The sequence below is a fragment of the Tachysurus fulvidraco genome, chromosome 6, assembly GCF_022655615.1.
Source record: "Tachysurus fulvidraco isolate hzauxx_2018 chromosome 6, HZAU_PFXX_2.0, whole genome shotgun sequence".
Taxonomy (NCBI): Eukaryota; Metazoa; Chordata; class Actinopteri; order Siluriformes; family Bagridae; genus Tachysurus; species Tachysurus fulvidraco.
In genome coordinates this window covers 29,515,109-29,576,056 of record NC_062523.1, presented here as the reverse complement: position 1 = coordinate 29,576,056, position 60,948 = coordinate 29,515,109, and the positions used below count along the sequence as shown (strand labels likewise).

The following is a 60,948-nucleotide window of genomic DNA, read 5'->3' as shown; positions in this document are numbered from 1 at the left end:
TGAGGAAAAGTTCGTTGAGTTCAGTTCATACACTGTTATGGCAAATAGCATGTGGACTCTTGAGCATCGCACCTACATGTTAACTAAACCTTGTTTATTTAAATAAATAAATAAATAAATAATTCAACCAGGTTGTAAACTTTTTTTTTATATTTACCCTTGAAATTATTTTTCATTATTATTTTGCATTATTATCACTCACACACACACAAACTCTCTCTCTCTCTCACACACACACACACTCTCTCTCTCTCTCTCTCTCTCTCTCTCTCACACACACACACACACACACTCTCTGTCTCTCTCTCTCTCACACACACACACACACTCTCTCACACACACACACACTCTGTCTCTCTCTCTCTCTCTCTCTCACACACACACACACACTCTCTCTCTCTCTCTCTCTCTCTCTCTCACACACACACACACACACACACTCTCTGTCTCTCTCTCACACACACACACATGACTGTATGAAAGCGAGATGAGGTATGAAGCTAGTTTGACTGCATCAGTCAAAAGGTTTGTGGTGGTCATGCTTTAGTCTAATGGTGTTGTGATATAACAAAATAAAGTGAACTGTTTTTAATTAATTACTGGTTTTAATTAATTAACAATTTTACTTCATTTGTAAACAAAACACATTACAATTACATTTCTGCCATTTTGTAGACTCCCTTATATCCAGAGTGGCTTACATTTTATATAACTGAGCAGTTAAGGGTTAAGGGTCTTGTTCAGTTGGTCAGTAGGGGCTTTTAGTGGAGCTGGGATTCGAACTCATGACCTTCTGATCAGCAGCCCAACGCTTTAAAAACACTGCTCTTACATCCCAATTACTAAAATAATGTTTCCAATACATCCTGATCTCATACACACCATCCTCATGCTATGATGCTGTGACTCGGACCAGACGAATATTTATGGGATGCAACCCAACAGAGATCATCATCATCATCATCATCATCATCATCATCATCTCAGACATCTGTTCAAATATGATCAGTGTGATAGATAGATAGATAGATAGATAGATAGATAGATACAGTAGATAGAAAAATAGATAGATAGATAAATAAATAAATAAAAATAAAACGAGATCAAGGCCGTGCTTCAGACTAGCAGTTTGTACTGAATTCACGTGAATAACACGCGTTCAATCTCCTTTTTCGTCCTGATCAACAAACGTACGTGCGTGCGTGCGTGACGTGCGCGTTCGCGCTACGGCTCCCGTCCTGGCGTTTGTGTGCGTGCTCGTTCGCGCGCGCGGTGGCTGTCGGGATTGCTGTGCGAGCCCCTGTCTCTGGGTTAATGTCCGCCATGTTTGCGGCGGCTCCGAGAACGGAGCGGGGGACAAAAGCGGGTTCGGTGTAGCTATAAACGCCCCAGAAATGAGCTTCAGTGCGGCACGTCGACCGACACGGAGTCGATGAACGCGACGGATGAGATAAAAGTCGCCTCGGCGGTGAATCAGCGCGAATATTCGGTGTAGTTCGGATTCGGTTCCGCCTTCAAACCGCTGTGTGTTTTTTTTTGTTTTTTTTTTTCCTCTCAGGGCCGAAAACAATGAGCAAACTGTCGTTCCGTGCGCGAGCGCTAGACGCCGCCAAACCGCTGCCGGTTTACGGTAACGGCGACATCCCGGATTTAACGGACTGCGTGTCCATCAGCAGGGCGGTGCCTCAGATGCCCACTGGGATGGAGAAAGAGGAGGAATCGGTACGTGTTTTAACAACAAACTCATTTATTATTATCATACGGCTCAGGTGAGTGACCGGGATTCGCTATTCACGTGCACGCGCAAACAGCCTTCTGTACGCACGTCACGTAAGGTTTGTACGTCGACGGCGTAAGTACACAACGCTCTGACGTAGGCGCAAGTCGCCTTAAGGGACGTAAAAGACGTCACGTCCTGCATCGCGCAGGCGCAGAGAGCGGCTAGTCAAAGTGTCAAAGTAGCGCGTGAAGTAAACTTCCGGTACGTTTAATGTGGAAGGATAAAGTAGATATTTTTGTGTCTAACGAATTAAAGACCAGATTTTTAAATAAACACCGCCGTCGTCTCTTCTTCCCTTTCAGTAATTACATTAAGATCATATTAATGAGTAACTTTATGGGAAGCTTTTTATCATGAACGTGCGATTGTGTGAAAAACAAAATAATATAAAGTACACAGTGATCCATCCTTACTGTACTACACTTGTAACAGATATCAATCCTTACTGCACTACACTTGTAATAGTGATCCATCCTTACTGCACTACACTTGTAATAGTGATCCATCCTTACTGCATTACACTTGTAATAGTGATCCATCCTTACTGTACTACACTTGTAATAGTGATCCATCCTTACTGCACTACACTTGTAATAGTGATCCATCCTTACTGCACTACACTTGTAATAGTGATCCATCCTTACTGCACTACACTTGTAATAGTGATCCATCCTTACTGCACTACACTTGTAACAGATATCAATCCTTACTGTACTACACTTGTAATAGTGATCCATCCTTACTGCACTACACTTGTAACAGATATCAATCCTTACTGTACTACACTTGTAATAGTGATCCATCCTTACTGCACTACACTTGTAATAGTGATCCATCCTTACTGCACTACACTTGTAACAGTGATCCATCCTTACTGTACTACACTTGTAACAGTGATCCATCCTTACTGCACTACACTTGTAATAGTGATCCATCCTTACTGCACTACACTTGTAACAGTGATCCATCCTTACTGTACTACACTTGTAATAGTGATCCATCCTTACTGCACTACACTTGTAATAGTGATCCATCCTTACTGCACTACACTTGTAATAGTGATCCATCCTTACTGTACTACACTTGTAATAGTGATCCATCCTTACTGCACTACACTTGTAACAGTGATCCATCCTTACTGCACTACACTTGTAATAGTGATCCATCCTTACTGCACTACACTTGTAACAGTGATCCATCCTTACTGCACTACACTTGTAATAGTGATCCATCCTTACTGCACTACACTTGTAATAGTGATCCATCCTTACTGCACTACACTTGTAATAGTGATCCATCCTTACTGCACTACACTTGTAACAGTGATCCATCCTTACTGCACTACACTTGTAATAGTGATCCATCCTTACTGCACTACACTTGTAACAGTGATCCATCCTTACTGTACTACACTTGTAATAGTGATCCATCCTTACTGCACTACACTTGTAACAGTGATCCATCCTTACTGCACTACACTTGTAATAGTGATCCATCCTTACTGCACTACACTTGTAATAGTGATCCATCCTTACTGCACTACACTTGTAATAGTGATCCATCCTTACTGCACTACACTTGTAATAGTGATCCATCCTTACTGCACTACACTTGTAATAGTGATCCATCCTTACTGCACTACACTTGTAATAGTGATCCATCCTTACTGCACTACACTTGTAATAGTGATCCATCCTTACTGCACTACACTTGTAATAGTGATCCATCCTTACTGCACTACACTTGTAATAGTGATCCATCCTTACTGCACTACACTTGTAATAGTGATCCATCCTTACTGCACTACACTTGTAATAGTGATCCATCCTTACTGCACTACACTTGTAATAGTGATCCATCCTTACTGCACTACACTTGTGATCCATCCTTACTGCACTACACTTGTAATAGTGATCCATCCTTACTGCACTACACTTGTAATAGTGATCCATCCTTACGGCACTACACTTGTAATAGTGATCCATCCTTACTGCATTACACTTGTAATAGTGATCCATCCTTACTGCATTACACTTGTAATAGTGATCCATCCTTACTGCACTACACTTGTAATAGTGATCCATCCTTACTGCACTACACTTGTGATCCATCCTTACTGTACTACACTTGTAATAGTGATCCATCCTTACTGCACTACACTTGTAACAGTGATCCATCCTTACTGTACTACACTTGTAACAGTGATCCATTACTCAAGTACAGTCTGTACAGTGTGATTCTAGCAGGTTCACAAACGCACACATTAAAACAGGAAGGGTTGTTTATTATCTGATATTAAGGAGCTTGTGTGTGGGGATGTGCGCTACAGATTGCATCCCATCATTTCTGGTGAACTTGTGCAGAATACTGTTTTTTTTCATAAAGACGAGTTTCCTTTATGTGCACTGTGCTTATATACAAACTGTATATGCGGATGAAAAGAAAACCTTCAGCACAGAAAACAGTATATTAAACCCCAGAGTGTACAACCAGCATCAGAACATTAGACTTACGTGTCTCTCAGATTCAGGAAGTTGCTGTTTGTGGCCTAAAACAGAGGCGGAACAAGTTTGTGAAGTTGTGGTTCACCATGCTGTTGGGTCATACAATTCCTGTAACTCTGAAAAGGAAATAAAAGTGCAGGCCAAGGTGAAACTGCTGTGCCACCCGAGCGTGATATTACACGAGAACATTCCACCAATCAGAAACGAACACCGTGATCGGTGTAGTAGTGCGTGATGAATGTAGGATTTTATTCGTCACAAAGTTAACTGAACCACATGTAGTGATGCGTTTGACTGTCTGGGGCACAAGAAGTAGAATAAAATACAAATGAAATAAGTACAAGCCAAGGGAATCTAATGCATGCAATAAATAAATAAATAAATAAACGTGTGTATAAAATTGTAGAAAAATATATTTGTTTCTAAGTTTGGGAAGATGTTAAACCTGCCACAGATACCTAATATCAGAAAGAGACTAGCAGTGGTTTAATCTGGGTTTCAGCTCCAATCCTATAAAAGTTCATGATTTCCCAAAAAATCCATGTTTTCTTTAGTGCTTTCTCAACAACTTCTTCAGGAGAAACTTTTAACACTGCGGCTCCGAGGTCGCCGTTTACGGAAGGCGACTAAAACCGTAGCGCAGACGTTGCAGCGGCTTTCATCAGCTACCGTTTACTCGCCAGGCCCCGGTCCCTTTTTTTTTTTTTTTTAATAATAAACATTTAATAACGGTTACGAACGTTTAGTGACCGTTTAAACATCCCTGTCGGTGCCATTAACACGCTTTAATTGTAACATGCAATAACCTGCTAATGAGTGTTTCAAACTTAATCGTTCTGTTCATTACCTCGCAGCACACCGACGCAAAGCGTGTAACGTCCGTAGAGGCTCGGCATCGCTTCCCCACAGGCAGCGTTCCGCCTGAGCTAAATATAAGCGCAGAGATCGCCTTGACGTTTCATGATGGCAGAGCAAAGGCTGTTTTTTTTAATGGTTTAAATTTATAATAAATAAATAAATAAAATTTCTGTTCTTATTCAATACACAACATACTGTTCATGTCCAGTATCTCAGAATTATACCACACGATCAGTATGCAGTTTGGTAATGATAAACACACACAGTATTTATTTATTTATTTATATATATATATATATATATATATATATATATATATATATATATATATAGATAGATAGATAGATAGATAGATATATATATAGATATATATATAGATATATAGATAGATATATATATAGATATATATATAATTAGATAGATAGATAGATAGATATAGAGAGATATATAGATATATATAGTCAGTTCTCGGAACGAGACGATCGTGTACGTGAACATTTTAACGTGCGCCGTGTACTAATGAAATCCATACAAAATGTTCCTCTTGTTTTCATTTGTCTGATTTTTTTTTTTTTCCTTGTCAGTTTCGAATCCGTTCCTTTTACCCGATGCGGTTTAAGCTCTTATTAAACACTCCAGTGTTCTCCCACAGGAGCACCATCTCCAGAGGGCCATCTGTGCCCAGCAGGTGTTCAGGGAGAAGAAGGACTGTATGGTCATCCCTGTGCCCGAGACTCAAGGCAACATCACCTACTACGACCGTCTGTACAAAGGAGACTTCCGTCAGCCCAAGCAGCTCATCCACATCCAGCGTGAGTCTCGCGTTCTCTCCGTTTCCACCGAGAACAAACTAGTCGACCATTACTTTTACTAAACTTTTTTTTTTTTCTTTTTCCTCTCGACCTGCATCTCAACAGCTTTTGGACTGGACAGCGAACAGCCAGACTACGACATGGACTCTGAGGACGAGACGCTTCTCAACCGACTGAACCGCAAGATGGAGCTTAAGCCGCTGCAGTTCGAGGTCATGGTGGACAGGCTGGAGAAAGCCAGCGCTAACCAGGTATCGCAACTCATCAGCAGTCCATTTTTTAAAAATATGGTCTTAGTTGTGAACAAATTTAAATTATTTAACAATAGTGTAAAACCGCTTTAAGCCTCCTGCTGGTCCAGAGGCAGGATCCCGTGCTCTTAATGCCGAGGCTCGGGTTTGATTCCCGAGCAGGAAGCGAACCCAGTCACTGAAGAGTTAACGCTCAGCGCCGGTCCCGAGCCCGGATACACGGGAGGGTTGCATGAGGAAGGGCATCTGGTGTAAAACCTGTGCCAAATTAAACATGTGGACCAGACGATCTGCTGTGATGAACCTGAACGTGAAGCAGCTGAAGAACAACAAGCACAACAACCGCAGTATAAAACCAGCTTTAAGCTTGAAATGAGAAAAATATCCAGACATAAGTTCAGGACTTTGGTTCGTTATGTTACAATAACAGTGTTTGACTACTGTGAAGATTTTCTACTAAATTGCTAAAATGTAATTGAACCTAATTGATTTTAGCTTTAGCTTTTTAGGATATTTGAACCCTAAGAAAGGAGGATAGCGTCTCATTAACGCGTCTCCGTTTTGTAGCTGGTGACTCTGCAGGAGGCCAAACTGCTTCTGAACGAAGACGACTACCTGCTCAAGTCCGTGTACGACTACTGGGTGAGGAAGAGGAAGAACTGCCGTGGGCCTTCGCTCATCCCGCAGATAAGGCAGGAAAAGCGCGACGGCTCCACCAACAACGACGCCTACGTGGCTTTCCGCCGACGCACAGAGAAGATGCAGACGAGGAAGGTAACCTCACACCCCCAACACTAACATGTTGTGTTCATGCAGGTCTGAAAAGACTCGTTTAGAGAAGAAGAAAAAATCCATTCTTTAATGTGTAATGTTTTCTTATATCATGATACAGACCTTTAGAACTAGAAATACAATTGAACACAGAAAGCCTAGCAAATCATTCAGGAAAGGAAAACGCCGGGAGCTCTGAGGAGCAGGAAGACGTTTAGGAGCTTCCTGCTCGCATTAGGCTTTAGTCAGAAACTATTGACGACTGACGAGACGACTTTCCGACCGCAGAACCGTAAAAACGACGAGGCGTCCTACGAAAAGATGCTGAAGCTGAGGCGGGAGTTCAGCCGAGCCATCACCATCCTAGAGATGGTCAAGAAGAGGGAAAAGAGCAAGAGAGAGCTGCTGCACCTCACACTGGAGGTGGTGGAGAAGAGGTACACACACACACACACACACACACACAGACACTCACAGACACAGCCACCCACACAGATACACACACACACACACGCAGAGACACGCACAGACAGACAGACACACACACACACACACACACACACACAGAGACACACACAGACAGACAGACACACACAGACACTCACAGACACAGCCACCCACACAGATACACACACACACACACACACACACACAGAGACACACACAGAGAGACACACACACACAGACACACACAGGGAGAGACACACAGGCACACACACAGACACAGAGAGAGACACACACACACACACACACACACACAGAGACACACACAGAGACACACAGACACAGAGAGAGAGAGAGAGACAGACACACACACACACACACACACACGATTATAAAATATGTATTTGTACACAGGATGTGTGTCAGATGGCCAAAGAAACACAGCCTAATTTACACCCAGAGGATTCAGGTTGTTATTCCTCACCAGAACAGTGTTGTGTTTCCGAACACGTGGCTGACTTCCTATTGCTTTCACAGGTACCAAATGAGCGATTTCTCCGGAGACGTTTTAAACGAGGTCTCAGCACCACTGGCAGAAAAAACAGTCTACCCAGCTCCAATATGTCTGCCCAACGGGAACCGGCATAAAGCGGAAAACAAAATGAAGGTGAAGTCTCATTTCTGGCTCGGGAAGCGCTCGTGTCTCCTGACAGCAGAAAGAAATAATAGCAGCGCTGTAGAAAAAACATCACAGCCCTGTCGAATTGTCGATCCGATCGGTCACGAGGCGTTGATTACTTTTCTGTAACGGCGTCTCTGAAAAAGACAATTCAAGTAAGAATTGTCGGAAAATCGCTGCAGTTTAAGCGAGGAGTAAAAACTTCCGAGTGATGACAGTAACTCATGTGTTGCATCACACCAGCTCTACGCTGATTATTTCCCAGTAACGACAGGCGCTGAAGTGCTTTTTTTTCCCCACTCCGCTTATCTACTTAATGTTTATTAGAGTTCCAGGAGGCCAACCATTAAGGCTTCACTAATATTTGTACTTTCAGACTGCATTAGATTAGCTGCATTAATTATGAACGCACAACAAACACATTAAAAAGTTTTCACTAGCCCGACAATCATACAGAAGGTCTTGTGGACCGACCCGGAGCAGCGTGTCTGGATACGCACTCACGTCACACTCCTTTATGATTCTTTAGACCCACAAGTCCGTGCCGAAGCTCCACACGTACCACTTTCCAGTCAAGATCGAGCCGCAGTTCGACATCGCAAGGGGGCATAAAAAATACACGCGCAGACCCAGGCTGGAGCCGCTACGCCAGCATGCCGTCACCAAGGCCGACATCAAGCAGTACGACTTTCACAGCTCCGGGGAGGAGGAAAACCCACTGGTAAGCAGTTACAGGGACCAGTCAGAAGCACACGTGTTTAAATCCTTATTAAACAATAACTAAAACTGGCGGCGGTGCTGCTGTGACGTTAAGGGTAACGTCTATAACATTTTGTTCTTTTCCAGTCTCCGACATCTGAGCCGGATGAGGAGAATGACCCAGATGGAGGCTTCGTTTTTAGACGTAGAGCCGGTTGCCATTACCTCGCTGTGAGTCTCGAGCTCATTATAATAAAACTTTAATAAGAAAGATGTTGTTTAGCTACTTTCTGGCACACAAGCAAGCTTTTTTTGTACGAGAGGATTAAAATAAACTTTAAGCATTAACACACATCGTTGTTATAGTGTTTATAGTGTCTTTACATTTGTGTGTGTGTAGCCCCTCACCGATAAGAGCTGCACTCCTGTACCACATCTGGATGGCATCGACGCTCTGTGTCAGAGAAACTCCCTCACAGCCCTGTCGGTGCCACGCTGCTGTGTAGGAGTGACGCGCAGACGCCTGGGCCGTGGCGGCAGGTAGCTTTCCTCCTCCTCCTCTTCCTCCTCCTGTTTGTTCAAGTGTCCTGTTTGCTTTTAAGCCCACCAGTCATCTGATACCTTTTAAGCTTTATTTATGCACATGGGGAAAGTGTTTTATCATCCGTTAACGAGTCGTTTTAGTTTTTCCACGTCTGTACACACAGTGGAATGAAAAACGGTGCTTATGGTATCATGGTACAAGATTAAAGTTTCAGTGCAATACGATAAACGCACAGGGCAAAAAGTATCGCAGCATTTTTAACATCATATATAATAAATAATAGGATCACCTGGTGCCTGTAGTGGAATGAAGGATTTGGGTATGAGCCCTGTTCTGTATTGAGCAATGCATGAAATCTGACGTGGTCTTTGTGCCGCCGCTGTAGAGTTCTGCTCGACCGAACCTCATCGGATCTGGACCGAGTCCTCAGGCACTTGGACCCTGACACGATCAGCACCTCTGACCCCTTCCCCACGCTCACGGACACACAGACGAACACACACCTCCCCGTATCAGCCAGCGCAAAGCCTCAGCGCTCTCTGGCTCAGCTCCTTCACGACATCCAGGCCTGCAGGCGAAGGTACTTCCGCCCACGAGCCCTCAACCAAAACGGAAAGGAAGAGAGCAGACCGGACGCTCTTCAGGACAACAGGAAAGGAGGAAGAGGAACAACGGTCACCAACGGTTTGAGAAACGGCAGTTTAGGTGGGTTGGACACAGACTTTTTATTTTTTCTTGATCTGACATTTGAGGAAAGGGAATTGGTCATCATAATCATAAAAAGTGTGAAGGTTCTACAGTCTAAGAGTCCTGGTGTTTATATAGTTACTCATTAGCACCAACTGATGATTTATTTTAATACTAAAAATGAATTGATGTTAAAAGAAAACAGTGTCTTTAAATTCTTAAAAACACTAGTTCCAGTGAAAGTCCCCTTGTGCCATCTAGTGGTGATGAAAATGAATTGATTCTGCCATCATTCTCTACAGTATAAAAATACAATTGTTCCATTCAGCATCTAAATAAATACGTGAGTTAGTGTACACATTAAAGCCGCTTCCTGCATCTGACCTGCGATATCTGCTTACCAAAATGGACAGCAGTTGCGGTTTAGCGTGTATAAGGCCTATATATATATATTTTTTTTTAAACACCGCAACAATCGATATTTATTCACTCCTAACCCTTTCTCTGTGTAGGTGGGATCACAGAGGAGCAGTTTCAGTCTCACCAGCAGCAGCTGGCTCAGATGCTCCAGCAGCAAGGCCTGCAGAACCTCCCTGTGTCTGAACATTCCCACGCACACGTGTCTGTATGTGGAGCTTATAGCATACTATACACCAGAGCGACACTATACACCACACAGAGCGACACTATACACCACACAGAGCGACACTATACACCGCACAGAGCGACACTATACACCAGAGCGACACTATACACCACACAGAGCGACACTATACACCACACAGAGCGACACTATACACCACACAGAGCGACACTATACACCACACAGAGCGACACTATACACCGCACAGAGCGACACTATACACCGCACAGAGCGACACTATACACCACACAGAGCGACACTATACACCACACAGAGCGACACTATACACCACACAGAGCGACACTATACACCAGAGCGACACTATACACCACACAGAGCGACACTATACACCGCACAGAGCGACACTATACACCGCACAGAGCGACACTATACACCACACAGAGCGACACTATACACCAGAGTGACACTATACACCACACAGAGCGACACTATACACCACACAGAGCGACACTATACACCACACAGAGCGACACTATACACCACACAGAGCGACACTATACACCAGAGTGACACTATACACCACACAGAGCGACACTATACACCACACAGAGCGACACTATACACCACACAGAGCGACACTATACACCACACAGAGCGACACTATACACCACACAGAGCGACACTATACACCAGAGTGACACTATACACCACACAGAGCGACACTATACACCACACAGAGCGACACTATACACCACACAGAGCGACACTATACACCACACAGAGCGACACTATACACCAGAGTGACACTATACACCACACAGAGCGACACTATACACCACACAGAGCGACACTATACACCACACAGAGCGACACTATACACCACACAGAGCGACACTATACACCACACAGAGCGACACTATACACCACACAGAGCGACACTATACACCACACAGAGCGACACTATACACCAGAGTGACACTATACACCACACAGAGCGACACTATACACCACACAGAGCGACACTATACACCACACAGAGCGACACTATACACCAGAGTAACACTATACACCCCACAGAGCGACACTATACACCAGAGTGACACTATACACCACACAGAGCGACACTATACACCAGAGCGACACTATACACCACACAGAGCGACACTATACACCAGAGTGACACTATACACCACACAGAGCGACACTATACACCACACAGAGCGACACTATACACCACACAGAGCGACACTATACACCACACAGAGCGACACTATACACCACACAGAGCGACACTATACACCACACAGAGCGACACTATACACCACACAGAGCGACACTATACACCACACAGAGCGACACTATACACCAGAGTGACACTATACACCACACAGAGCGACACTATACACCGCACAGAGCGACACTATACACCGCACAGAGCGACACTATACACCGCACAGAGCGACACTATACACCGCACAGAGCGACACTATACACCGCACAGAGCGACACTATACACCGCACAGAGCGACACTATACACCGCACAGAGCGACACTATACACCGCACAGAGCGACACTATACACCGCACAGAGCGACACTATACACCGCACAGAGCGACACTATACACCGCACAGAGCGACACTATACACCGCACAGAGCGACACTATACACCGCACAGAGCGACACTATACACCGCACAGAGCGACACTATACACCGCACAGAGCGACACTATACACTACACCAGAGCGACACTATACACCGCACAGAGCGACACTATACACCGCACAGAGCGACACTATACACCGCACAGAGCGACACTATACACCGCACAGAGCGACACTATACACCGCACAGAGCGACACTATACACCGCACAGAGCGACACTATACACCGCACAGAGCGACACTACACACCGCACAGAGCGACACTACACACCGCACAGAGCGACACTACACACCGCACAGAGCGACACTACACACCGCACAGAGCGACACTACACACCGCACAGAGCGACACTACACACCGCACAGAGCGACACTACACACCGCACAGAGCGACACTACACACAGCACAGAGCGACACTACACACAGCACAGAGCGACACTATACACCACACAGAGCGACACTATACACCACACAGAGCGACACTATACACCACACAGAGCGACACTATACACCAGAGCATTTGGTGCGACACTATACACCACACAGAGCGACACTATACACCAGAGCGACACTATACACCACACAGAGCGACACTATACACCAGAGCGACACTATACACCAGAGCGACACTATACACCACACAGAGCGACACTATACACCAGAGCGACACTATACACCACACAGAGCGACACTATACACCAGAGCATTTGGTGAGACACTATACACCGCACAGAGCGACACTATACACCAGAGCTACACTATACACCGCACAGAGCGACACTATACACCAGAGCTACACTATACACCGCACAGAGCGACACTATACACCAGAGCTACACTATACACCGCACAGAGCGACACTATACACCAGAGCTACACTATACACCGCACAGAGCGACACTATACACCAGAGCTACACTATATACCGCACAGAGCGACACTATACACTACACCAGAGCGACACTATACACCAGAGCGACACTATACACCAGAGCGACACTATACACCAGAGCGACACTATACACCAGAGCGACACTATACACCGCACAGAGCGACACTATACACTGCACAGAGCGACACTATACACTACACCAGAGCGACACTATACACCAGAGCGACACTATACACTACACCAGAGCGACACTATACACCAGAGCTACACTATACACCAGAGCGACACTATACACCTGCACATGATTTCCCGATCCTCAACCCTCGATTTCACAGGAACGGAGATGAGAAACACTTAAATAATTTTATAAATGCTGACAAAAGTCTCCTGTACTGATTTATGACAAATCTGTTCCCCCGAACAGGGAGCTTGTCTTATACACACAATAACGTACCTTTCTGCCTGCCTTGTAGAAATCAGCCTCCTCTAGCAGTCTGTCCAAGACGTTAGACTCAGCCAGCGCTCACTTCGCCGCCTCCGCTGTGGTCAGCGGCTCAAACAAGGATCTCAAACCTCACAGCACCGGCGTCAACGGCGTCCTTACAAATTCAGGTCAGCATCTAAATCTGGAAGGTTTTTGAAAAGATTTTCTTTTAGCGCATTTTATTTTGCATGTCAGAATATAAACCAAATGTAATGACAAAGCATGAATAACTAACAATAACAAAGTGCCAACATTTTGAAAATGAAAACTTACTTCACCGTCTCTGATCATCAACAGGAAACTCCAGACAGAATAAGTTCAGCTGTTCGTCTCCGCTCGGAGTCGGCAGCGTCTCCTCAGGCTCGTCGTCCTCTGCCCGCCCGCCTGCCGTGCCCCAGTCTGTGCCCCATGTGAGTGTGGTATCTCCCGCACGACCCTGTGCCCCCTCGTCACCCACGTTAAAGCTCGCCAGCTTGGCCAGCAGCAGTCTGGAGCGCGTTCCCAAAGTCACACTTGGCAGGTAAATCTGTAAGGGAAAAGCGTTCAGTAACAGAACTCTCTTGTGGTTAAGGCTCTGAGTTGATCAGAAGGTCAGGGTTCAAGCCCCAGCACTGCAAAGGCTTATACACTGTTGGGGCCCTTGAGAAAGGCCCTTAACCTTCTCCGCTCCAAGCCTTCATTTGGCATTTAAAACTTTTAAACATTAAACACCTTTTTTTTTTCTTTTAGGGATAAACACGAGCCGGAGAGGCTGGCACTGAACGGATTATCAGACACCACTGTGGCCATGGAGGTGACATAGCCTTCCCCTGACAGGACACCGACGCTGAGAGACGCTGGAACCTGTACGTGGACCTACACCGACCGCACAGTAGCATATCAGACATTTGTGAATATTCTGTGTACATTTTTGTAAAATTGGGAACTATCACTACCTTGTAAAATAGTCTATTTGTATCATTAGGTGTCATTTGTTACTTGAATTGTAGATCTCGTCATCATGCTTTTGCACTTGGAAATCTAGCCGACGGCGAAACGAAGTGCATCAGTAAGCGCAGGGATCGTGCATGAGTCCAAATCATACAATCTTCTTTTAACTATTTATTTTGCCATGTTTACATTTTTGTATCTTGTACAAATAAATCAGATTTTTGTCACAAAACATGGATACCAAGACAACTAGTGTCAAGTCTCCCTTTTTTTTTGTTTACACATAAACTATGTATGGTACTATGGTAAAATTATAGTTTATATAAATATATATATTCATGAAAGACAGTCGTGCCCCATGCATTAGCCGTGTGCGAGCGTGTCTGCTGTAAAAGAAAAAAAAAAAAACGAACAAGTTAAAGGTGGGGTCTCTGTTGTTTGAAAACCAATGCCGCCAAAATCACCAAAACAAACACGCCCCTAACCCAAACGGGTCCCACCCCTGTATCGATAGCTCCGCCCACACATACATACGTAACCCAGGCAACTAAGGAAAAGAAATGTGTCTTTATCATAGCTGAAGGGAAGAACAATACGATTGTAGATAAACAAACAAGCAAAAATGCCACACAAGCATAATCATGTAAAGGACAAAGGCATATATTAGTTCTGTGTAACAAAGCAAAACCAACGTTACTCACCTATCGAGAAGGAAAAAAGCGCCTCGGCGTCTTAAGTAAAGTCGGCCACATATTCACAGGTCGGAGTTTCCCAAGTCGATAACTCCTGAGCTAAACGCTGTTACTACACAAAACGCGGTTGTAGCTGCCTCTCTACATTACTACGATAGAAAAGAGGTGTTATTTGTGTAGTAACAGCGTTTAGCTCAGGAGTTATTGACTCGGGAAACTCCAACCTGTGAATATGTGGCCAACTTCCTGCTCCTTCAGTTCTCTCCAGCGCTGGAAAGCTGATCCTATATTAACACGTCCTACTTCTTGTCCTTATCGTAAGTCTTTCTTCTCTTTCTTTCTTTGTTTTTATCCTCCATGTCGATGTTAAAACCGCTTTCTGCTAATGTCACACATGCGCACCGAACACTCTCTCCGCCCATATCGACAAGACACGCCCCTTTCTGCTCATTGGCTAGATGTTAATTATGTTTTTGTTTTGTTTGTCGGCCCGACTCGGCTTTCTGAAGCGTTTCTCAAACAACGGAGACCCCACCTTTAAAGGGTCAGAAAGCAATGTGGTTAAGAGTCAGCAGAGCTTCTTCAGCATCTGTGGTCCAAAATAGTCTGTGCTCTGTAGCGCAAGGGTGAAAACTCACACGTCAACGTCTCTTTTTTATGTGAATGTGCTTTTCAAACCACAAAAAGGTAAACAGCCAAGAGAAAAGGAGTCATATATATATATATAGCATTATATATACACACACACACACACACACACACACACACAGTGTATATGTAGTATGTAGTGTTTTAAAGCCTTAGATGCCATAAATCAGCCAAGATGTTTGTATGATCTGAAATCGGTTTGCATGAGCAGCTGAACATAGCGATACAACACAAAGGAGAAAGTGAACATAGTAGATAAAAAAATTACACACATTATGTATTCACTTACAAATAGACAAAATGTAACCCAACATATAAACAGATATATCATGTATGAACCGTCCTTCAGGTTGCAACGGAACGAGTGTGTTTTTTGCAGGTTTATATACGTTCATGCGCTTGTTCTAATACCTCACGGTCGCTATAGTAACCATGCACAATGGGACCGATCTGATAAAGACTGAAACCGGGCTTATAAATTAAAAACAATTGTGTTATTTTCTAGGGGGGCACGGTGGCTTAGTGGGTAGCACGTTCGCCTCACACCTCCAGGGTTCGATTCCCGCCTCCGCCTTGTGTGTGCGGAGTTTGCATGTTCTCCCCGTGCCTCGGGGGTTTCCTCCGGGTACTCCGGTTTCCTCCCCCGGTCCAAAGACATGCATGGTAGGTTGATTGGCATCTCTGGAAAAATTGTCCTGAGTGTGTGAGTGAATGAGAGTGTGTGTGTGTGCCCTGTGATGGGTTGGCACTCCATCCAGGGTGTATCCTGCCTTGATGCCCGATGACGCCTGAGATAGGCACAGGCTCCCCGTGACCCGAGGTAGTTCGGATAAAGCGGTAGAAAATGAATGGATGAATGAATGTGTTATTTTCTTGTGCAAGCCAACAAGGAAAATTATTTTTACCGGATTCTGGGAAACGGGAAATTCCTACTTTGTTTTTTGAATGGGTTACTAGTTGGTTTTCATTTTATTCAAACTGACTTTCTTAGATGAATAAAACGGAACGAAAATTTGTTTCGTAGCGATGACGTATTTCTCTAGTTTTGGTGAAAGAAACACGTTATTGATCCTGAGGGACATCGAAACCCTCAATTATCGTCGTATATACACATAACAGAAGGATGCTTTTCTTCACGTCCACACTATGGAAGTTGGGGTTGGAGCACAGAGTCAGCTACGATACAGCGGCCCTGGAGCGGCGAAGGTTAAGGGCCTTTCTCGAGGGCCCCAACAGTGGCAGCTTTGCAGTGCTGGGGCTTGAACCCTGACCTTCTGATCAACAACCCAGAGCCTTGACCACATGAGCCAGTAGTAATAGTCAAGAATAATCAAGAATAAAACATACAAAATAGAACCCAAAGTGCCTGTGCTGTGTACAAGCAGTGTACAAGAAGTACACGCTTTCATGCACTATATACTGATGATGTAACCTTGTGCTTGTTCCTAAAGGCAGGATAACAACGAGGAGTCGATTCGAGTCAAGTCAAGTCAAGTAGCTTATATTGTCATTTAATCCATATATAACTGTTGCAGTACACAGAGAAATGAGACAATTTCTCCAGGATCATGGTGCTAAGACAGAGCTTAAGGACTTAAGTAAGTCAGTCCTAGATACATAAAGTGCATCTGTGCATCCAGTGCCTCATGTGACTCATGACGAGCTTCTTGAAGCACTTCATATCGCTCTGGTGCGACGGGACGATGACCACTGAGGTAGGAGACTTCTTTGGGACGGGGACGACGGTGGTTGTCTTGAGGCATGTAGGAACGACGGCGCTGCTCATGGAAATGTTGAAGATGTCGGTAAAGACATCCGCTAGCTGTTCTGCGCATTCCCTGAGCACCCCACTAGGAATGTTGTCCGGTCCAGCAGCCTTCCGTGGGTTAACTCTGCATAGAGTTCTCATCATGTCGGCCATGTATAGACAGAGTATCCGGTCGTCGGAGGGAGGGATGGTCTTCCTTTCTGCTACGTTGCTCTGCACCTCAAACTGAGCGTAGAGCATCTGTGAGGGAGGCGTCACTATGACAGGCAGGTGAAGCTGTCTTGTAGTCCGTGATCACATGTATACCCTGCCGCATGCGCCGGGTGTCCTGGATGTGGCTGTGGATTGTCTGGGCATGTGCACTTACACTTGCTGATGTACGTAGCTGGTCACTGATGCCGTCTATTCCAAGTTAATGGAGTCGCCGTTGGTTGCAGCCTCCTTGAAGATGTTCCATTCAGTGCACTCAAAGCAGTCCTGAAGAGCAGAGGTGGCTCCTGCTGGCCAGGTTTAATACCTGCTTCAGAACCGTTTAGAGTCTGACGAGTGGTCTGTATGCTGGAATTAGCATAACAGAGATGTGGTCTGAGTAGCCGAGATGGGGTTTACAAAAACATCCCCTGTCCCGTGTTGATGTAAACACACACACACCACCACCGCGAGCCTTAACGCACAGAGCTGCACTAAACGAGGTGAGTCCATCGAGCTGAATGGCGGCGTCCGGAACTCCGTCTCTGAGACACGTCTCCGTGAAAACAAAGACACAGCAGTTTCTAAACTCTCACCCTGTACTGTGTTGTGGAGTCGTCGTGACGCTGAGAGAGAGTTGCAGTTAATATTTATCAGAACAATACGAGTCAAATCCACCTGCAGTCACACGAACCTGCGGTCCGACTAAACCTCCGTATACGCAGTGATTATATCACATTTTTATACTTTTGACTTTTTTCCATAAAAAAGGGAAAAAAAGGAATGATTTTATTTCATTTAATTTATTTGTGTGAGTGAGTGAATCAGACACTTTCTTCTAGCCGTTGTACCCAGTGTCAGATTTGTACCTGTGTTTGTGTGGAGAGGTGTGAATTATTTGCCCAGCAGGAATCTCACCAGCAGACGCAGATAGAAACCCAACAGTATCACATCTCGTCTTATCTCAGACTTATACCAGTGATAAAATATCTCATTCGGTATACCGATTCACAAATGTCTAATACGACACTTTCTGTTTAAAAGACTAAATAAAACCTTAAATAAAATTTAAGGTTCCTTCTTACGATATCATTTTATATCATCAGCACCAATCAATGGAAAGGAGTTGGACTGTGAGTGGAAGAAGTGTTACTGTATATAATCAGGGGCTTGAGGATCTCTGACAGCTGGAACCTCTGGATCAGATGATCACATTAAGATTTCAGATTGAGTTTCATGCTAGAATGAGCAGACGGATTACGAATTAAAGCTCAAACCTACGTGTATATCCTTTTGGATTTGGCTGCATCTTGAGCTTTGATCAACAGTTTGAGCTTCTAACTTCCTCGAGTCACTGTATAAATAGAAAAGCCAACTGTGTGACCCTGTATCATCCACTGAAAACACTTTTCTTTCTTTCTTGTTTAACACCTCATTTCTCGCTCTGTGAGGGTGAACGTATAGAGGAGGAAAAAGTTGTTGTTGTTCAGGTCTCTTGGTTGCCATTTATTATTATTTTTCCCAGAGAAAGAAATCCTCGGACACAAGGACACGCTTTCACTACAAGCGCATCGATCTTAGGATTTTTATTTCCTTTTGTGATGTAGAACTGATATAAATAAACAGGGATATTTAAAATTGTGTGTGTGTGTGTGTGTGTGTGTGTGTGTGTGTGTAAAACCCCTAGCCCAAGAGTGTTAAAAATCATGTGAATGATATTTTAAACAGAATTACTGCCTTTTCTTATTCGAACAAATGTACGTGTATTTAAATCAGTATAAAAAGGTAATAGATAACAGCCTAATTAGTACTAGCTAATTCTTCTTTGCTATTTTTTCTTGGTATTTTAATAGACGGTGCTGCAGTATATTTTAATGGAAATGTTGCCATAGAAACCTTCTTTCTACATGTGAGCTGCTCGGGGTTGGAAATCATGTTAATAAATATTTAAATAGAATTGATGGCTCTTATTTAATTGGATAAATGTACGTGTTTTTAAATCATTCATTCATTCATTCATCTTCTACCGCTTTATCCGAACTATCTCGGGTCACGGGGAGCCTGTGCCTATCTCAGGCGTCGAGGCAGGATACACCCTGGATAGAGTGCTAACCCATCGCAGGGCGCACGCACACACACACACACACACACACACACACACACACACACACACACACGTTTTTAAATCAGTGTAGGGAAAATATAATTAGATATAGGATAATTAGATCAGTATCAGTGGCTGCTATTTACCAGTTTGTCCACCAGATGTCACTGATGAGTATCTTCACTGGTGTTTTTAAATGTTCTTTCTTTCTTTCTTTCTTCTTTCTTTCTTTTCTTATTTCCATCAATCCACATGTCCTCAAAATTACACCTGATGACAATTAGAAAAAAGTATGTCATGCACATACCCTGAAAAAAAAAAACGTTAAAAGCTCTGAATGCTCTGAATGAAAGCTCTAAAAGCTCTTAATACAGATTCAGTACCATATTCAGCATTCATTACTCCTAACATGCTGTACAATATGTTAAAATGCCTCTCTCTTTTTTCTCTTCTCCACCAGTGTTTGTTTACTCTGACTAAAACAACCGGTTAAAGTTTTAACGACACAGCAAATCAACTTAGAAAGACAAAAGCTTAAAAATCACTCCAGGTGTGTTCAGTACTCGATCTCGTCTCACGGTAATGTAAAAACGTGCAACAACATGACAGAGATGTGAAACACACGGCTCAAGACCGTGATGCAACCGTATGCAACACATCCCTAAACAGCATCTGTAGGTAATAAATACGCTGTTTTATTGATAGATGACAGTAAATATTGTATATGATCACTATATAAAGCTTAACAGATTGATTGTAATTCCGTCCATCCTTTCTGTTCGGTTTGGATGCTTCTCGATTGCGTCGTGATGCTACGTCAGTCACATTTATGAATGTAAACGATTAACAAATATCACGGCCTAGACTCACAGCACCTTTGTTTCAGTTCCACCTTTGAGACGTATACCTTCAGTTCACTACTGATTGTGATGGTACCAAGCCTAATTCATTGCTCTTTGACAACGTCAGTTTGCACCTCCATCGCCCTGTGCCTTGGATATACAGTATATACGTAACGGCTTCATGTACACGCATCATTCACAAACGAGTCAACTCTTCTACAGTAGGTGTCCGTCGAGCTCCGACTCAAACACACGAGCCTTTTAAATCATTTTCTTTTAATAGCTGCTGCGTTTTTGTTTTTTTTCCCCCCATCATGTTTCCATAGAAACCTTCATTCAACATCTGAGCCGCTCATGAACGACGAGGCGTCTAAGGCAACGTGCTTATTAAGGATGAGGAGCGCGTGTTAGTGAAGGTGATCGGTAGAAATGTAAACGGATCATAAGACACATCAGGTGGACGTGTAGGGAAGCTTATTGCATGCACATGTGTAAAGTTTTGCTGAATTAATAATCATTTATATTGATTTTAGACCATTCGATGCGATCAGTAACTGACACTAATATAGCAAACGTTGTCTGGTTTTAAAACAAGCCCCGAGCAAGTTGGAAGGTGAGCTGAATCAATCTGACTCTCTGAAATAAGCCAGGATTTCTCATCATTAACGTTTACTTAGACATCAAGCACTTCATCCCCACCGACAGGTCAAGGTTTTTCCTCCATTCTCACATGTGCCAAGTTAAAAGCTTTTCTTCTTTTTTCCACAAAAAAAAAAAAGAGGAAATTTCTATCAGGAAGCAAAATCCACACAAACTAATGTTAACATTTAACTTTCCCCAAACACAGACTTTCACAAGCACTTATATATAAAGCTATAGACATCATCGTAAAACAAAAGTACAAGCAGACAACATAATATCAGAGCTGCCATCTAAAATAAACTCAACATTACAGCCAGGTTCCTGAAAACCTCTCATTAAATGGGCTCTTTCTTTCTTTTTAATATAATGATTCAAATAGTTTTAAAGCTTCCAGAAGCAAACCATTCTTTTTTTCTCACATTTGGTTCTCTTCAGTAAACCTTCCTGCTCTACATCCTCTTAAAAGTCCAAGTGAGCTCACGGTGCTCTTTTATACACAACCACCAATAAACATCAGCTGCACCCACTAATCAGCTCCAATCACCAAACACCTGAGATTAATCAGTCCCTCCATCCTTAATAATCTGAACCTACCGGCTTTATATAATCCCACAAATGTTTTATGTGTAAAGTTAAAGTTTTAGAGAAGCGTTTCTGTCGTTTATTATTAAGATAATTTATTTATTTACCTGCTAGAGATTTGGATTTTATAAATCTGTTTGTTTATTTCATCACTGCTTTGTTTCTTTATTATTTAAATAAATACATTTATTATTTAAAAAAAAAATTATTTACTTACCGTGTGTGTACCGTCGTGTCCAGGTCTGATTATATATATATATATATATATGATATACTGAGCTTTTATATAAAAAAATAATCCATGGGATTTTGGTGTGATGTAAAACAGGATGCTGTGAGCACTGGGATTTTTTGTTGTTGTTGTTGTTGTTGTTGTTGTTTATTCTGCTTATACTGTGGCAGATTACAATGATTAAAATAAATGAATAAAAGTAAGACGACTGAAGAATCAGGAGATCAAGATTATAGTAAATTAATAAAGGTTAGAATAAAACAGGCGGTTTGCTGCGTGCTGGGAGACGCCCTGTACATACGTCCATAGGCAGCATTCGGATCACGTCCGAAGAAAAGCAGAAGAAAAAATCTGAGCAAAGGGAGAACATTGTGGACAACACTGAAGGACCAGACATGTGTAGATCAGAAATAAAGACAGGGTTAGGGAGTAACCTTAACCCGAACCCTAACCTTAACCTTAACCCTAACTCACATTAAACTGAATTGACCTTAAAATGTATAAATTGAATATGGATTAACCTTTAAATTCGTACACTTTACAAAATTAGAAATAATCTAGTCATTCACTCACCAGCATCTCTCTCTCTCTTTCTCTCCAAAAAAACTAAATAAATAAATGAAATATATTTTAAAAAAAAATCCCACAAATAAAAAAAAAACAGCACGTCATTGCACAAATAAATAATTAAGCTTACACTCCTCCATCCTAAAGACTTTCCCAAGCTCCAGTTTTCTTATAATACTCCTATTTTGTTACATTATATTATATAACATGCATTTTATTATTATTATTATTTAGATCATGTGGCACATCTACAGCATTTAGCAGACGCCCTTATATCCAGAGTGACTTACTTTTTATTTTTATCTCATTTTTATACAACTGAGCAATTGAGGAATAAGGGCCTTGCTCAGGGGCCCAGCAGTGGCAGCTTGGTGGACGTAGGAATCGAACTCACAACCTTCCGATTGGTAGTCCAACTTCTCTGGTCTAAAGAAATGTACCCGACCCGAAGTGACCCGATTCACTTTTTACCTGAACCCGATATCCATAATTTTATTTATTATTTTTTTAAGAAAGACCCGACCCGACCCGACCCGAGACCAACCTGAAAACGGCATTTTTTTTAACCCGACTGGACCCGAATGTTGTATAACTCTACACTAAAGTAACCACTACAGAGTGGATTCAAAATTGATTGACAGGTCTGTTTCAACGTAAATGCGCTTACCACCAGCCGCACGTGACCAGCCACATGTCGCAAGCGGTCTTGGCAAACAGAGGAGAGGTTGGAAAAGGACTTGAGTCGATGCACACACACGAGATACAGTAGTTCGGGTCTTCTCGGGTCCGTTCGGTAAAAACTCATTCATTTTAAATTACCCGAGACCCGATGCAGCTATTATTATACCCGACCCGTGTCCGAGGCACACGTCAAACTTTTAGACCCGAACCCGCTCGGGTCTCGGGTCGGACCTCAGGTTTTCGGATCCAAATGGACCCGTGAAGACCTCTAAGCCCAACACCTTAACCACTAGGCTACCACATCCCACATGGCACCTACATGGTACTGTACATGTTCCTTTGACTGTATGTTGGAAAACGTTAATATTTAATGTTTTACAGAAATAATCATCACTTTTTCTTGATCACTGTTTCCTATCGGAACTGAAACACTTCGGATGTTGACAAGATCTCGCCGTCAGACAGGACAAATCTTAGCAGATTTATTCTTGATGATGAAGAAGTTATAAAGATGTTTTTCATGCTGCTGACAGGTAACGTGCACTCGAGTGTGTCACCTGTAAACACAGAGACTGGAACAAGTTGGGAAAATGAGATGCAAATGCACATACGGAGATGAACGCAAGCTTGACTCAGACAAAAAAAAAAAGGACAAGCGTGAATGATCCTATAACTCTGGGAAGTTCAGGAAGGAAAAAAAACTTGTTTAAAAAAAAAAAACAACTTGCATAAAACATAAAACTGGACAAAGTTTAAATCCCACGCGGCTGCAGAGATGTCGGTTAATCAAATCAGAACAAGAGAAGCACTGGAGAATGAAAAGAAACCCGAATTCTTGATTGACTAAAAGGTAAAATGTATTTGAGGGAAAATATGATCACTATAGTGTTTTATCATGAATTCATTCATTCATTCATTTTCTACCGCTTATCCGAACTACCTCGGCGCATCGGGCATCGAGGCAGGATACACCCTGGACGGAGTGCCAACCCATCACAGGGCACACACACACTCTCATTCACTCACACACTCACACACTACAGACAATTTTCCAGAGATGCCAATCAACCTACCATGCATGTCTTTGGACCGGGGGAGGAAACCGGAGTACCCGGAGGAAACCCCCGAGGCACGGGGAGAACATGCAAACTCCACACACACAAGGCGGAGGCGGGAATCGAACCCCCGACCCTGGTGATGTGAGGCAAACTTGCTTACCACTAAGCCACCGTGCCTACCATCATGAAATCAGCAACAGCAAAAAAAATATTTGTACTGAATTCAGGATGCTCATGACATCAGCCTACATTTGATTGGATGCACGCTTCTGTAACCTCCCTCTATATATATATAACTAAAGCCACGTGAAGTAAATACAACATCCTTCTCGTCAGCAGTAGCATATTTCCGTCATGGGAAATAAAAGCATGCATGCTGCAGAACAGAGCACTGCTTCCTTGTTGGTGTGCGATACCTCTAATGATTTAATGAGATGAATATATTACAGAAGCACGCCTTGGGTGATTAGCTAATATTAAGTGGGATGGCTCGTTATTCAAATTGCTAACTGACGAAACTTTATTAGACTTTGACTAAAATAAAAAAAATCTTACTTTGATTAGGTAGGTAGTAAGACCCAAACTTGGTGGGCTAAGCCAACCCCTGCCCATCGCTGCCCCCGGCTTAGATCGCAAGGCATTAAAAATCATGTCAAGCATTATATTCATAAGTGTTTCCCAAGAATCCCAATGAATAACAGACTTCAGCAGGTAGGAAACATCTCATACTTAATCCTTAATAGCATGAAAACCTTCATTCTATAAAGTGCATCTCAAAGACACTCAGACTCAGTAGAGATGTTCAATTTCTTTTGCTTGTTCAGGCTCCTCTAGTGGTCTGACTCTTATGTATATAGAATAATGAGACCTTTTATGTTTGTTAACCCTCCTGCAGACCTCGTCTGCGTTCCTATGTAAATTAGGAGCGCCGAGTCAACTCGACCTTGTCTGTTTTGACTGCTTATAAAAAAATTAAGTATATATGACAGCCTTTTTTTCACCTTTTTTTATCTAACTTGTTTCCAACATATTAACATATATTTTGCAAATTTTTTTTGTAATATTTGGTATAATAAACCTCATTAATATGCAAAAATGCCTCATTTTCTAGTAAAAAAACAACAACACAGAAACTTTGAATTATTTTCACAATAGAGGCAGAAAAGTTGATGCACAATTACATGCTGGTAAATTTCAAAGCCAGGAGATTGTTTTGAAACCATTTTGTCCATTTTTAATGTCAGCAAATAATAAAACCTGTTTCTTCCAGGCCAAATTGACTTGAATGCTTATAAATCAAAATGCAATGCCCAATGCTTGTGTGTGTGTGTGTGTGTGTGTGTGTGTGTGTGTGTGTGTGTGTGTGTGTGTGTGTGTGTGTGTGTAGCATCATTTCGGTAGATCATATTTTGCCCTCTGCTAGGCAAAGGTATATCAATAGTGTGTGAAAAGTGTGAAATATTTACAAATATGTAGCTTTTTTTTTCTTCTGGAGGCCTAATGAAATTCAATGCCCTGTGTGTGTGTGTGTGTGTGTGTGTGTGTGTGTGTGTGTGTGTGTGTGTGTGTGTGTGTGTGTGTGTGTATGTGTGTGTGGATGTGTGTGTGTGTGTTTTGGGTGCGTGTGTTAGTGGACATTTTATGTGTGCATTTTTGTGTTATATGTATGTTCATTGTGCTGAAAAGGGCAAAAGTGTGACCTATTGCCCCACTAAATGTGGCCGGGTCGTTTGCCCTGGACGACTTGAGGAGTTTTACGAACACATAAGTTCAACGGAAATAGAAAAAAATTATTTTACTTGCAAAGTTCATAATTTGGAACAATCCTGGAAAATTTCGGGCAAATATGTGGAAGGAAACCCAAAATATGACACGTTAAACTTTCTGGCCGGGTCAGATTGACCCGAGGTCTGCAGAAGGGTTAAAGTGTATCAGCGTATTAAACTTGACCTTTCTTAGTCTCGTTGTTGTAAAACACACCATAACTGAGCAGATGTGTCACTCCAGATGTTACGGTCTACAAGAGCTTCCACCGTAACATAGCATTAAAAAGTACTGGAGACATTACAACCTAAACACTTTTATACTAGACCATTTATTTGGTGAAATGATCTATTTTGGTTCACATCTGTCCTTTCTTTCTGATAAGTAATAGTAAATAGTAAAAGGAGTTTGCACCCAAGTGCATAATTTTCAAGAAGAGAATAAAATCTAAGACCCAAGACAAATTGTTCCGGTTTGATAAACTGGAACTGAGGTAGATCGAGTCTCCAGTTTTAAGTTCCTGGGAGTTCACATCTCTGAGGATCTGTCCTGGCAGCAGAACACTTCAGCTCTGGTTAAAAAAGCACAACAAAGCCTGTACTGTACTTCTTGAGAAGTCTCAAGAAATCTCATCTGTCCTCGGGGATCTTAACGAGTTTCTACTGCTGCACCATCGAAAGCATCTTGACCGAATCCATCACCGTATGGTACGGAGGCTCCACTGTGTGTGAACGTAAAGCCCTGCAAAGGGTGGTCAAAACCAACCAACACATCACTGGCACCTGCCATTGAACACATTCACCACATCATGTCTGCACAGAGCTCACAACATAATCAACACCCCTACTATCTATCTATCTATCTATCTATCTATCTATCTATCTATCTATCTATCTATCTATCTATCTATCTATCTATCTATCTATCAAACCTCATGTGAACTGGTTAACACATCATATCAGGAATCTTATAGGCTGTTATTCAGGAATTCAGTGGAACAACAAAATGATGGTCCAGATTTGGTTAATAAATTTGGATAATAATTGTCTTTCCTTATTTAATAACTTCCATGAAGGATATACAAACAGAATGCAACGAATGTCACTGGATGTTTATTCTGTTTATAGACTGCTTAACATGACGAAATAGCCAGTGACGACTAGCTAAAGAATAGCACTTAATATCAACAAGGCGAGATTAATGTAGAACCAATGATGAGAGAATAATTTGGTTAATAAACTGGTTTTGACTAATTCAAAAAATTCTGGCTTCCATTTATACAAATATTCCTTAATTGTTTCCTCACCAACCTGAAAGAGGTTATATTACAGACTCTCACAATCATCTGACCTTCTTTTAAAAAGCAACGAGTCTGAGTGCCGTGTAATATCTCAGACCGAACCTCAGAAGAAGAATCAACTAGGACAAATTTTCTAATTGAGAGCAGTAGGTTAGGAAAGTGCATCTAAACAGCCGTTAATAAACCGCCTTCTATTGAAACCCAGTGTCTGTCGAGACAAAAGTCACCCACAGTCCTAACAATACTATGGAGATCTAAATTAAAATTTTGGTTTTCTCAAAAGAATGAAACAGCTTCAATAGAGGAAGAGGAGAAAAAAGGAAGAAATGTGCTTGTGAGACTCGAGCTGGAGTATAAACGAGAGATCTAATCGAAAAGAAAGAAAGAAAGAAAGAAAGAAAGAAAACGCAGCTGTTGGGTCTCAGTAGAACTAAATAAACCTGAGCACGCTCTTTTCTTGATGAACAGGTAAACAGTTCATAAATGTCACTATAATTAAATCTTACAAACTTCATTTCTTTGCTCAGCAACTTTACTCATTTATCGACGATCGGCTTCATCTCTGCACTGACATTAGCATATCCATTAGCGTTATTTTATTCCAATGCTTTTATTACGGTTTATACTATATTTCATGAATGGCCTTGGCATTGTGGGGGTTATGGTTAAATCACACAACTACAAGAGCGATGCAGGGCCTGTTTTTTTGTTGCATTCAAATGGAAATGTTTGAATTTTGAGTAGAAAAAAACCCAGCTGAATGACCTTATAACCCTTAATTACTACTCAGGAAGTCTTGAGTTTCTCAAGAGCTCTGACTTGGGCCTGGAATTCCGTGACATCGACTCATTTCACCACATATGGTACAATTAAACTCACAAAAAAAAAACATGTTTTAAGCTGTTTATAGAGATTTTATGGTTAGCTCTCTATTATTATTATTATTATTATTATTATTATTATTATTATTATTATTATTATTATTATTATATTTTACTAGATTGAAACTGCAATTTTGTAATTGATTAATAATTCATTCTGAGGTTATTTAAAAATAATAATAAAAAGATTACATAATCCTAAAAGATTAGGTAAATATAGATTATGTCAACAAGAGTCTATGCAAAATCCCCATCTATTTAAGAGGTGTATGTGGCTCCATTGCAGCACACCACATAATGAGGGACCAGCTTTGAAGTCTTAATGAATGCTCAAACATGTACCTTGTGCTAGATGTCCTCCAGGTTCCTTTGGAGTCCGTGCACTCCTGCCGAAAACTGAAAATAAAATAAAATAAAATTAGTGTACTGTAGTAATCGCTGCACTAAAAAGCCTTGCATTGCATGTATTGGAGTTCAGACGATTCTAGAGGGACCTTGTGCTTGAAAATTTCTGCTCCAAATCCTACAAAGAGACTCATAACATCCTGGAGTATGTGCAAATCGCCATCATAAAAAAACTGAAGCAGCAGATTTTGTGAAAATTAATATTTGTTTCAATCCTAAATCTTTTGGACACAGCTGTACAACCTTGGTTTCACAGGATAGAGAATTTTTATACTTCGCTATGCTTTTACCTGCTACAGTCTGATTCATTTTGTTCAACTGGTTAAACTGATAAGTTCTAAACCATCAAAGTAGATGAGAAAGCTGCATGTATGGATTTCCAAGTTTGGTGATATATAAAGTGTTGAATCCTGTGAAACATAAAAAATCAGAAATAACAACTCTCCCATTCCTACACAATAGTGAGAAACTAGTGTTTGCTTTCGTGTCTTCTACATTAGGAGCTTTTTCAGAGTGCAATCAGAAAATCAGAGCACATTAGCCCGTTGCTGTTTAAACTGTCGTTTATGGCTCCGGCATGTCTCGCTGATCTCTTGCAACAGTACAGACAGCACAGATATCAGTACAGACATCAGTACAGACATACGTACATACATCAGTACAGACAGTACAGACATCAGTACAGACAGCACAGACATATGTACAGACAGCACAGACAATTACAGACAGTACAGACAGCACAGGCATCAGTACAGACATCAGTACAGACATCGGTACAGACATCAGTACAGACAGTACAGACATCAGTAAAGACAGCACAGACATCAGTACAGAGATCAGTACATACATCAGTACAGACAGTACAGACATAAGTAAAGACAGTACAGACATAAGTACAGATAGTACAGACATCAGTAAAGACAGCACAGACATCAGCACAGACATCAGCACAGACATCACAGACATCAGTACAGACATCAGTAAAGACAGCACAGACATCAGTACAGAGATCAGTACATACATCAGTACAGACAGTACAGACATAAGTAAAGACAGTACAGACATAAGTACAGACAGTACAGACATCAGTACAGACATCAGTACAGTCCGTACAGACAGTACAGACATCAGCAAAGACAGTACAGACATCAGCAAAGACAGTACAGACAGTACATACATCAGTACAGACAGTACAGACATAAGTAAAGACAGTACAGACATCAGTACAGACATCAGTACAGTCAGTACAGACATCAGTACAGTCAGTACAGACAGTACAGACATCAGCAAAGACAGTACAGACATCAGCAAAGACAGTACAGACATCAGTACAGACATCAGTAAAGACTTCAGTACAGACATCAGTACAGACATCAGCACAGACATCAGTACAGACATCAGTACAGACATCAGCACAGACATCAGTACAGACATCAGTACAGACATTTGTACAGACATAAGCACAGACATCAGCACAGACATCAGTACAGACATCAGTACAGACATTTGTACAGACATAAGCACAGACATCAGCACAGACATCAGCACAAACATCAGCACAAACATCAGTACAGACATCAGCACAGACATCAGTACAGACATCAGTACAGACATCAGCACAGACATCAGTACAGACATCAGTACAGACATCAGCACAGACATCAGCACAGACATCAGCACAGACATCAGTACAGACATCAGTACAGACATCAGCACAGACATCAGTACAGACATCAGTACAGTCAGTACAGACATCAGTACAGTCAGTACAGACAGTACAGACATCAGCAAAGACAGTACAGACATCAGTACAGACATCAGTACAGACATCAGTACAGACATCAGTACAGACATCAGTACAGACATTTGTACAGACATAAGCACAGACATCAGCACAGACATCAGCACAAACATCAGCACAAACATCAGTACAGACATCAGTACAGACATCAGCACAGACATCAGTACAGACATCAGTACAGACATCAGCACAGACATCAGTACAGACATCAGTACAGACATCAGCACAGACATCAGCACAGACATCAGTAAAGACTGCACAGACATCAGTACAGACATCAGTAAAGACATCAGTACTGACATCAGTACAGACTTCAGTACAGACATCAGTACAGACATCAGTACAGACATCAGTACAGACATCAGTACAGACATCAGTAAAGACATCAGTACTGACACAGTACAGACTTCAGTACAGACATCAGTACAGACATTCCCGAGCTTTTTACTCAGCTAACTGAGTAAAATCTGTTGGTGAGGATTTAACCAGTACCATAGGCAGTATTTTGTTACAGTCACCACACTAGTTACCAGCTGTTTCCCCATAGTACTGTCTAATAATTAATGATTAACTAGTGCAGTAACTACAGCAATTAGCATCTTTCCTGCATATTGTCATGAAAACAGGATGAGAAACCATCAAGGAAACACCATTGATCTTGTCGAATGGCTCGGAAATAAGTATCTCTGCTAAACTGCTACCATGATACCGCAAAGCCTTGTGACATTAAAGGTATTTTGATAGAAGAGACCTATAAATAAGTAACCTATTTCCTTTAACACATTACCGCAAGGGCAGCTTGAGGCACATTCAAGGCAACAGTCACAATCATGTTCAAGACCGTTACAGAACTGATAATCTCCGACTAGCACTTTATATAAAGTCGGATCAAATTCCAACATGAGGAGATACACAAAGTGCTTTGTTTGTCTGTCAGTAGCACCTTAATGAAACATGAGGCGTCGTCACAGTACTTTCACCATTCTCCTTAAAAACAAAAGAAAAAAATGTAAAAAAAAAAAAAAAAAAAAAAAAATGACAGAATTATCCTTAAAATGGCAGAGTTTTCAATGGCTTCTTAAGTCATAGTACAAATCTTCCTTAGTTATAGCAATAAATAAATAAATAAATAATTGTGCAGTTGCACCAAAAAAGATCTTCCTCTAACACACCTGATTACTAAGCTGCTTAAAGTCAGCCTTTAGAAACACCAGCATCAGGTGTAAAAACTAACAAGAATAGCTCATTTGTTAGGCCGTGAGTGCGGATAATGGCTCCTCATCCATTAATAAATGTCCAACTGTGATATAATTATATCCTCACATTAAGAGAGGGAGAAATCTTTAATGCAACAGTTTTGCAAATGTTTTCAAAGCCTTTTACACAAACCACACCAAAGAGCTCCAAACTCCATTCAGTGTTAAATATATATTTAAATACATGGTTCGTATACACACTTTTTTACTTACTTTTATACAGTTGCTAATACCTACAGGTGTTTACTTGCATGCTTTCAGAGAAACAATTTAACGGCTCATCGGCCCACTGGAAACGGTGTATGGATACTGATACCTTTAATGTAGTTTCGATGCTATTGTTACTCACAGACCATATTCATCCAATATATCCAGCCTGACATTAAAGATTTATTTATGTTATTGCTCTATTTATTATCGGTCAAGATCCATATAGCTGCTTTAAGGTTAGTGGTAAGGATGGGAAGGGAAGGGCTTACATATCAGAAAAATTGAAAAGAGTTGCAGGACAACGTGAAAGCAGCAGGAACAACAAAAAGTCCCAGAGTGGTCATAAATAAAGTAAAATAAAGATACACGTATACAATTTCCAACAAAGAAGAACAAAGCAATAAAAATCTTTGCCAAAAAAAGGGGTGTGTTTATTATCCCAAGAAGCAACAAGAACTACAGTGAAATACAGAGATGGCTTCAGGATACGGAGCTGGTTCTCGAGCATTCATCGGAGGAAGTGAACAGGGTGACGTACCAGGATTAAAGGAGAATTTACTCTCGGTGGTCAAGAGATGTAGAAATGATGAAGAATTCAACAAGATAACAAACAAACAGCCACACGAGCAAGACTGGTTTCTGGTTTCTAATCTGTAATATTTCCCTGGTGTCTGAAATATCGGAGAAACCAGCAAAAACATTGTAAGACGTATTCTGAAATAAAACAACTTCTTTTTGTTATTATTGGGGCAGATTATTCATTAGGGCAGATTACTTTCCTCCACCAATTAAGTAACACAATAATCAGTCAATTAAAACCCGTCTACTAACAAGCTCCAATCGTTGAGAATCTGACATTAGCCCCACCCCCTCGTTCTTGTGGCGACATTTATGGAAAACGGCTCTTCAAAAATATTAGCGCACTTTATTTATTGATTTTGTGATTAGAACTTAACCCATAATCCAAAAAAAGGCCTTTATGAACATTAAACATCGCGCACACACACACACACACACACACACACACACACACACACACACACACACACACACACACATACACACTCTATTTATTATTCACTCATACATTGTTGATATTGATTCAAAGTTCTAATTTGAGTCTCTACAGGAAAATGACTCAGTAATTAGTCAGCCCAGTGGAAATGTTTAGTCGTCGTTAGTGTTTGGAAACTGAAGCCTTTTCTATTAAAGTGGATTAAAAATAGAAACACTAATGAATCAATTTTCTTCTTCAGCTCTAGAGCAAATAAAGAGAACCACAACAGAATGATTAGCTGCTATGGTTTTAGTGTTTGAGTAAACTGAACATTTTTTGGTCTGTACTATAAACTACTAACACTATTTTACCTCCCAAATAAACACAATGTCATATTTATTTGAGTATTTATTTGTAGAGAATGAGAGCTGGTCAATAATGATGCCTCAGGCCTAAGATAATGCATGGAATAAACCTGGTTTTCAACCACAGCTTTCATGTGTCTTGGAATGATCTCCACCGATCTCCCACATTGCTGTCAGATGACTTGATGCTGCTCCTGGCACAAAAACTCAAGCTTCGTTTGATGGCTTGTAGTCATCCATCTTCCTCTTGATCACATTCCAGAGGTCTTTAATAGGGTTAAGGTCTAGAGATTGTGCTGGTCATGACAGAGTCGTCATCTCCTCCATTCACACATTGATTGACCTGGCTTTGTGTCATGTCATTGTCCGGCTGGAAGAACCAAACCTCAGAACTGGGGAACGTTGTCCGAGCAGAAGGAAGCAGGCTTCCTTCTGCTGTACCCGATTCCACCTTCCGATCCTCCACAAGATTTCACAGTGAGTGCGAGAATCTGTGGATTTTAGGCTTCTCAGAATCTCTGATTTTTAAGGACTAAAATCAGAGTAGATGACCTTACTCCAGTCCTCTACAGTCCAGTCTTTATGGTGTTTCTTCAAACCTCAGCCTAACTTTATCTTTGCACGACTTCAGCCCTGCCTCTAGGAGCCTGTTTCGAACCATCCTCACCGTGCACCATTGTACACCCAAGCTGCCTTTTGCCATTCTTTTTGTAGGTCATCCTACAGTGAGATTCGAACGAGTTTGCGGTCATCCAAGTCATTTTTCTCTGCCGTTCTGTAGCTTTGTTGTCTCCGAAGTCTGCAGCTCGACCTTGTTCTTATAAACCGCTATCGAAGCAACCTGATATTTTAAGGATAGAATCAACCTGACGCTCGCTGTATCTATCTGCCAATAAAGCCAGAACTGAACTCTTCTTTTCTTCACTCAAAACTTTTCTTTTCAACACTTTTGGCCTGGTCAATAGTTCATATTTGACTCCAGCGAATAGCGAGAATAGTAACGACTGGACAACAGCAGTGATCTTTATACTTTTTGTCATGAAATAAGATTCGGTTCAGGTAAAGACTGGAATGATTTGGAGCGGTCTCTTCATTTTTTTTCCAGAATTTTTAGCATCCACTTCAGACAATTTCCAATCTACAAAATTGTCTTTTAGAGTAGAAATGAATAATTAAAATTAGCCAGTCAGATGTGGCTGCTACGGACTCCGACATCCACCTGCACTAAATGTTCAACGTCACCAGTCTTTAGTTTTCACCAATTATATATTTATACAGGTGCTGGTCATATAATTAGAATATCAGCAAAAAGTTGATTTATTTCACTAATTCCATTCAAAACATGAAACTTGTATATTATATTCATTCGTTACACACAGACTGATCTATTTCAAATGTTTATTTCTTTTAATTTTGATGATTCAAATTCCAATTTCAGTATCTCAGAAAATTAGAATACAGTGATCCCTGGTTTATCGCGGTTAATGGGGGCCGGAACCCCTCGCGATAGGTGAAAATCCGCGAAGTAGGATCGGCCCTAAGTTTGACCTTTTCACCGATGGTCATCATCTTCCTCTTCCTCTTCGGCTCACTAGAGGAATCTTTGGCAGGGGCACGGCACTTAGGAGGCATCGTAAGGGCTTAACGAAAAGTTAATTTCGAACACAATACGCGAGACACAGTTGGCAGCGTGAACGAGAGTGGCGAGATACAACAAGGGAAGAAGCTGGGAGAGGATGCGATGATGTGCAGCCAATCAGCTCAGATCTCACGCCGGGAACCAATCATGTGCCTCGTCTGAGTGCCCGTGGGTTTGTACAAAGCCTCTGGGAGAGTTTCTCTCTTTGTCTGACATCCTGGGAAACCGTTTTTATTTTTATTTTTCAATGAATATTATTGAAAAATCAGCGATGCACCGAGGCCGCGAAACTTGAACCGTGAAGTAGCGAGCGATTACTGTAATACTTAAGACCAATACAAAGACAGGATTTTTTTCTGGGCCAACTGAAAAGTATGGACATGAAAGGTATGAGCATGTAGAGCACTCAATACTTAGTTAGGGCTCCCTTTGCCTTAATTACTGCAGCAATGCGGCGTGGCATGGAGTCGATCAGTCTGTGGCACTGCTCGGGTGTTATGAGAGCCCAGGTTGCTCTGATCAAGTCCTTCAGCTCTTCTGCATTGTTGGGTCTGGCATATCGCATCTTCCTCTCCACAATACATCATAGATTTTCTATGATGTTAAGGTCAGGCGAGTTTGCTGTCCAATTAAGAACAGCGATAAAATAGTCCTTAAACCAGGTACCGGTAGCTTTGGCACTGTGTGCAGGTGCCAAGTCCTCTTTCGACCGGAGATTAACTTCAGTTTCAGATTTATTTGCTATTGACGTTCCAAAACTTTTGCACTGTTCCTTTTTTTTAATTTTTATTCTGTAATAAAATAAAAGGCCCTGCACTTGAATCCAGCCCCCTGAGTCCGATCCGTGACGCACACTTTGTCCGATCAAAATACAAAATGTAAAAAATGGACAAAAACAGAACAGTGTTTGACTCTGAATGACTTCTGTAGGATGTTTAAAGTAAGAGATATTTTGATCGCATTAAGTGGAATCAGATCTGAGAGTCTCACACCATCGCTTTAATCAGTAATCAGAGATCTTCACTGCAGATCTCTACACTAACGTGGACTGATCGTAGAAGTCAGATTTAACCTTTCTTATATAGCGACTCTCAAAAATCTCAAAAAGCTAAACTTAAACCTGAGCAATTGAGGCTTTAGGTCTCGGGTCTCCAACAGACCCGAGATGTGAACTTCCGACCTTCTGGTTACTAGAACAGAGCATTAACAGCTGAGTCACCGCTGTCCCTGCTTCAAGACAAATTGTGAATAATGAGCCAGGACTGGAAAAGAAGCAGAAAAAAGGACAGAGTGGTCCCTTAAGGCCTTGTGAAACAAAAGCATTTGTCACAGGGTGACAGCCGAAGAAAGAACAGGTTGCACATTGTGCTGCTTCGTGTTTCGATCGATTCTTTTCTCTAAATAATTTCTCAAGCCCTAGTAAAGTACAGCAAGTTTTACCTTTAATGCACAGACAGGATGCAACACTACCGCAGTAACAATGGTGAGTTTGTCAATAATAATGAACAGATGCGTACTTCATCTACACGTTTATCCACATTAATGATGTTCCGTCTACAGATTAAACCGAAACTAATCAAATCGACTCAAGTGCACAGTTTCTCTCACACTTTGTGTAGCAATTTCTTACTTTCAAATGGATATTTGTGGCACTGAAGCTGTTACTTTTGTGGAACAGTGATAAAAAGGAGATATTCATTCATTCATTTTCTACCGCTTATCCGAACTTCTAGGGTCACGGGGAGCCTGTGCCTATCTCAGGCGTCATCGGGCATCGAGGCAGGATACACCCTGGACGGAGTGCCAACCCACACACTCTCATTCACACACACACTACGGACAATTTTCCAGAGATGCCAATCAACCTACCATGCATGTCTTTGGACCGGGGGAGGAAACCGGAGTACCCAGAGGAAACCCCCGAGGCACTGGGAGAACATGCAAACTCCATACACACAAGGCGGAGGCGGGAATCGAACCCCCGACCCTGGAGGTGTGAGGCGAACGTGCTAACCACTAAGCCACCGTGCCCCCCGTAAAAAGGAGATATTAAGTCTTAAATGTTTTGAGTCCATTTAACCTAGTGTTTTGAAGTGCAGACTTTCTCCGTCGTCAAGCGTTGAACCCGAATCCGAGCGAACGCCGAAGCAGCCTCTCTATTCCACTGAATAAAATAAAATAAATAAATAAACAAACTGTTTATCTCACACATTTCATTCTGTATAGAAATGAAAAATCACTTTCTGCAAATCACACACCTGTCACTTGTAACCAGAGCCGATCGGCCCTATACGCTCATTACGCAAGTCGCGTAGGGCCCCGCAAATTACACATGGCTCCGACTCCCCCTGCCTCATTTTACAGCGCGTGTTAATGTTTACTGTGTAGATGGACAATATGAAGCGGAGCTATCCACCTGGCCACGAGAAGAGAAAAAAGAAACAAAATAAGAGTGAAATGCAAGAACAGCAATCAGGTAAACCTCACACTTCACCAGTGTTCTCTTCAAGTTGGATGTCAGCCAGAGCAAATAACAGTAAAGTTAGTCTCTATCTGACTAGCTAAATTAGCTGCACAGTGCTGCTAGTGCAAGTGTGAATGTGTGGCAAATGGTTTACATGGCTCATGGGTCAGGTAGGAGGGCCCCATAGCAAAATTAAGCTTAGGGCCCAATGGAGGTCAAGATCGGCTCTGCTTGTAATAGTTAAAAACTTAAACAAAAAAAACAAAAACAAAAAAAACACACATCTGGTCTGAGAATAGAGATTTTTCTATGTTGTTCTATTTCTAGTGAACCTCAGTTGTCTGTAGAATTTAATCATTAGAATTAAAATGATCGACTTTATTTATTGTCGACGTTAACAAATCACAAATTCGGACATGGGATCTAGACCGAACGTGGACCGTCCTTCAGTCCCAGGCGTAAATATAGAACTGATAGCAAAATGAGTTTTATTTTAGTTACTCAGTTTCATGTGCAACAATCATTTAAAATGTAATTTGTCAGAAAGAAAGAAATCTCAATATCTAGTCATTTTTCCAACAAACCTGGTGGGGGAAAAAAGTCTGAAGTCTGTTGTGTTTTTTTTTGTTGTTGTTGTAATCTCAGGATATTAGGTTGTTTAATCGTGACACGAGGAACAGCATTAGGCTCGATATCATTTCTTTGTGAGTCGAAAGAAAGAAGGAATTTTTAGCATGAAAATGAAATTCAGAATTTTCATTTCAGATGAAATGCAAAAGCACAAATTATATATATATATATATATATATATATATATATATATATATATATATATATATATATATATTATTCATTAAAATGTTTGATTAGAGATTCATTCATCTTTTACCACTTTATCCGAACTTCTCGGGTCACGGGGAGCCTGTGCCTATCTCAGGCGTCATCGGGCATCGAGGCAGGATACACCCTGGACGGAGTGCCAACACATCACAGGGCACACACACACTCATTCACTCACACACTCACACACTACGGACAATTTTCGCAGAGATGCCAATCAACCTACCATGCATGTCTTTGGACCGGGGGAGGAAACCGGAGTACCCGGAGGAAACCCCCGAGGCACGGGGAGAACATGCAAACTCCACACACACAAGGTGGAGGCGGGAATCGAACCCCCAACCCTGGAGGTGTGAGGCAAACATGCTAACCACTAAGCCACTGTGCCCCCCTGATTAGAGATTGGTTATTTTAAATAACATGTCTTGATCTTAAATTTGTTCAAAGTCATTATTCTTTTCATCATTTTTAAAAAAAATTTGATTCAACTTAAATCTTTTTCTCCAACCTTAACAAAAAGAAATTAAATAAAAGTCATGAGTAAAAGTAATGACACTAATGACAATGACACACTTGCATTACTGGACATTTTGCCCTGTATATTATATATATTGCCCTGTATATTATATATTATATTTTGCCCTGTATATTATATTATATATTTTGCCCTGTTTTACTCACTTGCTTCTTTCGTTCCTATCGTAAACGTGAGTGAGTCAAAACAATGTGAAATAGAATCAGTGATGAAATGATCAGACACGTCATCGTATGACGACGCACAGACATAGGCTTTTCATAAGCACTAGATTCCATAGAAAAAGCCAAATGTTACTTGTCTACAATCTCATAAATGAAGCTGTTCTTTTCCTTCTGGTTATACGGTTGCACCGTCAAGGACAAGGACACATCTTATATCTGGAAAAGGGGAACGGAGTGTAGAGTGTATACCTATAAAAATAATTAAAAGACACATAATCGGAGGTTAAGGACCACTGATGTACCTTTAATGCATGCTAAAGGTGTAAAATATGTATCATTGGTACTCCAGGTACTCGAGTATAGTGAGTGACCAGCTGGTGGCAGCGTAACTCTGTCAGCTCAGGACTGAGACAGAACACAACCGGCTCCGGCTCGAAATGAAATCACACAAAGATTCACGAGCTTTAGAGGACCGTTGAATCAGACCATCCTTCAAAAACACTTTTATTTATTTAATTATCATTTAGTGATTTATTTATTATTTAAAAATGATTTCATATTAATTGACAATTGTGTGACATCCTGATAAGAGAAACACAACGTTTTAATTAATAGCAATATTAATAACCCTCAGAATTTGGATATGGGAGAGAGAAAAAAAAATTAAATCCAATGAAAACAATCCAATAATCATGAAAATGAGTCTCTAAAACACTCAATTAGTGAGTAAGAGCTTCCTAAATGCGATGAGAGAAAGAAGTATTTAGGTAATTTCATCTGTATTGAATCTCACGATAACTTGATTGCATTTGCAAATTTAAATTCAAATAATGACCAGGTTTATGTAAATCGGCCAAATAAATAAATAAATAAATAAATAAATATATATATAAATGATGTGAGGTCAGTGAGGATGTGCCTAAAAAAAAACCCTGATTGATGTAATCATACTTCGTATTGTTCATAGTAAAGCCTCATTAATCTGACTCATAAAACTGTGAGTGTTGCCACGGGTCAATAGATATTACCGTCAAATTATAGTCCTCCATTAAAGAGGAGTTCTATGGCACCCAGAGGGTTTAATTGGAAATTCATGGAGACGGTGACAGCAGCAATATGACAGCTGAGGGTGAAGAGTTGACACGGAGGCCCTAATTTAATTCGGAGTCGCTGTGGAACTGCGGCACTTTAAGCAGAGTCGAGTGTAGAAACGTCTGCTGAGAATTTTCTGCTGGGGAAAATAAGTGTAAGGAAAATGACGAGATTTGTCTCCCGACGCTTTCTACACGCTCTGCTCGACTGGACTGTACATCAGCTCATATTTGACTGAGTAAAAAAAAAAAAAAAGGCATCATTGTGCTTCGAGAGAGCAATAAACACAATTACCTTAGAATAAGGAGCGGAATTTTGAAGCTCCTTAAACAGGGAGGTTAGAAATTTTCAAGTTATAATTGAGGGACATATTTCACCGTTAAACATTTACAGCATTTGACAGATTCCATTCTTATCCAGAGCGACTTACATTATTTTAGTCTTATACGACTGAGCAATCGATGGTTAAGGGCCTTGCTCAGGGGCCCGACAGTGGCAGCTTTCCCCGGTGGACCTGGGACGGAACTCACAACCTTCCGATTGCCACATGCCTCGGCCCCTGTTAATACGCTCAATGGTGCCTTTATGAAGATTTCAAAATTTTAGATTATTTTTTTTTAATAAGAGTAAAGGAGGTCTCTGGTGCGAGCGCAATTCCTGCAACTGATATGAAACGCAGCCAGGTGAGCGGGACGAGTCTTGCGCTAAATTGCTTCGACGTTATTAAGGAAAGGTGGGGCGAAGAACAACGGGGGAGGGTGGTGTTGGCGGTGGGGGGTTTGTTGGAGGAGAAAAAAATAAAAATCTAGATAAACTGTAGGGCAGTTTGGAGAGATGGGGTTGGAAGAAGGTTAATGTAGCAGACAAATGGGCCAATAAAGAGAATATTGAGACGAATAGCAGCCGGCAGAGCAGCAGATGACAGGCCCAGGCGGCCACGCTAACAAAGCCACGGACTGATAAATGTGGACTAATAGAGACGGCGACCTGCTCGGTCGGGAGATTAGAAACCTTAAAAAAATAAAATAAAATATTATAAATACAACAAGCAACAGCTTTATGAGGCGGGGAAAAAAATAAATTAAATAATAAGAAAGAACTCGTTTTCATCTGGCATAAAGACGTCGTTTGGTGTAAACATTTATTGGTTTTTCAAACTGAAATAAAAATGACACCAGTAAACATTAAACAGCTGTTCAGAATCCACACATTTTCATTGAGAAATAAAAGAAAAATATATTTATTTATTTATATATATTTATATATATATATATATATATAGCGAATTGTATAAATGTGCAAATTGTGTTTTCTTTTTAATCCAGTGACCCAGTATATAATTTTTTTAAAAGATTTTGAAAAACAAAAAGGTTTTAGGAGGAAGAGAATCGGTGACGTAGAATCGTTGGAGATGGGGATTATTAAAATAGCAGTGATGAGTGGATGATTCGCTGTTACGTCTTAAATAAAAGTTAAAATCGTCGGATGTCCGGAAACCGAACGAACAAAATTCCCCGACATTCGGAGGGAGGGAAAACGATCGGATTATTTAGCTACTGTATAAATTATTTACAAAAAAAAAAAAAACAATGCGTGGGTCGTCGTTTTACACTAGACACTGAGGCGTCTTCGTTTTTCTTTGTCGGAGAAAAGCAAAGTCGGCCTCTGATCGAAGGCACAACGTGAGACCCGCTGTGTAACACAGAGGTGACTCCATGATTTGACCACACCGAGGGGTGATGGCTGGTACGGAGGGGCAGCTGTGCACCAGGAGGGCCTCAGACAGGGGTAAATATGATCACCGGTGATGGACAAGGGGCAAAAAAACAACGATGTTGGACTTGTCTGATAACAGATAAAAAAATTTTTTTAAAAAGAGGCAAAATTAAAAAAGTAGAAATAGTCAAAACAAACAAACAAAAACAAACAAACACAAAAAAACACAGGTTGCCCTTTGATATGTTCCAGTCAGTTTAATATAGAGAGGACGTTATTTATACGTCTGTACTGTCAGGAGCTTTTCTGAACTGAAGTTCGTTTTCCTTTTCTCAAAAAAAAAAAAAAAAACCTCAAACTTCACAAAGACGCACTTCTCACCCCCCTGTAAGTGTCTATACCCAGAGTGTGGAGACAGGAGGGAGGAAAAGGCGTGTCCTTAAAAAAGGAAAGAAAAAAAATCAAATAAATTAAATTAAAAAGAAACGGGCAACTCGGAGTCAGAAAGGAGAAGAGGTGAGGTTGAGGATGAGGGTGAGGGTGAGTAAGGGAGGGGTGCTGGTGCTGTAAGGGTCGTGGTAGGGGTCGGTTACAGTTAACACTCTCACTGAGAGTTGGCTTTCCCCGCTTCAGGCCGGGCCGCTCGCTGCGTCCAGAATGCAGGGTGCCGGGGATGATGCCCCTGTGACGCTGTGCCTGGTGGGGGCCGTGGGCAGGAGGGTTGGGGCTGTATCGGAGGGTGAGAAGAGAGGAGGAGGACGCTAAGCACGGGTGCCGTACGTTTGAGGCCCACCGTGCACAGTTTCCCCTGCAGGTAGTCAGCCCGCACTTAGCCGTCATCCCCGAGCGGCGGCGTCACCGCCTGGACCTGCCCCATCACTGCAGGACAGAAGTGTGAGATTAACCATCACAAACTGATAAGCCTTAAATATACATGTGTGTGTGTGTGTGTGTTTAATGAACATATTGTGTGAAATTAATCATGACCTACTGAGTGCTATTAAAAAAATATTATTTTAGATTATGAGATTATTTTATTTTTTAAATCTAATAAATGCGATACTCATTATTTACACAAAAAACGTATAACCCTCAACGGTTGCGGCAACACGTTAATCTGCTTTATTTAAAATGCATTTTGTGATCTCTCACACACACACACACACACGTTTAAGTGATTTTGTCATTTGAGCCCATCACTCATAACTAATTTACAGACAGATCATATGCTATCACACACACATTCGTATTTGAAATCATGTTGCCAGAGGCTTTAATTATACCCAACACCTTTTAGTTATATTGCAAACATATCACAATTCTATTTTTAAATTAGGTCTAAAGCCCTGGGAGGCAGAACAGGCTAGGGACAGAGATTTAATATTTAGGCCAATGTCACTGCTCCTGTCCTCTTTCTGCTCGCCTGTCCTCACGTTACGGGTTTCACCTACACTGAGATCCGTCGAGAGCGCCTTTCTGGGCCCCTTCCTGCCTCGACCGCCATGCCGAATTCCCACTGGGCCCTAAGTGAAAGAAGAAAGAAGTGAAGGAGGGGGAGAAAGAACATAAAGAGTTTTCTCTCAAAAGCTCTCCATCTGCCCTTGGAGCTCTGTGGCTCGACTTCGGCTGTAAAGAAGTAGGCGTTTCTGCTAGCGAGGGTTTATTGCCGTGTGTTCGATGAGACTCACCTGGTGATTGGCGACCATGGAAGGCGCGTGGAGCAAAGGAGGACGAATCTGAGGGTTGTACTGAAGAGGCTGACCGAGGAGAGGGTACCGTGCATCACCTTGTCAAATTAAATAACAAGCAACCAATAAAAACGGCTGTTTCTGCCCAGAAAATGTTTTTTTTTTGGTTGTATATATATATTTTTTATTAAATGACTCAAAGAAAGCACAAAATAAAACTATCTAATATTAATACAACCCTAAGGTCCTAAAGTCTGCTGCAATTCTTAGCATGTCGTAACAGCACAGCTCGTCGAGCGGCCGAGCTCACCTTGCCCCGGGACAACGGATCTGGAGAACTGAGGCATGATGGGAAGAGAGGCGAGGCCGGGTCGGACGTTCTTGACGTTGGTCAGGTGGGAAGGAGCGGGCGACTGCGCCGGGGACGCGGACGGGCTGCCGAGCTGAGCGCTGCTCTGGAAGGCACAAAAGAGCTGGTTGAAGAAACGTGACTCTACCTGGTCGTGTTTAATTAGAACGTTTATTTAAAAAAATAAAATAAATAAATAAAGATATCGGAAATGCGTAATGTCTCACGATGGATCACCAGACAGGGAAAAGAAGGGATTTTATAGACAAGCTTACATGGGAGCTGTCTAGAGCGCAGACGTCGGTGGATTTCTGGCTGCGTTGATGGTCCAGGCTGTGGTACTTGTTGTGTTTCCACTGAGGAGGCGAGTGCGGCCGAGGCTGCTGGCCAGGAGGTAACGTGAGCTGCATCATCACCATGCCGCTACCTGGGGGTGGAGGAGGCACGCCTATGCACAACACACACAAACACACACACACACACACACACACACACCAACCTTGAGATCGCAGGCGGACCGTCGTGAAAGCCGAGCCTCTTTCTTTATTAACAATAAGATTACTGTACGCTTCCATGACACGGATTCAGGTTTTCTTCATATCTTCGGTTGTTTTACTTAAAAATCATCCGTCGCTCCGTCGGGACGTTTAACCTGTGACCGAAGGCGTCGTGTGTTTTAACGGTGAAAAAAGTGCCCGGATTTGGAAGCACAGCATCGCGGCGCGATCCGTTAAAATATTTCTCTGACAATTTCTTCAGAAGAAAAGACTTGACCCCATTTACGAAAGGCTCTGAAGGCCTTTCACTGGGTAATTACTCGTTTTTTTTCCCCCTTCTTTTTCTAAATGGCTCAAAGTAACCCATTTAATATCCTCTTCAGATTGAGATCAAAACAAGGTTGAATTCAATTAATCCGTGTTTGCGTCGTCTCCTCACACCCTTATTAATTTTGCTCCACCTGAAATTGACTTTCTCTCTCTCTCTCTCTCTCTCTCTCTCTGCTAATTTCGAGCATTAAAGACATCCGGCTTTATTCCCAGACAAAATGTATTGTCATAAAGAACAGAGAAGTCTAATTACACAACGAAGGAAAAGCTAGAAAAGCAAAATAACGAAATGATGACTAGACGAGCTCGTTACGATCCACCGTTCTAAAACGGAAAAGGTTGCCGTCGGCGTCTGACCGGGGAAAAAGTGGCGCTGAAATATGTGGGATTTGCCCTGACAGGGTTATTAAGGGTATATTCTTTCCCCTTGTGAATTGAAACCGTTTCGGCCACTGGCTACTAAAAGGGGCGGTGGGAATCTAATCCCGACATTTGAAAAGCAGCTTTTCTTCCCTCCCGTCTTCTCGTTTAATTAGCTGTTACGGGCAAAAGAAGAGCGGCACGATAGAGAGACAGGAGAGAAAGATCACGGGGGCACAGTAAAAGAAGTCATTTGCGTTAACGGCGTGCACATAAAGCGGCAAATTAGAATTAGAGGCCCCATGAAGGTTCTTGCTTAATTTTATTTTTTTTTTTTAAGATTGCCATAACTGGGAACAAAGTGGCACAGGAATTACTTTTTAATTACCACCCCATATCTGTTCAATAATTGGATCGTTACAGCTGGAGAACATCGTTTCAATTAGCACCTTAAAGCTTGACGCAGAAATGAAGCGTGGGTGGGGTGGGGTGGGGCGGGGCGGGAACGGCGAGTCCGATCGCTCGCGCCGCTACCCGACTTCCTTTCTTTTGTCGCGGCTGAATTGCGCGGTTGCCGTCTCGACAATAAGACGGACCGCCTCCCTTTGAGCGGCCGCCTATTGAATTTACTGAACCTGCTCCGATCGAGCGCGATGAACGGAGCGCGTAGACGTTTCTTTAGGCGCGACCTTCTTTTGTTGAGGCGCAGCATCTAATTTTGTGAGGTCTGAAGTTGGGATCTTCGGTGTGTCGCTCAGAGGGACTGGAGGTGGCATTGTGTGTGTGTGTGAGTGCGCACAATGGCACGGATTAGGAAGTTTACAGGGGGGAGCAATAAAAGAGTAGCACAGGGATAAAGAGGATATTGATTTGAAAGGGTAACCTGCGGGGGAGATTTTCACTCTCGCATGCAGCAGATTTGGTTGGAATTCATGTCGTAGTGCAATAAAATGCGATTGTTAACGGGTCAGATGATGGTGACGTTGTTATTTGTGCTATTTCAGCACTTCATGCGGCAAAACGAGAGCTGCGCCATTTATTTATTTATTTATTTATTTTTTAAGGAGTAACATTACACGGCAGAAATGAGCGAGTGTTATGAACAATGCGGCACTAACCGTGGGGAAAGCCTACAGATGGTGCCATTAACTCCTGTTTAATATGTAGATACCCGGGCATGAAATATTCATTAGGTTGAGTTTCCACAAATGTTGCTCAAACTAAATGGGAATAAAAATGAATCAGGACGGCGGAGTGGAGGATGTTGACCGAGTGAGTTATAGGTCATCGTGGCCTTAAGTACCTGAGCACTGCTGGGCGGGAATCTGTTGGGAACTGCAGGGGGAGGACGTGCGAGGGAACGGCATCTGCTCCGTGCCCGGAGGGGGTAGGAATCCCACTGTGGAGCTGCGGAAACACACACACACACACACACACACACTCTGATAAACAGGTCTTACCGCCAAAGCTATAATAAAATTCCACCAAATTGGGGTCTACAGTTGACTTAATACAGCACAAATTCAGCTGATTGCCTGGAAATTGGAAGGAAATTACTAATGTAGGGCACTAAGCGCACATGGGACCAGCGCAGCTCCACATGCCAGCGATAGTTTAAACATACCCTCTGCAATCCTACCGGGACATGCCTCCACACACACACAAAAATATTCTGCCAATGTAATTTTCACAATAGCAAAATAGATGTGGCACCACAGACATTCATCATCCGTCGTCCAATTTTCCAAGGCGCCGTTCCCCTTCTCCGCTGCTCTAATAAGGATGTAAAGTGCCGGTCTAATGAGGATATAAGCAGCACGGAGAGTGATGTGCCAGTCAAAGTGCACAGGCAGCTGTGAGAGCGAGAGAGAGAGAGAGAGAGACAGCGAGAGAGCGAGAAAGAGCGAGAGAGAAAGAGCAAGAGAGAGAAAGAGCGAGAGAGAGACAGACAGAAACAGAGAGAGAGAAAGTGCGAGAGAGAGAGAAAGAGCGAGAGAGAGAGAAAAAGCAAGAGACAGAGCGAGAGAGCGAGCAGAGAGAGAGAGAAAGAGCGAGAGCGAGAAAGAGCGAGAGCGAGAAAGAGCGAGAGCGAGAAAGGGCGAGAGCGAGAAAGGGCGAGAGAGAGAAAGGGCGAGAGAGAGAAAGGGCGAGAGAGAAAGGGCGAGAGAGAGAGACAGAGACAGACAGAGAGAGAGAGCAAGAGAGAGAAAGAGCGAGAAAGAGAGACAGACAGAGAGAGAGAGCAAGAGAGAGAAAGAGAGAGAGAAAGAGCGAGAAAGAGAGACAGAGACAGACAGTGAGAGAGAGCAAGAGAGAGAAAGAGAGAGAGAGAGAGAAAGAGCGAGAAAGAGAGACAGACAGTGTGAGAGAGAGAGAGAGAGAGAAAGAGAGAGAGAGAGAGAGAGAAAGAGCGAGAAAGAGAGACAGAGAGAGAGAGAGAGAGAAAGTGAGACAGAGACAGACAGTGAGAGAGAGCGAGACAGAGACAGACAGTGAGAGAGAGCAAGAGAGAGAGAGAGAGAGAGAAAGAGCGAGAAAGAGACAGACAGTGTGAGAGAGAGAGAGAGCGAGCGAGAGAGAGAGAGAAAGTGCGAGAGAGAGAGAGCGAGAGAGAGACAAAGTGCCCTGAGGAACAAGTCCCCCTGCACAGGCTGCCTCTTATGAAGGATGGTGGATGTGTAGAGAGAAACGAGAGAGCGCTCCTTTCGGGAGCAGCTGTGTTACATTAAGAGTGGTCGGGTATTTGGTCGCATAAATCAGTGCCAAGTGTGGCCTAATAATGTCCAAAAAAAAAAGTGACTACTTCTTCTCGCTCATGCTGTGACGCTCGATCCGATGCGGCCTGAAATCTCTCTTATTTACGAGAGAAAGCAGAACGCAAAGGAGGTTTTAGAACGTTTTGTTTCAGCAGATAATCAGAAACCAATAAAATGCTCAAACCTAAATGAGGAAAATTCATTAAATGTTACTAGTCACTTGAACACAATGTCAGGGGCAAATAACGTGTGTGTGTTAGAAACAAATACAAATAAGCAAGTACAAAAAAAAACAGTGTTGTTTTTTTTTTAATGTTTTACTTGGGAGAATAGCAGTTCCTGGTGAAGGCCTCTGGTCCGTAGATGATTGCGTACCTCATGTTGTTCTGTTGGTTTGGTGGTAGAACACTGTAGTAGACCTGAATGCTGGACGCATGGCTTGACTGGCTGGGAATAATGACTGGCTGCTGATATGTCTGCTGGGATCCTTGAGGCATGGATACCTGGAAAAGGGTCACGCGTTCGTGTCTCGTCTTATCACTCGAGCATACGTTATTATTTATCGTCTGAAGTGAAGCTAATGAGGGCTGTAGGTCTTTAAGTCTCACCTGATAAGATGGCACTGAGGGATACTGGACCATCATGCCTTGCATTTGATTCCCCATATTGCTATGTTGGCCTCCGACCAGGGTTTGATTTGCCGGCTGCTGCACCACGCTCTGGTAGCTCGGCTGCTGATTTGGCATCACAGTTTGGTAACCTAAAGAGATGAAAACAACAACAACAACAAAAAAAAAAAATCGGTTAACGGAAGGAAACGGGATCCGATTATTAACCTCCTTCTGCTTCGCGTTAAATCGAATCTCCGAGAGAGATGTTTCACGGCACATGACGGTGAAGTTGTCGGTGAACTTGCAAATAAAGACTCGCAATATGGTTTGTTCTAGAAGTGCAATCGTTTAAAAAATAAATAAATAAATAAAATAAAATAAAACTACATACTTTGCATAATTGTAACGAAAATTGACCCGAGGGAACGCGTTCCTCCTCACCTTGCGTTTCTCAGACTGCTGAGAAATAACTCTGAAAAATGGGCTACTATTACGCATGAGCGGCGTAAAGCAATAAAGACGACGGCGGAGGGAGGGGGAAAAAAAAGAAAAAAAAAAGAAAACGAATTCGATCGTGAGGTACAGTCACGCAACACGGCACGTCAGAGAGTCAGAAAGAGGGAACGAGCCGACTTAAAACTGAAATAATACGCGATGATGAATCTCAGCTTGTGTGGAATAACATTACACCCTGAAGCTAAGACGTTTCTAAAGAATGCGGCGTGGTCCTTCCTTTCCAGCCGTCACCGCGAATCGGGAATTAATTATTTACAGCCGGAGAATGACGATTAAACCAAATCCACCCTGATTACTCCGTAATTAGCTAAAATACTAGGATTCGATCACGCGGTGGCAGCACATGCCAGTCTTTTACCATTAAATGGCTTTTCATTACCTCTAAAGCAGGTCTACGAACACAGTGCATTAAAACTGCCTTTCGTTGTAGCTGTTGATCACCTTCGATTGCTACGTCTTTTAAGGCTAATGGAAAATGGCAGGGCAAAAAAAAAAAAAAAAACGAATGAAGACCTTTGTAGAAGCAGCCCGGTGAGGTGAGACGTGATAAAAGAAGCCAACGCGGTTTTGTTCCGACGCTCGTTATAGAGAAAGATAATTTGCATCGGTGTCAAGGTTATTGGCGGTGAGGAGAGGTGGGGTGGGATGGAGTGGGGGGGGTGTACAAGCAGACAACGCTATTGAAAAGCTCTCGTCGGAGGAGGAGGTGCCCGGTGGAAAGACTCAATGGGAGGCCTGTGTGGGAGCTGAAGAAGGTGGGGTGTGTGGGGGGAGAGGCAATTTTCAATTTCTCCTGGCTTTTGGCCAAAGCGACAGCAATCAATTTAGCCCTGATGAGAAAAAAAAAAAAAAAAAAAAAAAAAGAAGAGAAGTGGGACAAAAGGAACGGACGGCCCACGGCGAGGAGCCGAAGAGAAGCCGGCTATTTTTGGTTCGATTCACTCACCTCCACTTAGGAAGCCGGCGTGGAAGGAAATGTAATATTAAATATTCTCTGTGCAGGCTGACTGAGCAAAGCGGCGAAAAACGATGAGAGCGAGAGAAAAAGGAGAAAACAAGTTATTTCACTAAAACTCCTCGGAACGTTCAAGTTTTTCAAAGACGTTCTTGCTCACACGTCGCCTGCTTGGGGGGGGGCAAAAAAAAAATGCACCGTCAGGCGCCTATGATTAAGATTTAAGACTCTGGGGTAGGAAAGAAATAAAAAAAAAAAACCTATGTGTTGTCTTTCTTCTTTCGAGGGCAGATGTTTCGTTTCCTCTGGCTCTCGTATTTTTCATTTTCCCCACCGTCTCGCCGACTGTGAAGTTCGCTCTGCTCATCCATCACCGCTGATCGGATCGTGTGTTTCTTGCATCGGGACGGAAAAAAAAAAAAGATGCCGCCCCCCCCCCGACGTCTTCGCTAAACTCGGTTAGCGAACACGTTCCCTCTTTTTTTACGTGTTATAAAAAATGGATGCAACCGAGAGATTATTTCTAATGGCGCTACGTGAGGATCCGTCTACTAGGGTTTCGGGAGCAAGTGTAGGTTTGCGTCTTGAAGTCATGGCCGATTAAGTGAGGAATGAAGAAGCGGGAACAAAGCGCTCGGACAAACAGAGACACGTTAAAGTTTGAGGAGGAGTGAGGGGCTGGAAAAGAGACCGGTTCACTGTGAGAATCTTAGGGCCTCTCAGACAGTGTCCCGGCCCCGCATTCAGCCACTCTGAGTCAGAGCCGACAACCTCGTTACGTTACCTGGAGAGAACACGCAGTACGCCGTCTACATCCCAACCTCCGGGGGCTTCGTTTTAGGACCGTACCTTATAACCCGGACCGTAAAACGGCTTGTGAGTCTCGCTAATAAGGACGGCTCAAGGTGCTGGAATCCAAACTGAAGCTTTTAAACGTATAAAATGTCTCTTAAGGGTCTCAAAGGATCCGGTGCCGATGCCATAAAGGACGTCTGAGCTGTTTTTTTTTTAAACAGCATTTTTACATTTTAACAGTTGAACAAAACATCCATCAAAGCATGCGGGATTACAAAGAGGCACATTTACATAAGAGAGAGAGAGAGAGAGAGACAGAGAGAGAAAGAAAGAAAGAAAGAAAAACAACGCTAATTTTGTATTTGATTGGAAATGCTTATTGTATCTGTTTAAAAAAAAAAGGGCAATACAACGCGAGTACAAAAGCGCTCGGCTCTGTGTAATTAGCTTTCGGCGCCGCTCCTCTGCCCCTGGGGTGCTTCCTCAGTTTCCAATCATTCGTGTGAAAACTACAACTGCTAGAAAACAAAGACAACAAAGTGCTGAAAAAAAAGGGGCAGGATGCAACAAAAATTAGGCTGGAAAAAATTTTTTATTTGCCCCCAAAAAAATAAATAAATAAATAAATAAATAAAGTTCACATTCAAGTGCTGAAACTCTGATGCGATTTAAGGAGACGATCAGAAGCTGTTTAGGTTTAACGAGTAGCGGTTTTGCTAACGGGCCTTGGTTGGGTTACCTGGCTGTTGGGTAGGAGCAGGAGGAGGAGGGGGAGGGGGCATCGCCTGGCCCTGGGGGCTATTGTACTGCACTGCGCCAACTGACCGATACTGCTGGCTGGACAGAGGGTACTGGCCTGGTGTGCAGTAACACGGCATCTGCAGATAAAAAAAACAAAAAACCCCACAGCTGGTCAGAAGTGACACAACACACTTTTACTGATGGCTCATTACTACACCCGCTTCATTACAATTAGACACACATCCATGATCTTTCAGCTTGGATTGAACATACCTGCTGCATAGACTGCTGCATGTAGCCCTGCTGCTGCATCACTGGCTGGTTGACAGGCACCGGGCCTGGCGCAGGAGTGGAGTAGTTTGGGGTTGGCATGCTTTGCCCAGGCGTGGGCACCATGTAGCCGGCCTGCTGAGGAGGAGGAGGAGGGGCCTGGAGCACCATGGAGGACGGATACATGGCAGTGTGGGCATCACGGGCCTCGCCTGACGGCTGCCGCGCCAGGCCCATGTGACTGAACTGGGTGCTCAGGTTGTCTTGCTAAAAAGGTTTTACACACACACACACACACACACACACACACACACACACACACACACACACACACACACACACACACACACACACACACACATCAACATTTTGTCCTATCTTTAGTTGTGCTGATCCACCTTTTTACCCCCCCCCACCACCACTCAATTTTTCATGTCTTCTTCCTTAATATCTTCTAAAAACCGAATTTTCTGCAACAGACCATGAGAAATATTCTGTTCATTCATGTGTTGTGTGCAAATTTGAATAATTTTTTTTTATTCCAGATCCAAAGCGGTTTAGTAAAACGACGCGCGGCGTTCTGATCCCCGATCCGTATCCGATTTGTATTATTTTCTCGATTAAACATAACACTGGGGCTTGTGCTGTGTTCCTATTCGCAGAATCTTCACTTCAACATCTGGTCCTAGATGAATTATTCTAAGCAGGCCATTTTAATTAGTAATTCATGAGCGCTTACTGTTCGAGGGAGGTCAAAAAACCGGAGGCCGGCGGCGAACGGCGACGGAGTTAATCGTTACCGGAGCGGGCGACAGAATCTCCTCGTTGCCGATGTGTAGAAACGTGTAAACAGTGACTACAGACTATAAACCTCCGCTGATCGTATTAATCTACTGGAGGCACAAGACCGATGGGTGTCATTAGGGCCGGTGGCGTCATGCCATCCGTTCTACAGGAGAGCTGTTCTATATTTTATTAAGCAGACCCGTTCGTCAAGAGAGCCTGCTGTTATAATGATCGCATTATATTCAAATCTGGGCCAAAGGGATTCGTCACGGAAGAAAGATCCGACACCTTCTATAGAGTTCAATAAGATTCGTGGATGACAGAGTGGGGGTTGGGAGGGGGGATAGAAGAAGTGGTGGATACACACAACTGGAAAAACCCCTGAAACAAATCTGTGCAGTAAAACATACGTTCAATTTGAACAGCAAAAAAATGGCATAGGTAGGAAAAAAAAAGGGGGGAAGAAACAACACCAAAAACGAGGAGAGAGAAAAAAAAGAGAGAGAGAGAGAGAGAGAGAGAGAGAGAGAGAAAAAAAAAGAGAGTGTGGTACCACAGTGTACTGTTGGTTAGGGGAGACGGAGAGGAGCTGTGGTGGGTAAGACACCGCCGAGTACTGCACCGGCTGAGCGGAGGGCTGGACGGGCCAGAGAGGCTGATGAAGCGACAGACGACGAGAAGAGGAGAAGAGGAGAAAGGGTTTAGTCAAAGATGAAGAAAAGATGGAAAGACTTCAAGTGGAAAACAGCACAGGCATTCGAGGTATCAAGGGTAGATTTTACCCCGCGGGGCGTGTTAGTTTAGTGGCTTAGAAGAAAGAAAAGAAAATCAACACCGTGTGAGGAAGTTAATTGAGCCAATTAGTCGGCTCGATAAGACGACAAACGATAGGTGTACGGTGATGGGGTTAATCAGAGACGGTCACACTGCACGCGTTATCTGGGAAGCCCTGGACTTGGAGATGGATTTCATTTTGGCACACGTGGAGATCGATGGGAAAACGAAAGGCTGTCGTCAGTTGGCCGCTCTGATGGGGGTCAAATTCATTTTGCATCTTAGAAACTGATGAGTTCCCATCGTCGTCTAGCTCTCGGTCGTCGTAGCAGCGGGCGTAACAACATGTATCCTGCACCTAAGTGATTGTAATTTACTAAAATGACCTGTGTGAACTCCAGAGGCTCCCAATCGGAAACTGGAGTGAACCTTTCCTTGCTCTTTAACGTGAGCGCGTTTGCCTGACGATCGTTCGACGAGACGGGGGGCTTGCAAACGAGGCCTCAGACTGTAACTTGGCTGCAGGTTTAATAGCAAGGAAAAAAACCTGGGCCAAGCAATTAATGCCCCTTCGGGCTCTATAACTGGTCGCAGGACAGCGCAATCGGCACAAATCCACCATCATCTATCACATCTAACTGACATACTACAAAAAAAAGCATGACCACAGGGTCAGCTCATTAGGGGTGAATCATGGTGAGGGATTCATTTGTATAAGTGAATTTTGCGTGTGGTGTAAAGCGATTTCAGTATTTTACTGCCGAGCGTTTATCTACAGCACACTGCAAGCTGTCTCCTGCTTTTCTTTGGAAAGGGAAGAAGGGACGATGAAACTGTTAAGCATAATGTCGTCGCGATCGTACCTGAGACATCACATGATTTGTGGACTGATGCTGGTGGGGGCCGGGAGGTAGAGGTGGTGGAGGAGGAGGAGGAGGTGGTGGAGGAGGCAAAGGCTGCTGGGGCCTGGAAGCCTGAGGAGCCACGTTGGGGCTGTAGACCACGGCGTTGCCTTCCGGGTTCACAAAAGGCTGACCTGTGATGGGAGACGAAAAGGGTCACACTCCGGCGTATATACGGATACACAGACGCGCGCCGGCTATCGAACGCAAGATATTAAAATAAACTGTTATTAAATAAACTGCAGCTTTTCAAGCGAGTAAGATGACCGATGCTTCCTTTAGAAAGTTAGAGGATACACAATGAAAGGACTTAATATCAACCGGCCTTGTAGTAGTCTCAGGCTTTAGCTAATCTCCACCGCGAGTGAGCAGAAATAAACCTAATCACCACTTTAAAGATCAAAATCCTGTGAGCTATTTGTGTGTCATATACATATATGTCCGATAAGAATAATCCGGTCAGGCAATAAAAATTACATTTCCTTATTTATTCGCAAAATAAATAAATAAATAAAAATAGCGAACACATTTTTTTGATATCGATCACGTGTCTATCGCGATACATATCGTTATCGTTTTATCGCACAGCCCTAATATTTATTTATATATATAGTCTGTCCTGTTTATGATGTGTGTACGTATCATTTCTGTCGTAGATAAAGCAGGAGCGGTGTCGCTGTTTATACCCTTACATGGTTGTGCACTAGACCTCGTGTCACATGAGGAAAATTTACGAAAGCCATCAGAAAATAAATCCGCCGCCGGAAAATAAACCTGAAATATACTCGAGTGTTTTTTTGGTGAACTGTGCTCCAACTTACTTCTCAAATAAGGAAGCAAAAAATGTAAGATATCTGAACGCATTACAAATTGAATTTCAAGGTCTAAAAGCTGCAAGATGAAATTTCTTGTCTGCGCGGGAGCACTCGTTAAATCGGCAAACGTACGGATCGACTGCTTGAGCGTTCTCCGACCCCGAACGGGTCTCTGTAGGCTGCGAACGCTTACGCAATGATAAATTCGGAAAACATTTCCCCGTCGACCGATCGCTTCGGAAAGGTCAATAAGCAATTACACACCTGGGCTGCTCATCCAAAATATATCAGGAGCGGCGACGTAGCGACGTATCGGCCGCATGCATATTTAAAGACGAGACGGGAGCGAGCAAAGCGAACAGGGAATATTTTATGCGGCAGAGTTAACGGGATCCATCACCTCGGCTTGTTTTCGATAATGCGCAGGACGGCTTCGTTCTCCGTTTCCTCGCGACGCTTTGGAGAATTTGTTCTGACCGAAGATATGGCTGCCTGTGGGTTTGGAGGGCTTTTAATGGCGCATGAGCCACCCCATTAGGCAGAGATTCTTAGCGATTTGGTGACGGTGATGTGCACTTCATCAGCTCGGAATTTACTCACCAAAGTACGAGGAAAGAAAAACTAATTACGAGGCTCGGCCATTAGGGTTGTTTTTTTCTTTTGGAGCAAAGTAACCACATTGATGAAGCATCTTAAAATATTACGACTGTTATTAAGACATTATGCAAGAACAGATGGTTAAGACAGTATGTATGTAAGTAAGTAAGTAAGTCAGTAGGGTCAGTTTAGGATTCAGTACAAAAATAAACACCACACAGACAAATCTCCCTCAAGGTAAACATCACAAGTAGCGAGAAACTTATCCGTCAGTACCTGCATGAGTACCAACCTGTGTGCGGGTTGAGCAGGATGCTCCCAGGCGGTATTCCCGCTGCTTCCAGGGGAAGCAAATAGTAGCTAGTATTAGCTGCGGTTGTTGGCGCCCCGCTCCTGCCACCCTCACAGGACACACTGCTACTAGTGCTGACGGTAGGATAGGCCAAGGGCGCAGAGTGGCCCAGTTGGACTAAGGACGGAGCCACGGGAGGGGGAGGCAGAGAGCGAGAGAGCGAGCCCGTAGATGAGCCTACGCTACTAGAAGAGTCAGAACCTATGGAGGGAGGAAGGGAGCAACGACAGGAAGCCTTAAGCGACAGGTAGAGCAGAAACACACCATGCCAATCATGCTACAAGATGAAGATGGGGCTGGAATGCTGGAAATAAATTAGAGCCCTTGTCAATTCATTGGGGATTTCTGGGGATATTGGATGTCTATTTTTAAAAAGTCGGGGTGTGATGTATAGATTCCCTACAGATACACGAACGGCTCTTTTTTTTTTTTTTTGACCGATATTCCAAACATGTGCGATACATTTTCTATACTAATTGCTAAATACCTCGGAGACCAGAGGAATGAAATAAGGTAATCGTTTTATTAGCAATGAATGACAAGTTAATTAATTTCTTGATTAACACTTCGGCTAATTTAACAATTCTGGTATTTAATGCTTAATTTTCATAACTTCTACGCGTTTGGTAAGCGTGTGCTAAAAGTCGCCAATGAATTCCTTCGAGCGTTGTTTAAAACGTGAAATGGAGCGACGTGGAAATGCAGAGTTAGTTGGAGGACATGCAAACGAAAAGCGTGCATTAAAACTAAAGACGTTTTAACGTGTCTTGTAAGAGGCATGCGGTGAAACAACGAGAAGGAAAGAGGAGGTCTTTTGGAAATGTAGAAATATCTAATCTAAAAGTCTGAAAATTAGTTTCCAATACTTAAGATCCGATTGAAATATTTCTCAGCAGCCCCTGAGGACCATCTGTGTATGACACCAGAGCTTCCTGGTTTTCTCCTTTGTGGAACGGTGACTGGCTGAGACGAGGTGTCACTCACCCGTTTTAGAGAGGCGTGAAGCACTCTTGCCGCTGCTGGAGCTGTCTCCGCGGATGAGCAACGAGATGCCGCTGAAGCTGCTCGCCTTGGTCATGGCCGGCTTCAGGTTGCGGTTCGAGCTGTCCGAGTCCGTGCTGCTCCACGGCCGCGGCTCAGAGGAACGAGCCTCGGTCTCCGAACTGCTCTGGCGGCTGGTCCCGTTCCCCGAACGCCCATGTTTCAACCTGAGTCGCAAACAACAACGGTGTTTCGATCACGTTAAATAAGTCCAGACCTGAATGCGGAGTGAATCATTTCAGCTCGGTAAGAAATGAAAGGATACCTGAAAATCTGCCGCCTCTGCTGAGTGGTGTTGCAGGCGTCGTCCTCTTGGATCCTGCCAAAGTTAGAAAGCTAGGCTTAATTTCCCCAGAGTCTGGGCCTTAACAGATCTCACAGACATTAGCAGCTGACATGTGGTGTATATGTGGGGCAGGACAACGGGCTCAGGCCGTCTGCAAACACTCTCTCTCTTTCTCTCTCTCTGTCTGTCTAAATGTTTACGCCAAACTCGCTTCTGTTGACGTGATCGACTCACCTTTTATCGAGCGGGAACATATCCAAACCCTGCAAGAGAAATGCGCAGTGGGGTTAACGTTCATGCATCGACTCATGTTCTCCAGACAGGTTTATGTAAAAGAAGAAGAAGAAGAAAAAAAAAGATGAATCTCACGTCAGCAAATATTCTCTCTCTCGCCCGTTGATACTCCTCTTCACGCTCTTCTATCGATTTACTCCTCCTGTCGTCTTTTAACCTCATTCGCATCTGAAACACAATATTATTATTATTATTATTTTCAGCTTAAGGAACTGTTATGATCCGATATCCATCCATCACCCGGAGACAAAATACCAGCATCGGGGAAAGAAAAAAAAAGTGATCTACTTAAGTCTCGAGCTCAACACTTACCAAGTTGTCGTCTTTGTCCATGCTGGAGTTGTCCCTTTTTAATATGTAACGCTTCTGGAAATCGTCCGTCTTGTCATCTTTGAAGTGTTCGGAGAACTTCTGATCCGGTCTGAATGGAGAAAAAATGCCTTCAGGATGTTAAACTTCAGTCTAGAAATGTTTCAAACATTTCGGTTTCCTCTTTAAAAGGCATTTTATAACGTGGACACGAGGCACAGGGACGGAGACATTACTCACATCCTCGTATTGCTGGTTTTGTTGATGATCACACATTTGCCTGTTTGGTCGACGTTGTGGTCTAAGCCAAAGTAAGCAGCTACTCGGTGCAGGAGCATTCTGTGGTAGGACGTCATGGGGGGGAACTTTCTTCTCTGGCTCCTAGAACGACGAAGAAGAAGGAAGAAGGAAGGAAGCAGAAAGAAGGGAGAAGGAAGAAAAAAAAGGAGGAAGAAGAAAGGAGAGGGAAGAAAAAAAGGAGGAAGGAAGAAGAAAAAAGAAAAGAGAAGGAAGAAGTGGGAAGAAGGAAGGAAGCAGAAAGAAGGGAGAAGGAAGAAAAAAAGGAGGAAGAAGAAAGAAAGAAAGAAAGAAAGAAAGAAAGAAAGAAAGGAAGGAAGAAGAAAGAAGAAAGAAAGAAAAGAGAAGGAAGAAGTGGGAAGAAGGAAGGAAGCAGAAAGAAGGGAGAAGGAAGAAAAAAGGAGGAAGGAAGAAGAAAGAAAGAAAAGAGAAGGAAGAAGTGGGAAGAAGGAAGGAAGCAGAAAGAAGGGAGAAGGAAGAAAAAAGGAGGAAGAAGAAGGAAGAAGAAAAAAGAAAAGAGAAGGAAGAAGTGGGAAGAAGAAAGGAAGCAGAAAGAAGGGAGAAGGAAGAAAAAAAGGAGGAAAAAGAAGAAGGAAGAAGAAGGAAGAAGTGGGAAGAAGAAGAAGGAAGGAAGGAAGAAGAAATAAGATAGAAGGAGGAGGAGGGAGAAGCAGGAAGAAGAAAGAAGGGAGAAGCAAGAAAAAGAAGGAGGAAGAAGAAAAAAGAAGGGAGAAGAAAAAAATAAGGAAGAAGTGGGAAGAAGAAGAAGAAGAAGGAAGAAGAAGGAGGAAGAGGAAGAAAGCCGGCAGAAGAAAAAAGAAGGGTGAAGAAAGAAGGGAGAAGGAAGAAGAAGGAAGACCAACCATCATTAGCTGATGTTAAATTTCTCTCTCTGTTCCCTGAGCAATAAATAAATAAATAAACAAATAAACAAATAAATAAATAATCCACAGGATCTTAAGGCAAAGATGAGCCAAACCCGTCAGCTGCTAAAACTAAGGCTGCCTGCAGGAGTCATGAACTCACTCATTGTTACTGATGAAGTCCAGGATGTCCTGCTCCAGCTTCAGCAGCATCATTCTGTCCCTGCAGTACATGAAGGAACATCGTGAGACATTCACTACGAAGCCACTGTGTGTTTTATAAAACTAAACAAATGGCTGTGGAAAAGTGTGTGTGTGTGTGTGTAAGTAATAAATACATTAGTGAATAAAGGAAGCAGCAGCGTTTACAAACCTGGGGTTGTTTTTCAGCGTGTTAACCAGGAACTGGTGCAGATCGATCCCAGTGGAGTCGGTGTATTCTTGGCTGGAATCTTAAGAGAGAGAAAGTGTGAGACAGATCTGTACTTCTGATAGAACAGGAGAGCATTGGGGCTAGAACAAAAATAAATAAATAAATAAATCACACACACACACGCTTTCACACTCACACAAACTCTCTCACTCAAACAGTCTCTCTCACTCAAACAGTCTCTCTCACTCAAACAGTCTCTCTCACTCAAACAGTCTCTCTCACTCAAACAGTCTCTCTCACTCAAACAGTCTCTCTCACTCAAACAGTCTCTCTCACTCAAACAGTCTCGGTCTCTCTCAAACAGTCTCGGTCTCTCTCAAACAGTCTCTCTCGGTCTCTCTCGGTCTCTCACACAAACACACTCTCTCTCTCTCACACAAACACACTCTCTCTCTCTCACACAAACACACACTCGGTCTCTCTCACACAAACACACTCTCTCTCTCTCACACAAACACACTCTCTCTCTCTCACACAAACACACTCTCGGTCTCTCACACAAACACACTCTCTCGGTCTCTCACACAAACACACTCTCTCGGTCTCTCACACAAACACACTCTCTCGGTCTCTCACACAAACACACTCTCTCGGTCTCTCACACAAACACACTCTCTCTCGGTCTCTCACACAAACACACTCTCTCGGTCTCTCACACAAACACACTCTCGGTCTCTCACGCAAACACACTCTCTCGGTCTCTCACGCAAACACACTCTCTCGGTCTCTCACACAAACACACTCTCTCGGTCTCTCACACAAACACACTCTCTCGGTCTCTCACACAAACACACTCTCTCGGTCTCTCACACAAACACACTCTCTCGGTCTCTCACACAAACACACTCTCTCGGTCTCTCACACAAACACACTCTCTCGGTCTCTCACACAAACACACTCTCTCGGTCTCTCACACAAACACACTCTCTCGGTCTCTCACACAAACACACTCTCTCGGTCTCTCACACAAACACACTCTCTCGGTCTCTCACACAAACACACTCTCTCGGTCTCTCACGCAAACACACTCTCTCGGTCTCTCACACAAACACACTCTCTCGGTCTCTCACACAAACACACTCTCTCGGTCTCTCACACAAACACACTCTCTCGGTCTCTCACACAAACACACTCTCTCTGTCCAGGATTGTAGTAGATTTCCAGTTCTACAAGAAAACTAAACATTTGCAGTGTTTTGAAAAAAATCTGGTGCCACAGAAAAGCACCGTGTTATCTTAATGATGAAGAGCTCATTTGCACATTTTCTATCTTGATACTTTTACTGTGTTATTT

General features: G+C 42.8%; 2 protein-coding genes across 14 annotated transcripts in view; one reads left to right on the top strand and one right to left on the bottom strand.

Moving 5' to 3' along the window:
* Positions 1-1,265: 1,265 nt before the first annotated feature.
* epc2 (enhancer of polycomb homolog 2 (Drosophila)) lies at positions 1,266-14,850 on the top strand. 2 transcript variants are annotated; one of them, XM_027152510.2, is made up of 15 exons: positions 1,266-1,722; positions 5,795-5,954; positions 6,060-6,205; positions 6,773-6,979; positions 7,265-7,413; positions 7,958-8,087; positions 8,629-8,820; positions 8,946-9,029; positions 9,199-9,338; positions 9,728-10,047; positions 10,542-10,654; positions 13,664-13,802; positions 13,972-14,194; positions 14,404-14,519; positions 14,664-14,850. In XM_027152510.2, exons 1-14 carry the CDS (start codon positions 1,570-1,572, stop codon positions 14,474-14,476), a joined length of 2,229 nt encoding a protein of 742 aa, XP_027008311.2. In that variant the 5' UTR covers positions 1,266-1,569; the 3' UTR covers positions 14,477-14,519; positions 14,664-14,850. The 2 variants fall into 2 exon arrangements, with proteins under 2 accessions (XP_027008311.2, XP_027008309.2); XM_027152508.2 differs by having other exon boundaries at positions 14,404-14,850.
* Positions 14,851-41,438: 26,588 nt separating this feature from the next.
* LOC113646264 (R3H domain-containing protein 1-like) overlaps positions 41,439-60,948 on the bottom strand; it is a 40,766-nt gene continuing 21,256 nt past the window's right edge. For 8 of the 12 annotated variants that reach the window (XM_047814776.1, XM_047814774.1, XM_047814780.1 and 5 more), the window contains 21 exons: positions 59,596-59,674; positions 59,386-59,445; positions 58,303-58,443; positions 58,066-58,174; positions 57,829-57,921; positions 57,694-57,722; positions 57,439-57,492; positions 57,117-57,340; positions 56,073-56,333; positions 54,330-54,502; positions 53,246-53,347; positions 51,910-52,173; positions 51,635-51,773; positions 48,627-48,778; positions 48,340-48,521; positions 46,566-46,669; positions 44,351-44,523; positions 44,037-44,181; positions 43,727-43,824; positions 43,490-43,561; positions 41,439-42,917 (listed from right to left, as the gene is read on the bottom strand). In XM_047814776.1, the coding sequence (XP_047670732.1) occupies positions 42,915-42,917; positions 43,490-43,561; positions 43,727-43,824; positions 44,037-44,181; positions 44,351-44,523; positions 46,566-46,669; positions 48,340-48,521; positions 48,627-48,778; positions 51,635-51,773; positions 51,910-52,173; positions 53,246-53,347; positions 54,330-54,502; positions 56,073-56,333; positions 57,117-57,340; positions 57,439-57,492; positions 57,694-57,722; positions 57,829-57,921; positions 58,066-58,174; positions 58,303-58,443; positions 59,386-59,445; positions 59,596-59,674 (2,657 nt within the window). In that variant the 3' untranslated portion in view covers positions 41,439-42,914. The remainder of the gene's footprint in view (positions 42,918-43,489; positions 43,562-43,726; positions 43,825-44,036; positions 44,182-44,350; positions 44,524-46,565; positions 46,670-48,339; positions 48,522-48,626; positions 48,779-51,634; positions 51,774-51,909; positions 52,174-53,245; positions 53,348-54,329; positions 54,503-56,072; positions 56,334-57,116; positions 57,341-57,438; positions 57,493-57,693; positions 57,723-57,828; positions 57,922-58,065; positions 58,175-58,302; positions 58,444-59,385; positions 59,446-59,595; positions 59,675-60,948) is intronic. The other 4 variants (XM_047814779.1, XM_047814781.1, XM_047814783.1 and 1 more) reach the window with 4 other exon arrangements.

Excerpts from the sequence above, each read along its gene's own strand:
- epc2 (XM_027152510.2), top strand. The coding sequence starts at position 1,570 with ATGAGCAAACTGTCGTTCCGTGCGCGAGCGCTAGACGCCGCCAAACCG. Across the intron at positions 6,206-6,772 it reads AGAAAGCCAGCGCTAACCAG|CTGGTGACTCTGCAGGAGGC; the intron begins GTATCGCAACTC and ends TCCGTTTTGTAG. Across the intron at positions 8,821-8,945 it reads GGGAGGAGGAAAACCCACTG|TCTCCGACATCTGAGCCGGA; the intron begins GTAAGCAGTTAC and ends GTTCTTTTCCAG.